This window comes from Miscanthus floridulus, chromosome 2, assembly GCF_019320115.1.
Source record: "Miscanthus floridulus cultivar M001 chromosome 2, ASM1932011v1, whole genome shotgun sequence".
NCBI lineage: Eukaryota > Viridiplantae > Streptophyta > Magnoliopsida > Poales > Poaceae > Miscanthus > Miscanthus floridulus.
Window position 1 is genome coordinate 13,100,118 of NC_089581.1, and position 69,935 is coordinate 13,170,052.

General features: G+C 47.1%; 4 protein-coding genes across 7 annotated transcripts; 3 read left to right on the plus strand and 1 right to left on the minus strand.

Moving 5' to 3' along the window:
- The first annotated feature begins 6,643 nt into the window (after positions 1-6,643).
- Positions 6,644-10,862, plus strand: LOC136537967 (nuclear pore complex protein NUP58-like). 2 transcript variants are annotated; one of them, XM_066529946.1, is made up of 5 exons: positions 6,644-7,469; positions 8,057-8,171; positions 8,762-8,889; positions 9,010-9,211; positions 10,108-10,862. In XM_066529946.1, the coding sequence occupies exons 1-5, from the start codon at positions 6,769-6,771 to the stop codon at positions 10,573-10,575; spliced, it is 1,614 nt and encodes a 537-aa protein (XP_066386043.1). In that variant the 5' UTR covers positions 6,644-6,768; the 3' UTR covers positions 10,576-10,862. The 2 variants fall into 2 exon arrangements, with proteins under 2 accessions (XP_066386043.1, XP_066386042.1); XM_066529945.1 differs by having other exon boundaries at positions 8,762-9,211.
- Positions 10,863-32,665: 21,803 nt separating this feature from the next.
- On the plus strand, positions 32,666-33,584 carry LOC136536111 (uncharacterized). The gene is made up of 3 exons (XM_066528511.1): positions 32,666-32,918; positions 32,989-33,063; positions 33,142-33,584. Exons 1-3 carry the CDS (start codon positions 32,666-32,668, stop codon positions 33,582-33,584), a joined length of 771 nt encoding a protein of 256 aa, XP_066384608.1.
- Positions 33,585-44,851: 11,267 nt separating this feature from the next.
- On the plus strand, positions 44,852-47,700 carry LOC136537968 (thylakoidal processing peptidase 1, chloroplastic-like). Of its 2 annotated transcripts, XM_066529947.1 has the most exons (6): positions 44,865-46,248; positions 46,366-46,434; positions 46,517-46,585; positions 46,697-46,783; positions 47,054-47,121; positions 47,211-47,700. In XM_066529947.1, the coding sequence occupies exons 1-6, from the start codon at positions 45,271-45,273 to the stop codon at positions 47,329-47,331; spliced, it is 1,392 nt and encodes a 463-aa protein (XP_066386044.1). In that variant the 5' UTR covers positions 44,865-45,270; the 3' UTR covers positions 47,332-47,700. The 2 variants fall into 2 exon arrangements, 1 of the variants encoding a protein (XP_066386044.1); XR_010779177.1 differs by lacking the exon at positions 47,211-47,700 and having other exon boundaries at positions 44,852-46,248; positions 46,517-46,604; positions 47,054-47,115.
- Positions 47,701-49,225: 1,525 nt separating this feature from the next.
- Positions 49,226-52,462, minus strand: LOC136537969 (protein TUNICAMYCIN INDUCED 1-like). Of its 2 annotated transcripts, XM_066529948.1 has the most exons (3): positions 51,744-52,462; positions 50,552-50,680; positions 49,226-50,157 (listed from the first exon to the last, which is right to left on the minus strand). In XM_066529948.1, exons 1-3 carry the CDS (start codon positions 52,284-52,286, stop codon positions 49,396-49,398), a joined length of 1,434 nt encoding a protein of 477 aa, XP_066386045.1. In that variant the 5' UTR covers positions 52,287-52,462; the 3' UTR covers positions 49,226-49,395. The 2 variants fall into 2 exon arrangements, with proteins under 2 accessions (XP_066386045.1, XP_066386046.1); XM_066529949.1 differs by lacking the exon at positions 50,552-50,680 and having other exon boundaries at positions 51,744-52,458.
- Between the last annotated feature and the right edge of the window lie 17,473 nt (positions 52,463-69,935).

Below are 69,935 nucleotides of genomic sequence, written 5' to 3' on the forward strand. Positions count from 1 at the left end.
AGCGACAATAGGAAAGAATTTGACAACACAAACATAGAAGCCTATTATGATGAAGTTGTGATCAAGCATGAGGTCTCCGCAACATATACTCTTCAACAAAATGGTGTAGTTGAGAGAAAGAACCAGACATTAATCACTCTTGCAAGAACAATGCTAGATGAGTACAACACCTCCGAAGCTCTGTGGGTGGAAGCTATCAACATCACATGCTATGCATCTAACCACCTATTCCTTCAAAAGTTTCTTGGCAAAACACCTTATGAGTTGCTCAATAGGAAGAAACTAGACGTCTCCTTCTTTAGGGTGTTTGGTTGCAAATGCTACATCTACAATAAGCGGCAACACCTAGGGAAGTTTTAAAGACGTTGTGATATTAGTTTTCTTGTTGGTTACTCATCAAAATCCAAAGCATATAGAGTATTTAATCATGCCACCGGCTTGGTTGAAGAAACATATGATGTAGAATTTAATAAATCTAACTGCTCTCAAGGAGTACATGAGAATCTTGATGATGTAGGTGACGAACCATTGAGGGAGGCTATGAAGAACATTCCAGTTAGAGACATCAAGCCTAAAGATGATGAAGATGATATACAAGTGATTGATCCACCTTCTTCATCAAATATGACACAAGATGGTGATAAAGATGGGAGAGTAGAAAATGAAGACACTCATGTTTCCCATGATCAAATGGTGGTACAAGTACAAGATGTTGATGCTCCACAACCGTCTCCTCAAGTGGTCAATAGAAGAAACACACCTCTACTACAAGATCATCCATAAGATCTCATCATAGGGAGTCCATCAAAGGGTGTAATGACTCGCTCACAAAAACTTACTTCATTTATTGCACATCACTCGTTTGTCTCTTGCTTTGAGCCTACTAAGGTAGAAGAAGCTCTTCAAGATCTGAATTGGATAAATGCCATGCATGAAGAGTTGAACAACTTCACCCGCAATGAAGTTTAGACTCTTAAAGAGTGGCCAAAAGGTGCAAGAGTCATTGGAACAAAGTGGGTGTTCTGCAATAAGCAATATGATCAAGGCATAGTTGTGAGGAACAAGGCAAGACTAGTTGCAAAGGGATTCTCTGAAGTTGAAGGTTTGGATTTTGGAGAGACCTTTGCACCGGTTGCAAGACTAGAAGCCATTCATATCCTCCTTGCATATGCATCACATCATGACATGAAACTATATCAAATGGATGTGAAAAGTGCATTTTTAAATAGCTTTATTAATAAACTAGTCTATGTTGATCAACCTCTTAGGTTTGAAAACCCTAGATATCCTAATCATGTTTATAGGTTGTCCAAGGTGTTATATGGGCTTAAGCAAGCCCCAAGAGCTTGGTATGAGCGCCTTTGGGACTTCCTCATTGAGAAGGGCTTCATCATTGGGAAGGTCGATACCACACTATTCACCAAGAAGCTTGATGGACATATCTTCATTTGTCAAGTGTATGTTGACGATATCATCTTTGGATCATCAAATAAAGATTTTTACAAAGAGTTTGGTGAATTTATGTCGAAAGAGTTTGAGATGTCAATGATTGGAGAGCTTACATTCTTTCTTGGTTTTCAAGTCAAGCAAATGAGAGAAGGGATTTTCATCTCTTAAGCGAAATATACAAATGATCTTCTCAAGAGATTCAAGATGGATGAATGTAAGTCAATCAAGACACCAATGCCAACTAATGGACATCTCAACCTAGATGAGAGAGGTAACATGGTTGATCAAACTCTCTACCGCTCTATGATTGGTAGCTTGTTATATTTAACCGCATCTAGGCCCGACATCATGTTTAGTGTGTGTATGTGTGCTAGATTTCAAGCTAATCCTAAGGAAACTCATTTGATTGCTATTAAAAGAATCCTTAGGTATCTTAAGCACACACCAAGCATTGCATTTGGTATCCCAAAGGAGCTATATTTGAATTAGTTGGCTATTTTGATTCAGATTATGCCGGTTGCAAAGTGGATAGAAATAACGCATCTGGAGGGTGCCATTTGCTTGGTAGATCACTTGTGTCTTGGTCCTTCAAGAAACAAAATAGCATGGTTTTGTCCACCGGTGAAGCGGAATACATTGCCGCGGGTGCTTGTTGTGCACAAATACTTTACATGAAACAAACTTTGCTAGACTATGGTGTTGTTCTAGATAAAGTACCTCTTTTGTGCGACAATGAAAGTGCGATAAAACTTGTAAATAATCTGGTTCAACACTCTCGCACCAAGCATATAGATATCCATCATCACTTTCTTAGAGATCATGTTGCAAAGAATGATATTTCATTAGAAGGTGTAAGGACCAAGGATCAATTGGTGAATATCTTCACTAAACCGCTAGATGATGCAACTTTTTGTCGATCACGAAATGAGCTCAATGTGCTTGATTTTAGTAACTTCACTAAAAATGAGCTTGTATTGTCCCTTGCATTGCATTGTAATATATAACATGTGTTACTTTTTATGGTAATGCATATAGGGCTTGTCTAACATGGTTAAGATAACCGCCGAAAAGCGTGTGAAAAAGCTTAACCTTGGATTAAACTTGACAAGCAACTAGATTTATTTTCATGTATTGCATTGCATATGCATGAATGTTGCTTTGTCATTTATCTTCAATTGCCCTCTTATTGCCTAGTTTCTTAAAAAGAATTATAGCCTAAGGCAAAATATTTTGAAAATTTTAAGGGTTTAAGAGAGATCACTCACAACAGTCCTAATTGGTGTTTATTTGGATCTTATTGAAGTTGGGACTTGATTGGGATTAGGCAGCATGAAGGACTTTAAAGATTTGCTGAAAAAGAGTGACCAGATGCTGCACCGGACTCTAAAGTCCAGTGTCCGGTCAGTTCACAGGAGGTGAACTGCTGCTGAGAAGGAGTGACCGGACGCTGAAACAGTGCTTTCCCAGCGTCCGGTCAGATAGTGAACCAGCGTCCGATCAAGCGAAGAAGATAAAGTCAGGATCGATCAGACTCTGGCCGCGTCCGGTCAGTGGTGATCGGACGTGTCCAGTCATGATTCCAGAGATTTTGGATCTCTCTGGAATCGACCGGACGCTGGGTGGCAGTGTTCGGTTGCTGCCACCGGAGCGTCCGGTCAGTAGAAATCATGCAGCATCCGGATTCTTCTCTGTTTCCTTATCTGTTTTATCGGGGACCCCTTATAACTGTACGCGCCGTGACCTCTCCCGCATCCATCCACCGTGCTGACTTTGCCGTACCTGAGCCACCGTGTTGTGTGCCCTAGCTGCGCCGCTACCCGCTCGCCGTATGCCACCACATCCGTGCTGCCATGCCTCTGCACCGCCATGCCCACACCGTCGACGCCCGCGCCCTGCTCGCGCCGAGCGCCCGCCGCACAGCCACTCCTGCCCATGCCCTAGCTCCACACTGCTGCAGCAGCGCTGCTTCTCCCCGCGCCGCCACTCCTCTCACGCCATCGTGCCACAGGCTCTAGTGCTGCGCCTCCCCGTGCACCAGCGCTGCCGCTGTGCTCTCTGCTCTCGGGCCATGCTCCTGTGTCGCCACCCACGCCGTGCCCTAGCACTGCCTTGGCCCTACCCTACTTCAGCATCGCATCCAGTGCCCTCATTGCATTGCTCGACCGTCGAACTTCACCGCAACCCTAACCCTAGCCTCTCATTGCCGACCCGGTGGTTCCCCGATTCATTCCTCTTCTCGTCGATTCACCAGTTCATAAGGTAGCAAGCCCTCATTTCTAAATTCATATCCATTGCTTGCTTTCTTAGGGTTTCATATCTCTAGATATATTGTATTTATTTGTATATCCTATCTATTCTATCGTGCAACGAGTCAATGCCGTTGTGGTCCCATTGCAGTTGTTAGTTAACTCAGGGCCAAGCTCACAAGTACGGATCGAGGCCAAGCCTCGAAAGTGATAGTCACGCAAGTACCCTGATGCAGATATAGCGAGAGCAGCCACAGTTGCAGAGGCCGTAGAGCGCGTAGAGAGAGGAGGTGCTCGGAGTGGTGTTGTTATTGTAGATCAGCTTTCTCCATCTACGAGGGCTACACTTGAGCAGATTGAGCGCCGCCATGGTGGTCCAGCTAGGACTCTCATAGTTGGAGGATGGCGTGTCGCTATTGATGAGAGTCAGTCTCAGGGGAGCCTCAGCAGCAGCCACAGCCATCAGAGTAGACTTAGGAGGGAGAGCAGGTCGAGGAGACAGAGCAGGTACCTCAGCCATAGCTTCACCGCTCTGGTCGTACCCATGCTCCAGTCACACCAAGGTCAGAGACACAATGGAGGGTCCACCTCCAGTGACTCACTTGGATTTTAGGGCCGCCACGGCCAAGCAGGTTCAGCAGCTCAGATTTGTAGACTTTGAGCAGTGGTTCCCGACGAGGCAGGATGAGCGTGCTTTAGAGGGTTTCTACACACCTATGTAGAAAGATTTTTATAATGCATATCTTAACAGTGGAGCAGTATTCAGATCTCAGAGGGTGTGCAACATTGAGACCATTGTAGCAGTAGCTGGAGAGCATATTTGCCCTTACCTATCTTACCTACCAGGGCTGATAGATTTACTTGGACGGACAGGCTTATATGTTCTATCTTGGGTCTGTCAGTTCTATGCTACATTTTGGATTGACCCGCAACACAGATTCATTCACTTTACTTTTAGAGGTAGAGATTATAGGCTGATGAGCACTAGGGTCAGAGAGATACTCATACTTCAAGAGCAGCCTATCCGGCTACATGAGATTTGCTATGGACACACAACGCCTCCCAGACACCCTCATGGCGGTCTTGTGCCCCCTACAAATCTAGTCCGCCATTGCTTTATAGAGCCATTTGGTGAGGGGTCGAGCAGGACACCCAGTGATCTCACTCCTATAGCTAGAGTGTTGGATGCTATTATAGGAGGACACTGTTTCTGAGGATGGGGTATGGCGAGGGCTTGACTCGCATAAAGTTATGGTTACTGAACTCTCTAATACAGCAGACAATGTTTGACATTTATGATCTCCTTCTATCAGAGATGGATGATACTATTGCAGAGAGGTTCAGGGGTCACAGGCAGCTGCCATATGCTCACGGGATTATATTCCTGATCCACAGGGTAGTTACTGTGAGGCCACCAGAGATGCTGGCAGAGTATAGTGGTGCTACTACAGAGTTTCCTGCATACAATACGACTCAGATGATCCGTCATAGTGCAGTGAGGACACCCAGCCAACCGAGCCGATGTCCAGAGGTGCTAGAGACTGCAGCTCAGTAGGATGAGACCATCAGGGGCATAGCAGCTATAGAGGAGGAGTAGCTTGATGCTCAGCAGGAGAGGATTGTCGCGAGTGACCCCAGTGATAACTCAGATAATAACTACCAGCCTATTCCTCAGATGCCTTCACGACGACATGATCAAGGGGGAGCTACACCCTTACGCGGGTGCTCCAACGAGGACTAGTGGGGAGTGGCGACTCTCCGATACATCGGCAAAACATCGTCGCATTCCTCCTTCTATCTTTACATTGAGCATTTACTTTGAGCAATTCAATTCTTGTCATTTATATTCATAAGAATTGCCATGCTAGAGTAGGATTGGAACATAGGTTACTAAACTTTTGTGCGGTAGATCAATAGAAACACTTTCTAGACACAAGGAGTTAATTGGGCTAACCATAGGACTTAATTATTGCAAAGAAATTTAGAATTAGCTCAATTCACTTCCCTCTTGGACATCTTGATCCTTTCAGGAGGCATGAAAACACTCGTAAATGATGAAACTACTGCCGGCCGAAAACGGGAAAGCTATCAGCACTACCAGTCGGAAAATGTTAAAAACACCGTGTTTGTCTTCCTACTCGGCGTGCTCGTCGATTGCCTCAGCCCGCTAAGGGCTGCCCTCCTGTTCCCTGTATGTTGCCGTTGCCGGTGGCCACGCCCTGACCGTGGGCAACACCACCACCGCGCTATGGCCTCGCCACACCAGACCATTGGGCATTGGCACTTGATGGCCACGTACGGCATCCCTGCTGGCAGGTGCCAAGTCCTAACATCCCAGGGCAACAAACAAATGCCCCTACCCTTCCGTGAAACCCCACTTCGACCTAGCCCGGCTATCCACAGCCTACAAGCTCTCGCGCGGCTATGGGTATGTTTGGTTAGTTGTATTTCCAAGGATGGGATGGGACCATCCATAGATTGGTAGTGTTTGGTTTGCTGGATCACTGGGATAAGAAAATCCCTGTATAGAAAATATACCACAAGATACTGAATTTTCTGATTCATAAAAATCTCGTGAACCAGCTTATTCATGTCTTCTAATCTCTGTTATTAGTAAATAAATTAAGGATTATTAGTATGTTATATTATTATTTAGTAATTATGATGATAGGATTAGTTTTGATAAGTGTTAATACGTTAATTAGTGCAGGTTTCGTACGCTAATTAAGATATTAGTGGTGCTAATTAACATATTTTATTTTAAATTAGTGATTATCATGATAAAATTAGTATTAGTATATATTTATCAATGTCTAATTAGTTGTTATTATTTTAAAATAATAAATATAATTAGTAAATTATTTTTATCCCATCTACTTTTATCCATCCAACAGAAAAATACTCCACTCCGTCCATCTAACCAAGCATGTATCATGATCCTCGTATCCCATCCTACTTCCTCCGACGAAACGCACCCTAGAAGGACAGATCCGTCCACTCCACCACTCCGCCCACCCGGCCGCGCCTTCTCCCCCGCCTTCTTTCCCTTTCCGCCTTTCGGGAACGAACCGCCATGCCTGGCCTCGCCTTGGACCTCAACCTGGACCCCGACCTGCAGGCCGCGTGCAGGCGCCTCAGCTACCGTGGCGCCTACTCCCCCTCGTCCCCGAGGAGCCCGCCTCTCCCGACGATCGACGAGAGCCCCGAAGAGGAACCGACGCCTCCTCCGACATCTCCGCGGACGACCGGGGCGCTATACCCGGCGCCGGGAGAGACGCTGACGCCGACGGTCGGTGAGCCCGTGGCGACTTCGCTTTCCCTTGCGCCTCCCGGGCAGTCGCAATCTCAGCAAGCGCAGGAGGCGGCAGCGGCGACGAGGATGTTGGAGCAGCGGCGTCACGAGGAAGAGCGCGCGGCATTTGCGGAGTATCAGCGGCCGGCGCCGGGAGAGACGCTGGCGCCGACGGTCGGTGCGCCCGTGTCGACTTGGCTTGCCCTCGCTCCTCCCGCGCCGTCGCAATCTCAGCAAGCGCAGGAGGCGGCAGCGGCAGCGGCGCAGAGGATGTTGGAGCAGCGGTGGAATGAGGAAGAGCACGCGTCGTTTGCGGAGTATCAACGGCAACGCCAGCAGGCATTGGCCGCGGAGGCGGGATTGCAGCAAGCCTTAGCGTCGCAGCAGCTGATGCTGTACACGGTGGACGGGCGTGCCACCAGCTACGAGACCAAGTGGGACGAGCTTCACCCGTTCTCCCAGGGTCTGCTGCTTCAAATCGAGTATGGCTCCCTCTGCATTCTTGCCTGTTGTTCTACTTCTGCAGCATGAGACTTGAGAGATTGGTGACAGACTTGAGAGATTGGTGACAGCGGCGTTTCATTATTTGTTTTGTTCGGCGAATTGGGGACGCGCTGTTTTGTTGCGATCAGAATTGTGGCCTTCTCGGGCCACATTGTGCTCGTGATCTCTTCAGTATGGTGAATGGAAGGCACATTGTGATTTTTGAGATCAGAATTGTGGTTCCTTGGGTTGCATTATGTTATTGATTTCTTTTCTTCAGTACAATGAATATAGGGCGCATAGTGAGGTCTAGAACAGAATTGCGGGTGTTCTTTGGTCATACTGTGTGCATTCCTTGCCCTTCTGTTTATGAAACTTCCTGCCGAATTTGTTTCGTGTGTTTGTTTGCTACTGTTGTGAGTTTTGACCTGGGGGTTTCCACAAGGCTGTGGTGGTGAATTCGAAGATTTTGGGATAGATCTCGATTCAATTTTCTTCGATCAAACTTTCACCGCACGTCTTTCTATGTGATCTGTGCTAAGTGCTAACAGCCCTATGACCCCACCTTGTTCTTGTGTGATTTCAGGGACAGAATTAGGGAGCATAGGGATGATAGTGAGCAGTTGGATCAATGCAGACGCTTTGATGACCTATCACTGTGCAACATGAGTTTTGAACTCGATGCTAATCAGATTACTCAGGTCGGTTTTACCACTTCCTTTAATAGTTGTTCAATCTGCAATGCATGTTTTGTTGAGTAGTAACTTCAATATACTCCTATGTTGCAGCCTTCACAGATCAGTGTATTATCTGTGCTATTAAATGTTGTCAGCATATTCATTCGCAATTGCATGTTTGACATCACCTCAATTATATTTCTGCCTTCATAACTTAGTTTACTACTGCATGTATATTTTATAATCTGAATTTCACTGATAGAGTTGTCTTTACCTAATTCTAGAGTTGGCACTGACATCGCTTGAATGCTTTCTTCGACATAGACATTTTTTTTAAGTTTGACTACGACACTTAGAAACATATAATGTGAAGTAATTGGTGTAACGTTTTTTTTTTTGAAAGTAGGTGTAACGTTGTTTGAATGATTGGAATGTTCGACAGAGTTCTGGCTCCTTTTTGGATAGTTTTGTTTCCCTGGAACTTACTCTTAATGAATCGTTGCTTGAAAATATTGGTTGTTTTCACACAATTTGTTAATCCTGCTATTTAAAGTAGCATTTTTAATTTTGAGAGACTGTTTGTCATAGCAAGATTTGTTTTGTTCATGTAACAGGAGGCTGTATTTATCTCTACCATCATGAATAGAGATAAGAATTCCATTGATAGCTTAATGACTGTTATCCAAGAAATTATGTGGAACACAGAATTTGCTATACGTTCATATGCAAAGTTGAGGCCAAGGTTTGTCTATCTAAGCGCTGAAAGTGCAAAGTCTGGTTTTTCAAATCACTCTGGATCTTCTGGTGCTCAGACTGATTTCCATCAGCTCTTAACCATGACACCAAGGTTTCATTGTTATAGTAGTGCTACCAGGCGGCCATCTCCTTTTGTGCAACAAACAGTTGCCAGGTTTGAGGATGATCTTGGTGAATGCTGCAAATGGATTCTAGAACTAGAGCAACTTGTCCAAATGAAGGATGGCAAGACCTTTGCAGAATCTTTGGAATCTCTGTCAAATGTTATGTCTAATGTCCATGACTATCTAATCCATGTGGCGTCTAAGGTAAGTCCTACACGAAATGCTAGCCATCACAGATACTTCAGAACTTACAACAACAACAACAACAACAACAACAACAAAGCCTTTAAGTCCCAAACAAGTTGGAGTAGGCTAGAGTTGAAACCCAGCAGAAGCAATCAAGGTTCAAGCACGTGAATAGCTGTTTTCCAAGCACTCCTATCTAAGGCTAAGTCTTTGGGTATATTCCATCCTTTCAAGTCTCCTTTTATTGCCTCTACCCAAGTTAACTTCGGTCTTCCTCTGCCTCTCTTCACGTTATTATCCTAGCTTATGATTCCACTACGCACCGGTGCCTATGGAGGTCTCCGTTGGACATGTCCAAACCATCTCAACCGGTGTTGGACAGGCTTTTCTTCAATTGGTGCTACCCCTAATCTATCACGTATATCGTTCCGAACTCGATCCCTTCTTGTATGACCGCAAATCCAACGCAACATACGTATTTCCGCGACACTTATCTGTTGAACATGTCGTCTTTTCGTAGGCCAACATTCTGCACCATACAACATATGCATTTTTCTATCATGCTAACAAAGTTCACATATCAACTTCTTCTTCAATCACTACGAATTTATAATAAACTTGTCCCTGCAGGGAATGCGAAGTCTCACTCACAGCTATTTATGTTACTTTCCAATTTGAGCCTCCTTTCGTAGAGTTGCTAGCTCCTGTCCATCTTTATAACTTCCTGTTTGCAATTCTGATAAAAATGTGGCCTGATATTACTTTGTATCAGAATTGCAATCAGGAAGTTAAATCCTTCCTGTGCATTGTGTTTTCTCCCATATAATATACTGTAGACAAGAAAGGTCCTGTTTGGAAACTACTTATCTTGGCATGTGTTCGTTTATGCTGAACTTATATTCCTGTTTGTCCAGGTGGAACATTTCCATCAGTATGTTGAAACAATGGAAACTCAGTATCTGAATGATCGACGGCGCAGGGGTGATTTGAGTAATCCTTTTCTCAAGGCAAATAGAAGAGAGGCAGCTAAACAAGAAGCAACTGACAGAATAATCCATCCGATGTTGCATCTAACATCTCCAGGCCAGCCAACAAGGCTGGTCGCTGCGCCAATGATAGCAAGCCAACTACAGCGAACTCCATTCCCTACTGTAGCAACTTCTCCAACCTCTTATCCAACTGTTCCACTGCCTTCTGTTTTGCCTCCATCCAGCACACAGACAAGTCCTGCTCCATCAATCAACCCTTTCAGTTCATCCGGACCTGTGTTGCAATCCATGCCGGCAGCATCTTTGTTCAGGACTGGTATCCCATCTTCTGCTACTTCACTTTTCCCAGTACCATCTGGAGGTATACGTCACATGCTATACGCAAGCGGATAGAATCAGAAACAATTTGGCCTCTTGAATTAGACATTACCAACTGGCAGCATAACAAAGTTTGTAGATATTGTCATTATTTGAATTCTATCAGACCTGTATGCTGTTTGGCACATATCTGAGTCGCTTGAAGTGAAAATGGTCAAAGGAAAATGCATCCACACTTCATTTTATCTTGCTGCTTACACTTGTAATCATTGATCATTGTGCCTGATTGTTAGTTTCCATGCTTACAGGTCTTAGTTTACTTCCTTCATGATTGTCATGGTTAATTTGGCTATTGTTTTTCAGATAATTTTTTTTCGAACACGCATAAGACTTACGCATCTTTTTATTAAGGTAGAGAGAGTTGGTTTACAACACGCCTTGGTGGCGCCTTAGGCGCGGGTCAAAAGAATATGAAACATGCTCGGACCCTCCTTGAACTCATCCATGCTAGCCTATTACTCTAGACAGCAGACAACCCAGGTTCTTAGCGCTGGCCTGCATCCATTGTTCCGCCTCATGCTTGATGACTGTGTAGGGTCGGAAGCATCTTGCATTCCTTTCCTTCCACAGCTCCCAGGCAACGAGTGCGAAGATGGAGTCCGCGCTGCGCCTACAGGGTCCGTTCCACTTCAATCTCCATGCGTTCCACCAAGCAATGATTGTGTCATGGTTCGCCATCCCCTGGGTCAGGTTCAGAACATTGCTGATGTTCCACCAAACTTGTTTGTCGAAAGAGCAGGAGACGACGTGGTCGATGGTTTCCGGTTCTTGGTCGCAGAGGAAGCAAAGTTCGTTTGCCTCGAGTCCGTGGCGCTGTCGTCGGTCGGCCGTCCAGTACCGCTTCATCAGTGCCAACGACAGGAACAGCTTGACTCTAAGGGGAGCCCAAGTGTCCTGGACTAGGGCGCATCCGGGATGCGAGGGAAGGTGCAGCGCCGCGTATGCTGTTCTGACCGTGAAGCTGCCATCGGACGTCCACTTCCAAACCAATCGATCCGCGCCGTCGCTGAGATGCACATGCCGGATCGCTTCCTAGACATTCAGGTACTCGGCGATTGCCGGGACAAGAGAGGCCCCCGGTGTGTCGCCGGACGCAGATCCTGGGCACGAGCAGTTTTCAGATAATTATAATCCTGGTGTTTCACAACCAAAATTATCCATTTTGTGAAGTTGTCAAAATATGAAATGGATTTCACTATTGCGTTCCTCTCGTCGAGACGGTCAAAATATATATATGAAACATCTAATTCGGAGTCTGGATAAAGGAGTTGTTCCCTCTCACCCTACCAGAACTTCTGACGGAGCCTTTAATTTTCTCTTGGAGGTTCTGAGATTGTGCGAAAATCAGAACTTCAGACCCCCTATTAGAACTTTTGATTTTTGCCTAGAAGTGTTGGCTTTGTGCGGAAATCAGAACTTCTGATGTTCGCCTGTATGTGCTGGCTTTGTGCGAAAGTCAGAACTTCTGACCCCTATCAAAACTCCTGATTTTCGCAGTTCGAATCAGGGAGAGTCCAAACTCGATCCCAACTCTTCCTAACTCGTGAGAAACTTAGAGATTAAGTCTTTGAGAGGTTTTCTATTGGGATAAGACCGCTCCCCTCTATATATATATATATGAAAGGATCATGGCCGATTGAGTTCTCATCTATCCAATCGTCATACAAACCATTCTATCAACTCCTTTTGCCCTAATTCTCCTCTCTCAACCCCTCTTGCTGTTCGTTGAGTTTCCCGGTGAGATTCAGCGGCATCCTAGGCGGCCTTGCTGGTCCTAGGAGATCCTCCATGTGCTCCTCCCCGACGGGTCTTCCCGGAAGAAGTTCGGGAGCTTTTTCGGCCGAGAACAGGCTCTACATTGGTCTCATCAGTCTCTAAATATATTTGATCGATTACACCACGTTCTTGTTGCGTTGCAGTTTGTGTGCAACCTCTTCGGTCTCTAGATTCAGTGGCATCCTAGACGGCCTTGCTGGTGTGTTGGCTTGGGATCATCATTCAACGTCAACATACTTTTTGACGACTCCACTAGAGAGAGAAAAGCGAATCAAGAATCAATCCACTAGCAACATGAGAGGCAATGATGGTGCTGCCACCGACAAGGGTGACAAGACCAGCCCCTTCAATGAGGCTAATATGATCTTTCCTCAAAATATGGATGAGCTTCCAAATGAGTTACGCCAGAAGCTACAAGCCAAGCTCAATGCCGATGTCAAGGCTTTCTTGGAGAGCTGCACCAAGAATCGGCATGACAAGGTGAACCCGCCTACGGCGATGCTACTACTTCCACATCTTCAGGCGCTAGGAAGAAGGGAGATGAAAAGCTAAGTATGATGAAGAGGTAAATACCGATTCTTATCCTACCCATGCTAATTTTGCTCAAATGTTGATAGATGAAAGGAAATTGCATAATAATAATCTTTAGCATCTTTCTAATCTACTTCAAGCACGTATAGATAAGTTAGAGGGCAAGACAACCGATTGTGATCAATTAGGTGTCGTGCAACAACCTCAATTCGGTATGCCTTTGAATTTTTATGAAAATCAAACATCTCATGCTTCCGCTAGCCAATTTCAATCAGCCCCTTCGGCATCTGAAACCGATAAGTCCGTTCAACCTGGTGCTAGCACGTCTACACCGCAAAGTTTGGGTCAAGCTCTTCGAACCGATTATGGAGCATCAACAAATAGAGCTTCGGCGGGGCATAATGTTTTACCAAACCCACCGAAGTCACCTAGTCAAATTTCTACATTTAATGTTACTCCTAATGCTCCTACTACCGAATTTGATGAGGCTTTGAATCGGTTTAAGGATGAATTGGCTAAATCTCTTGAGAGTAGTTTAGGAGTGCAACTTAAATCTAGTAGGAATACTTTTCAAAAACTGTACTCTTCTACTTATGTTTTCATGAAAGCACATGACGGGTGGAAATTTAGTGGTGATGATAGTAAATCAACCATGGAGCATATTAGCATGTTTCTTGAATAATTGGGTGAAGCTAGTGCTTATGATTTTATGAAAGTTCATAATTTTCCTTTCTCTTACTGACACAGCTTTTGCATGGTTTACTTCATTACTATCTTGTTCTATTGGTTCATGGGCTGAATTAGAAGAGAAATTTCATAATCACTTTTATAGCGGTGCTCATGAAACTAGATTGTCTCACCTTGCATCGGTTCGTCAAGGGTGTGATGAGTCCATCTATGATTTTTTCAAACGATTTAGAGAGATTAAGAACCGATGTTTCCATTTAAATATTTCTGAAAGAGATCTAACTGATTTATGCTTTGCTGGTTTATGTTATAGTATTAGAGAAAAGCTTGAGCATTATGAGTTTCACAATGTTAATCAACTTCTACAAAAGGCCGTTTCAATTAAAGAGTCTCGTTATGCTTATAAATCTCATCGTCAGAATGTGCAATTTGTTGGTGATTATTTTGATGATTCTGATGATGATAATAAAGAATGTTTAGCTACTAAAATTAAATGGCCGACAGAGAATAAATTTGTTACTTATCCTTCTCTCAAGCTGATTCATAAGAATCGAAATGAGGAAATAAAATTTACTTTTGATTTCTCTAAATGTGACCGTATCTTTGATGAATTGTTGAAATTCGGTTATATTAGAATCAATTATACATTTTCTTCAGCTGATGAGTTAAAGAGAAGGGCTTATTGCAAATATCATAATTCTTTTTCTCATGCCACTAATGATTGCAATGTTTTTCGTCGGCAGGTCCAATCGGCCCTTAATGAGGGACGATTGAGTCTTATTGAAATGCAAGTTGAGAAGACCCCTTTTCCTATGCATATGGTTGAAGCAGGGGCGCCCGCTGTTTTGATTCGTCCAGAGCAAACCGATAAAGCCCAAGGCAAGAACATGATTATCGGTGAACCACGTGTAGCACCGAATGTCGAAATGAATTTGGGGCGCAAAGTGGTGCTTGAGAAGGATGATGAAGGCAAGAACAAGTTGAAGATCACCGCTGGATCAACACAATATTTGAGAAGGCAGCGGTGGTATGAAACAACGACGGCACAGCAGAGGCCGGCTAGGCCGACTCCACCAGTTGGCCAAGCCAACTCCAGCACACAGCAGGGCTAGTCGGCTCAGCTGACTTAGGGAGTAGGCCTAGCTGACTCTGCCACCACCTCAGCCAAGTCAGCTAAGTCGATTACGCCAGTTGGCTTAGCCGACTCCCCTCATTCCAACAGCTCCGGCGCCTCCGGTGTTCGTGTTTTGCACACATTTGTTCCACAGCGACTGAAGATTGGCACCTAGAAGACCAATGAGAAGAAGAACCCAGGAGAGTTCGTGAAGAAGCAATGCACCTTTGACATGCTCATGACCAAGTATAAGCAACAAAAGGCTACTTCCTAGAATCGGCCGTTAAAAAAAAGAGAGTCTACTCCACCTAAACAGGAAGATGACAACATCAAGCAATTGACAGTGGTGCAACCAACAACTCCATCTCAGAGAGTTGTTCCTCGTGTATCTCGTTGGGGTCCCCCGATTCTGCCTCCGGTTATGCCACAATGGGGTCCCTATGGGGTTTGGGTGCCGTATCCTCCAGTGACGCCTATGCATAGTCAACAAAGGTGGGGAGAGCCTGCTGGTCAAGTCTCAAGGACCTCCATGTTTAGCCGATTGAATAATGGTCAATCGAGCTCCGGTGGTGCAAGTTAAGATCACGTGATTACTTCCAGGACTCTAACTCCATAGGAATCAAGAAAGGCACCAATGCAACAAGTCTATATGCCTAAGAAGGTTGAGGTTTCCGTTGTTTCCCCACCAAGAGCTGGGCCTCAATCGGTCATCACAATCGGCTCCATGGAAGCTCCTGTCATTAATTATGATGGGCCGATTGTAATTGAAGAGATTCCAGCATCTAAGTAAGATGAAGCTCCCAAAGATGCTGCTGGAATTGAAGGAAAGAAGCACTCCGAAGGAGATTCTAAGTATCAACAACCCATATGGTGTCCTCGTGGGTTGAATAAAACTCAAAGGCGTAAGTCGCAGCGTGCCCGACATAAGCAATAGAGGGAGAAGCTTGCTAAGATGGAGGGTGAAATTCTCAACCCCGTACATGTTGAAAATACTTTAGAAGATCAGAACGCTGCTACTGCTGCTAGAGTCAGCTAAGCCGACTTCTATGCTGAGTCAGTCAGCTAAGCCGACTTTGCCTACCCCTGCTGCCCTGGATGTGCTAGAGTCAGCTAAGCCGACTTCCCCTGCTGATGCTGCTCTGGGAAGCCTAGAGTTGGCTGAGCCGACTCCTGCTATCCCGGGTGCCTTCAAGGTGTCCTCCGATGATTTTCGCTACTACCATTGTTGCCCTAATTGGCATGGAGGTCCTTGAGGTTTCTGATGAGGAGATGGTTGACTATGAGGCCACCCCGGAATGAGGGGAGATCAATGTGGTTGTTTTGTCTGCCGATTACTATGTCGTAGAAGATGACTCTACAACGGTAGAATTTAACTTCGCAACGAAGAGCGTTGTATTTAGAAGCCAGATGACTCCATCAACCATCTCAAGCCTCTACATGTGAAGGGCCATATCAATGGTACACCAGTCCATAGCATGCTGGTGGACAGTGGGGCAATAGTGAACTTGATGCCATATCCACTTTACAAGAAGCTCGATGGCACTGATGAGGAGCTGATCAAGACCAACATGATGATCAGCGGTGTTGGAGGAGGTGCTCCCATCCTATCTAGAGGAGTTTCTAACATGGAGCTCACCATTGGAAGCAAACTTTGGCTATGGCATTCTTTGTCGTCGACGTGCAAGGTAGCTATAATTTAATTCTTGGGCATGATTAGATTCATGCCAATCGTTGCGTGCCATCTAGCTTGTACCAATTTCTCATCCAATGGGTGGGTGATGCTATTGAGGTTGTGCATTCAGATTCATCGACTGATGTTGCTACAGCCAATGCTCCTACGCTTGGGGGGCATGATGCTATTGCTTGCTTGTCTGGTAGAGACCTTTCTAGCTTTGAATTTATTAGTGTTACCAGGCAAGGTTTTGTTCCTGTGTCCTTAAAGCCGATTGATAATCAGCTCAATATCATCATGTAATAATTAATATAATGGATGCCAACGTTGAATAGTTAAAACATCATGTTGAATAGTATCGGGCTAATAAGACTGATGCCTATAAAGCTATTGATGATTTTGATGAGCTCGATAAGTTGGGCCAAGGTTTTACATCGGCTGACCCTTTAGAACAAGTTGATATTGGGGATGGCTCTGTGCCCCGGCTGACGTTTGTTAATCAAAACTTGGAAGCCGATTACAAAGTTGAGTTAATCATGCTTCTCAAGAAATATGTTGATTGTTTTGCATGTGATTATACAGAGATGCCTGGATTGAGCCAAGAGCTTATTGAGCATCGGGTCCCCATTAAGAAAGGATTCATGCCTTTCAAGCAAAACTCCCACTGATTTAATTCTATAATTTATGATAGGATTAAAAAAGAGATTAATCAGCTATTGCAAGCGGGGTTTATCTAGCCATGTAGGTATGTGGAGTGGGTCTCTAATATTGTGCATGTTGAGAAGAAGGATTCTTGGGAAGATCAGAGTATGTATTGATTTTAGAGATGTGAATAGAGCTACTCCGAAAGATGAATATCCTATGCCTATAGCCTATATGCTTATCAATGATGCTTTAGGACACCGGGTTATTAGCTTTCTTGATGGTAATGCCAGTTATAACTAGATTTTCATGGCCAAAGAAGATATGTCTAAAACGGCCTTCATATGTCCTAGGTTTGTTGGTCTCTTTGAGTGGGTTGTGATGACATTTGGGCTGAAGAATGTAGGTGCTACTTATCAAAGAGCTATGAGTTTGATTTTCCATGATCTAATTAGGGTGATTATGGAGGTATACATTGATGATATTATGATTAAATCGGCTGCCCATAAATCTCATTTGGCCAATTTATGTCTTGCTTTTGAGAGGATGCGCCGCTATGGATTGAAGATAAACCCACTCAAATGTGCTTTTGGAGTATCGGCTGGAAAGTTCTTAGGCTTTATTATTCATGATAAAGGCATAGAGGTTGATCCTAAGAGGATAGAGAAGATCAAGAATGTTCAGGCAACATTCAAGAGGGACTTGCAAAAGTTCTTAGAGAAGGTGAACTACTTGAGAAGATTTATTGCTAACTTGTCTAGGAAAATTATTCCTTTCACTCCCATATTGAAGTTGAAGGATGAATCTGAATTCACTTAGGGGGCCAAGCAACAAGAGGCATTTGAGAAAATAAAGAAATATTTGTCAACACCATCGGTTCTTCATGCACCTAGAAGAGGAGTTCCTTTCAAATTATATATTGCTGCTGAAGAGAAGATAATCGAAGCTGTTTTGACTCAAGAAGACGAAGGTAAAGAATATGTGATTGCTTATCTTGGTCGCCATCTTCTTGATCCTAAGACAAGGTATGCCCATATAGAAAAATTGTGCTTATCACTGTACTATGCTTGTGCTAAGATGAGGCATATCTTTTGTCTAGTACATGTGTTGTTGTTTGCTAGGCCGATGTAATAAAGCACATGTTATATCGGCTAATTCTTCATGGAAGGATAGGCAAATGGGCATACACACTAATAGAATATGACTTGACTTTTGAACCATTGAAAACATTAAAGGATCAAGTTCTTGCTAATTTTATTATTGAGCATGGTATTGATTTAGATGATGAAGTCAATTGTCTTACTTTTACTCTATGGAAATTATACTTTGATGGATCTGTTTGTAAAGATGACCAAGGTGTTGGTATTATTCTTGTACAACAATCAAACTGAATATGAAGCTTTATTATTTGGGTTGATCATGTTGCGGTCCATGGAAGTAAAACATGTTGAAGCCTATGATGATTTCTTGCTGGTGGTACAACAAGTTACTGGTGAATTTCAATGTTTAGAAGGATCACTAAGAGCTTGTCTTGATGCTTGCCTTAATGTTATTGACTATTTTGCCAAATTCCAAATTTGGCATATTCCAAGGCATGAAAATCAAAAGGCCAACATGTTAGCTCAACAAGCATCTAGCTATGACGTCGGTGGGCGTAATTTCTATATTCAAGAATAGCCGATGCAAGAAAACTTCAATTTTTCCTGTGCAGGTGTAGACCAGTCGGCTAAGCCGACTGTCCTAGTCAGCTCAACCAACCCCCTCTCTATTGAAGCCCAGTCGGCTAAGCTGACTACCCTACTCGGCCAAGCTGACACCTCCAAGTCGGCTAAGCCGATTGCCCCAGTCGGCTCAGCTGACTCCCTTGTGACCAGCCCGGTCAATTCACCCAAGAAGCTACCAAATCGGCCTGATGTAACTTCCAGTGATGTTGGGGCCGATTTAGAAGATTGGTGGACTCCCTTGTTGAGATATCTATGTGATCCAAGTGCTAAGGTTGATAAAAGTGTTCGACAGAGCGCTTTCAAGTATATATTGCATAATGATGAACTCTATCGTAGAACTACCGAAGACTTGCTGCTTAAGTGCTTGGGATCAAATCAGGCAAGAGTGGCTATGGGAGAAGTCCATGAAGGCATTTGTGGTATGCATCAATCGGCCCCAAAGATGAAGTGGTTATTGCATAGAGCCGGTTTTTATTGGCCTACTATGATGGCCGATTACTTTCGTTACTACAGAGGATGCGAAGAGTGCCAGAAGTTTAGAAATATTCAGCTTGTGCCTACTGCTATGCTTCATCCTATCATCAAATTGTGGCCTTTTGTGGTTGGGGGCTAGACTTCATTGGCTAAATTCATTCCCCATCTTCAAAGGGACACCGATTTGTGTTGGTTGCTATGGATTACTTTACTAAATGGACCGAAGCAGTTCCTTTAAAGAATATGACTCATAAGGAGGTAATTGAGTTCATCATTGAACATATTATTCATAGATTCGGCATCCCTCAAACGTTAACTACAGATCAAGGGACCTCGTTTGTGTCCAAAGAGGTGAGAGAATTTGCAAATTATATAAGATCAAGTTGCTTAATTCATCTTCATACTATGCTCAAGCCAATGGTCAAGCTAAGTCTAGTAATAAAACTTTGATCAAGCTCATCAAAAAGAAGTTTGAGGAGAATCTAAGGAGGTGGCATGAAGTTTTGTCTGAGGCTCTATGGGCACATTACATTTCAAGACATGGTGCTACAAGGTTACTCCTTTTGAGTTAGTATATGGTCAAGAGGCTGTGTTGCCTGTCGAGGTGAATTTGGATGCATATAGGCTTGCTGAACAAAATGATCTATCAGCTGTTGTGTATCATAATTTGATGATGGATAACATCGATGAGGTGACTGATATGAGATTAAAAGCTCTCAAGGAAATAGAGAAAGATAAAGCTTGAGTTACCAAAGCATACAACAAGAAAATCAAGAGCAAATCCTTCCAAGTGGGAGAATTAGTATGGAAAACCATACTACCAATTGGATCGAAGAGCAATCAGTTTGGCAAGTGGTCACCAAATTGAGAGGATCCTTACAAAGTGATCAAAGTCATATTCGGTAATTCTTATTTGCTAGAGTCATTACAAGGAGAACGTCTCACAAGAGCAACAAACGGGAGGTATTTGAAAAGGTACTTTCCAAGTGTTTAGCAAGAAGCATAAGTGCTCTTTGAACAATGGCTGATACATGCATCGCCCTTAGAACAAAAATGGCCGATGTATGCATCGCCCTTAGTCACTGAGCAGCCGATGAGATGGGTATCGTCGCTTCTTGGCTTTGTTTTGTTTGATTAAGTGTTTTCAGGTTTATTCATCATTCACCTGAAAACAGGGGGCATATGTTAACAACCAAAATTGTCCATTTTGTGAAGTTGTCAAAATGTGTAACGAACTTCACCATTGCGTTCCTCTCATCGAGACGGTCAAAAAACATATATGAAACGTCTAATTCGGAGTCTAGATGAAGGAGTTGCTTCCTTAAGAAAATCTCACCCTACCAAAACTTCTGACCCCCTGTTAGAAACTCTTATTTTTGCTTGGAGGTTCTGAGTTTGTGCAAAAATCAGAACTTCTGACCCCCTATCAGAACTTTTGATTTTCGCCTAGAAGTGCTGGCTTTGTGCAGAAATCAAAACTTTTGACCCCCTATCAGAACTTCTGACCCTGTTCACTTGGAGGTGTTGGCTTTGCGCGAAAATCAGAACTTCTAACCCCCTGTCAGAACTTCTGATTTCTGTAGTCGAATAAGGGAGAGTCCAAACTCGATCCCAACTCTTCCAAACTCATGGAAAACTTGGAGATTAAGTCTTGGAGAGGTTTCCTACTAGGATAAGACCACTCCCTCTATATATGAGAGGATCATGGCTGATTGAGTTCTCATCTATTCAATTGCCATACAAACCAATCTATTAACTCCTTTTGCCCCAATTCCCCTCTCTCAACCTCTCTTGCTGTTCGTTAAGTTTCCCGGTGAGATTCAGCGGCATCCTAGGCGGCCTTGCTGGTCCTAGGAGATCCTCCACGTGCTCCTCCTCGATGGTGTCGGTGTTTGATGACCGACAACTTATCACGGGGTTACACGAGACGATGTTCGAAGGGCTTCGGTGTACGCAAAACTTGAAGTAAACGCAAAGAGACGAACTGTTTATACTGGTTCGGGCCCTCGTAATTGAGTAACAGCCTTACGTCCAGTCGGCGTGTAGCCTTTTACGTTGGATTGATTGGTATGATTGTATGTTATGGCCTCTACCGATCTAGGGAGTCCTATCCTCCTTTATATAGACGAGGATGCAAGTCTCCTAATCGGTTATAATGTAATAGTCCTAGTAGGATTACAGCGTAGCAATGTTACTAGGATTACATATGGGAAATTTCTAGTCGGACTAGATCTTCTCCCTTCCTTACGGAGTACCCGGGGACTATGTTCCACAAGCCCCCGAGCACTGTATGGTTGATCTCGAAAGCCTTCTTGTTCCTCTAGGTCTTGCCGAGTAGAAACAAGCTTCGTCCGAGTGCTTTTTGGGAGAAACCATGTAGTGCTTCTTGAAATATTCGAGTGGTGTGCACTTTTCGAAAAAGTGCACTCACCGAGTGTAGCCTCCTAGCCTCTTGCTGTTTGGAACAAAGAGTTGGAGGGTCTTGTCTTCAATTTCTTTTTGAAGAATTTTGAATGCATCATCTGAGGATATATATCCCGCTGCCCCTGAGCCTACAATCCAACTACTCGGTAGTCGATTATAGGATCTTGTAGATGTCCTCAAAGGTGCAGGCGAGTATCCCTCCGAAGACAATGATCAATGACCGCTTGTCGAGTGGTTGAATGCTTGTAAATTTGATCTTCCATCCTTGAATCTGAGCCCCCGAGGGTAGTTCGAGTGAAGCCAAGTAGGCCATGATAATAGCCGAGCCCCCGAGCTTAGTGGCGTGGTATCCGAGTAGATGGATGAGCATATACGTGTACGCCTGTCGTGAGAGTGTGTACGTATGTATGATTTAAATCTCCCAACAGCTTCAAGCTTGTCATCTTCTTGCATGTTGCTGTAGGCTGTGCGTCTTGCTTTGTGTTTGCTGATTTACAGCTCGACTGGCTTGCTTGTGGTTTGCCACCGGCTCGGATAGCTCGTTCTCGGATCACCAGCAACTTGAAGGCTTGATGTGTACTCCATACATCTTGAGACCCGTGTATGTGTGCCGAGTTGGTCGAGTTTTGCCATGACGGACCGGTACCACAGTGCATGTAAGAGTCGTTTGATGCTACCGAAGCATGCTATTGATCGGGCGCCTCTGCCAGGGTTGATGTGGAGTTGGCCCTGCTTAGTGGAATAGTGGCCGTCGATGTGGCGCTGCCCGTATCATGGATAAGCCACCATATCTGCTGAGCATGATGAATGCTTGGGCTGCTTCTTCTACACGCCAACTCCTGGATGCCTGATGCATACAGGCATGCACACGTGCATGCAGGATTTGTACTCGACTTTGCATGGCTGATGTGTAGGATTTCCTTGTTGCATTGCTTGTTTGAAAATTGCGACTTGCTATGGGGTGCCGCTACATGGCACTGTCGCCGGATTATTAGCATGTGTTGTTTGTCCGACTTTATACTCGTCCATACGGGATGCATGCGAGACTGATGTCGATCTCGTCATCACCGACTTGCTTCCTGATATTGATTCGGGTGAACTCCGAGGAGCTAGTGGGTAAGATGCCACTGCCAATAACTCCGAGTCAGGAAGTCCCATTGCATGCTGTTTGTCGCAAGCTGCTGAAGGACGCCGTTGTGTGACGTCGAGTTGCCATGGCAACGGCCGAGTGGAAATCTGGACTTTATTTTTGAACTCATTTAGTCGGCTTGCAGAGTAAGATGCTTCTGAGTGAAAGGTTTTGGATGCCTTAGGCTGTGTTTAGTTCGCGAAATTTGGGAATTTGGTTACTGTAGCACTTTTATTTTTATTTAGCAATTAGTGTTCAATCATGGACTAATTAGGCTCAAAACGTTCGTCTCGCGATTTCCAACCAAACTATGCAATTAGTTTTTTTTCGTCTACATTTAGGCCCCGTTTAGAAGCCAAAAATTTTTGGTTTTGGGTACTGTAGCGCGTTTGTTTGTATTTGGTAATTAGTGTCTAATTATGGACTAATTAGGTTCGAAAGTTTCGTCTCGCGATTTCTCACCCAACTGTGTAATTAGTTTTTTTTTCGTCTACATTTAGTACTCCATGCATGTGCCGCAAGATTCGATGTGACGAGTACTATGCAAAAATTTTTGGGAACTAAACAGGGCCTTAATGCTCCATGCACGTATCGCAAGATTCGATGTGATGACTACTGTAGCACTTTTTGGGAACTAAACATAGCCTTAGGACAAGTCTCTTTGAGTGCATCATTAAGCACTGTAAATCAAGATACTTGTTGACTGCTTCTCTGTTAGCATCCACGCCGTTGAAGAGATAGTCTCCACCTTTGCTAATCAGTTAAACTTGTTGTAGACTAGCTTGTGGCCTGTAGACAATGTATGACTGTATGGAATCGTCAATAGATTCTGTTAGTCTGTTAGTAAGCCGAGTGCCCCAGGGGGTTGGCTTGTTTGAGTAACTTTTGTTTATAAAAAGTTTCTTTAGACTGTTAATCTTTAAATAAGATTGTAGTCTTTCTAGTGTGGGCTTGTTTTTGCCTTGTATATTTCTTAAAAAGGCGTATAAGACAAGTTAGCCGAGTAAAGAGCAGCCGACACAGTCATTATGATGGAAATCATGTTAGACCCTTCCGTTGACGTTAAGTGTGTAATACCACTTGTATCAAGAGGCCTTTGTAGCGATTGTTCACTATTAGGATCCCGCCCCGTAGCGAATGAATCAGGTACCTCGCTTCCGGGAATCACCCTACCCAGGACGACATGCAATAGCGTTAACTAAATGTCGGTTAGCGGCACACACCAGCCGCAAAGACGTGAGCCGACTGAGTAGTCAGCGTATCTCGTGAAGGGGCAATACAACCAAGTACTCGGCATATGCAGTGTAAGACTGTGTACCAAGTGATATCAATCGTAGTTAGAGATGTATAGCCATGCGAGTAGTCGGCGTATCTCGCAAAAAGGCAATATAGCCCAGTATCCAGCGTATGCAACTTGTCAAGGTTGCGTGCTAGGTGGCGACATCATAGTCGGAGAGATATGTAGCGGCGTGGATAGCTGGCCTATCTCGTAGTTTAGAAAGTAGCAGCATGGCTACTTGTCGAAGGTGTGAACAACACTAGGTTGTGTACCTTGTAAAATAGATGCGACATTAGTCGTAGAGATGTGAGCCATCAACGGCATATCTCTATAACTGACGTAAGGTAGCGGTGTGGCCACCTGTCCGTGTAGTGAGAAGGAACGACCGAGGCCGTTGCATACTGACGGTGATAACCGCCGTGTATGCTGACAACGATGGTCGGAGCCAATGACGACGAGGGCTGAGGCAGTGGCAATGGTGAGTTGTCGAATAGAACCGACAAGAGCCGAGGTGGTCAGCGGCGGCGAGTTGTAGACGTGAGCCGCGGTGGCGAGTCGTCGATGAGGGCCAACGAGAGCCATGGCGGCGGGTTGTCGACGAGAGGTAGTCCGCGGAGGCACATACCTCACCCAATAAAGTAGTGGTCCGAGTAAGGTAGCCTTCGAAGGCGCGTACCTCACCCAGATTTGGTTCCCTGTAAGATAAATATACAAATTTTGTAGTTATTGGTATTCGGGATATCAAGTCGGGAGCAGGTCCCATGCATGTAAAATAATAAGTCGGAGCAGATCCCAGTATTGTGAAAGGCATGTAAAATTTTTTGCGTCTTCCTCTTGTTAGGCTGTGTAAATGTCCCGAGTAGCTGTCCCCGTATGTGTAAGCACTTGTATCTGGCGTAAGGTTGTGAGGTTCATGACCATGACCATGTGAGCCGTGTGAATAAACAATGCGTCACATGTGAGTTCGTAATACTCAAGTATTTTTGCAACCGTTGAGAGAAGACTAGTGCAGTCGGCGCTTCACAAAAAAAGAGAATGTGTGTGGAACGCATGCTAGGTGTAGTCCCGACTATAAACTTGGAGCTGTGTGAGGAGTCGGGAATGCAGTTTTATAGTATGGTATGACCACGGAGGCACATGTATACTATCTAGAGATATATAAAAATTAAGTTGCTAGTCGCTCTTGTAATATCCAGAGATCATGTATAATATCCAGAGATCATGTGCAGCTTTCTTTGATTTTTCCTTGATGTATGCTAATCGCTCTTGTAATCAAGTTGCTCATGTACTAGCTAGACAGGTCTCAGATGACATTAGGATGGGCGATTGGCATTCGGCCCCATCCTGTGTTCTTCATCTCCTGTTTGATTCCAAGAGAAAGATCATCAAGTCGCAAAAAAAGGCACATGTATAATATCCAGAGATATATAAAAATTAAGGAATATTTAAAAAAATATTAAAGCTATGACTTAGCTTGATTGATGACAAAGTAGAGTAGTCGACGTGTCGTTGACGCGAATGCGGCGTGTTGTCCGGGTACCACCGTGGGATCACGACAGATGACGACGGAAGACGAGTGCCCGCTCTAGATCCACAGCATGTGTGGCCATTGGAGTCTGGAGTTGGCTCTGATGTAGTCGAACTCGGCGTGAAGGCGGAGTCAAACTCGATCACAGAACTCGTCGATGATTATGGTCCTGTAGATGATGTCGGTCTTCTTGTTTGCCTGCTCATGATCGTCTTCGCATAAGCATGCACGGGTATGCTTGTCATAACGATGTATATGTGTGTACGTCGCCCATAGCTTACTTCCTTGATTGCTATTGACTTGCTGGTTGTATGTGCACAAGTACACATGCACATTCGCATGAGTACACGCACAAATTCGCACGAGTATACGCACAAATTTGTAGCTTGCATGTCTTGAACTGCCCTCTGAAAGATTCTTGATCGAACCAAAGTGTTTGCCGAGTAGAAACTGAGTCGGACTCGGCAGAACAGAGTCAGCACAGGCAGGACTGCTGGAAATTGGAGTCAAACTCGGCGAGACGAAGTCATAGTCGGCACCGGCAGAGTTGGACTAAATTGGAGTCAAACTCGGCGAGACGAAGTCATAGTCGGCACCGGCAGAGTTGGACTCGGTGAGGGCGAGTTGGAGTCGAACTCGGTTGTCGAGGCGGAGTCAGCAGGGGCTGGTAGTCGGACGTGGCATGCATGACCTGTTCGTGCATGCATATACATACACATATTGAAGGATCGAAACGGACGACCAGAGGGGGGGGGGGGGGTGAATGGTCACGGAAGCCAAAAATTTATAACCCTTCACCTAAACACAAAACCTGACTAAATCACGTTTTTTAAATCTGGACAGAACTCTATGTACCTAGTAAATCTGATGTGAACGAAAATCCGTAACTCCGATCGACCTAAAAATTTGTCAGATTAAACTTGTCGGCGTTTCGGACCGGGGGGTCCTTAACCAACGAGTGAATTTGTGTTGCGTGCCCCTAATTCCCGATGGTGATGCAAAGAGACACAAGGTTTATACTGGTTTAGGCAATCGACGCCCTACGTCCAGTCTGAGAGATCGATCTTGTATTCCTTGCACCAGAGTGCTCGTAGTAGGGGGTTACAAGCTAGGTGAGAGAGGGAGCTAGCCCCAGGTCTCGGCGGGGGTGGTGCGGGCTGCTTGAGGCGTTGTTCTCAAGCAGCGTAGAAGTGTGTGGTTCTATTGGTGAGTTCCTCTTTCTGCTCGTTGTTCTCCTGTCCCTAGAAATGGCCTCAGTCCCTCTCTTTTATACTCTAAGGGAGAACCAGGAACGTACATATGTGGCTACATAGCGTTCTATAAGTGGGGATGGCGTGTCCGAGCCCTGCAGTCGGCCACTGTTGTGGTATGGTCGATGGAGTGGCCCCGTCCTTGTCGTGTAGAAGTGACGCGTCGGTCATACTTGATCTTGTGCGTCGTGGGGCTCCAGTACGGCTTGAGGCAGGACATGGCGGGTGACGTGCCGGTCATCATACGATGGCGTCGTAGGGAGTCGAGGCTCTACAGATGGTGAGGCCGAGCCATCGTGGGGGGCTCGGCGGACATGGATCCTCAGGCTGCCGAGCCCCTGAAGCAAACTGCCGAGGCTTTGGAGGGAATTATTGGTCCTGGGGACTGATTCCGAGGCCACAGTATCCCGGACGTGGCTCCCCACGCCGCGTTGTTCTCGGAGCAGGAGTTGGCAGCACAGTGAGGCATGGGCATCAACCATGTGCATAGCGGTGGGCACAGTGGCGGGTAACCCCTGCCTAGTCCTGCCTCCTGTCCCGTCGGCCATTCCGCTGTACTGTGCCGAGCATGCGACCGATGTCAGTGGCAGCAGTTGGCTGAAGTTAATGCGACGCGACGTTTTGTCAGAGGGACAGGTGAAGGAAGAGGCAGCGGAGTGTTGTCGAGCCCGCCTCGTGTGAGGCGGAGGGTCGGCGACCTGACCGAGGCCTACGACGAGAGGGGGTCGGCCGAGGCCTCCGGTGGGGGATCGCCCGAGGCCAGCGGTGAGGGGCCTTGAGCGATACGGAGAATTGGCCGAGGCCAGCGGTTGTTAGCTGTTTTCGATTCTAACGAAGTCTAAGCAGTCGTTTTTTGGTTCTTGCTTAGGGTACCCCTTCTCACGGTATCCGACAGTAGCCCCCAAGCCTTGGGGGGAGTGGAGGCACTCCCCCTGAGGTTCTGACGAGAATTGGCTCTTGATAGTTCCTGTCGGGATGATGTTTCGTACTCAAGGTTTCGGTGGGTGCGCGCGAGCGCACCCGCCGGGTGTAGCCCCCGAGGCCTTGGAGGAGTGATTTCACTTCTTCAGGGGCTTTTTTTTTCTTTCGAGTGAGGGGTTTTCATTGTGTTTGCCGAGCCCGTGGGTGCGAGTTCGGATCGCTGGGCCTCAACGATGCTGCGAGAAGAGCCCCTTAGCCTCTGCCTGGAGCGAGAGGGCCGTTAGGGGTTCCCCCGGCTTTTTGTATGACCCTCGCGCTTCCTTTTTGCTCGAAAGGAGGGGTGGAAGATGCCATGCTACCCTCGGTGGGCGCGAGCGATGACATCTTCGGTGAGCTGTTATCGGGTAAGTCCGAGTGGAGGCCCGTACCCCGTTCGCTGGGGGTAGGCTAGCGGTCCAGGGACGCTCTCCATGAGTACCAGAGGGTTTCTCTAGTGGGTGCTGAGGCCGTTCGCTGGGCCTCAGTGGCTCAGTGCCTCCCTACGGTGGGATCCCATTCGGAGACATCCCTGCCGGTCTCGGACACGACTCAGGGTGTCCCAAGCATTTCGCTTGCTTGGACCTCGGCCTCGTACAGGCTCGCCCATAGTCGTCCCTGACTCTGTTGCCCTGGGGCAGCTGTCGAAACCCCTGGGGGCCCAGCCTTCAAACCCCTGGACCGTAACGGGCTTGGGTCGCTTGTCTTTATCTTGGGTGCAGGAAGAGCCCCCGAGCCTCCGCACGGAGCGAGAGGGCGGTCAGGGGTCCTCCTGACTTTTTTGTCCGTCCCCCGCACGTCCTTTTCGCTCGGACGGGGGGGTTGTTTGTCGAGCCCACTCATGTGCGAGCCTGAGCCGCTGGGTCTCGGCAAAGTTGCAGGAGGAGCCCCTGAGTCTCTCGCACGGAGCGAGAGAGCGGTCAGAGGTCCCCCTGGCTTTTGGTTCGCCCCTCGCGCGTGAGGGTCTGTCTGCCGAGCCCCCCTCGGGTGCGAGCCTAGGTCGCGGGGTCTCGGTGTCTTTGTAGAAGGAGCTCCCTAGCCTCTGCACGGAGCAAGAGGGCCGTCAGGAGTTCTTCTGGCTTTTTGAACGACCCTCGCGCTTCCTTTTCGCTCAGAAGGAGGGTTTGTTTTGCCGAGCCCCCTTGTGTGCGAGCCTAAGTCGCTGGGCCTCGGCAATGTTTTGCAGGAAGAGTCCCTTAGCCTCTGCGCGGAGCAAGAGGGCCATCAGGGGTTCTCCTGACTTTTTGTTCAACCCTCGCGCTTCCTTTTCGCTCGGAAGGAGGGGTGGAATGTGCCATGCTACCCTTGGTGGGCGCGAGCGATGGCATTTCCGGTGAGCTATTATCGGGTAAGTCCGAGTGGAGGCCCGTACCCCGTTCGCTGGGGGTCGGCTAGCGGTCCAGAGACGCGCTCTAAGAGTACCGGAGGGTTTCTCTAGTGGGTGTCGAGGCCGTTCGCTAGGCCTCGGTGGCTCGGTGCCTCCCTACGGTGGGATCCCATTCGGAGACCTCCCTGCCGGTCTCGGACACGACACAGGGCGTCCCAAGCGTTTCGCTTGCTTGGGCCTCAGCCTCATACAGGCTCGCCCGTAGTCGCCCCTGACTCTGTTGCCCTGGGGCGGCTGTTGAAACCCCTAAGGGCCCAGCCTTTGAGCCCCTGGACCATAGTGGGCTCAGTGCCTAGTTCCTTTGCCTGAAAGGAATCGGGTGGGGGTTATTTCTCTCCCTACGGCTAACAACGGCAGGCGCGTCTTTTGAGGTGGCTTTTTCGGGGAGGCAAAACGGCGCCTGCTGCTGCTGTGGTTGGACGCGATGTGGTGTCAGCCGACGAGACGTAACCGTACGTGCAATTAATGAGGAGGGAGTGGGCGCGTGGGTGGTAAGACCGGATGTGGATAACCATAGCGGATTTTTGGGGGAAACTTCCCTGATTTCGTCGCCCACAATCTGCTCCCTTCCCTGCATAAATATGAAATGAGCCTCGCCCCTTCTCCCCTTACCTTGCATGTGTCTGCCTTTGCTGCCTTCTAGCTGTTGCTAAAGAAAAACAGAGAGCTCCGGGAAGAAGGGAGAGAGGGGGGAGTGAGAGGCAGAAAGCGAGCCTTACCGCCGTAGTCGCGACCTCCACCGCGCGCATGGCCAACGTCATGGTCCTCCCGGTGGACCCATGGGATCGGTCTGATGTGACCGTGGGAGTGCTGCAGTCGCTTGTCGACGACGGTCTCCTCTGCCCGATCACCGATCCTAGTAGGCCGGAGTGGATGGCTCCGGGAGGCAAACCAGAGCCGAGGCCTCGCGACAGCTACATCGTGAGCTTCGTGTCCTTCCACGAGCGTGGTTTTGGCCTTCCGGCAGATCGGTTCATGCGGGCGCTCCCGCATTACTATGGCGCGGAGCTCCACAACTTCAACCCCAACTCCATTGCACAGGCAGCCACCTTCGTCGCCGTCTGCGAGGGGTACCTGGGAATCCCTCCCCATTGGGAGCTGTGGCTTCACCTGTTTCGGGCGACGCATACCACCAGACCGACGGGTATGACGGGCACGAGGAAGGCGACGAGGACCGGCGGCTGCACTCTCCAAGTGCGTCAGGACCGGCTGAATCTCTACATCCCAGCCCAACTCATGTCGTCCAATCATCGCTGGTACTCCAGCTAGTTCTACCTCCGCAACGATGACGGCGGGCTTCCTCCTTATACTGGGAGGGTAGTGGAGGTTCAGCCGAAGCACTGGCAGTATGGCGTCCCGAGCGAGGAGCAACACAGGCTGTGGCCACTGCTGAAGGCACTAGAGACGCTGCGCGATCGTGGCCTTACGGCAGCAGTGGCGATGGCGGCCTTCCATCGTCGGAGGGTGCTACCGCTGATGGCGCGGCGGCGACGTTTGTTCGAGATGACGCCGGACAAGTCGATTGACGGCATCTAGATGTCCGCTGTGCCCCTCTCCGACGAGGAGGTTCTGCGTCGGGTGAACGAGGCGGTCGAGGGCCGGCAGAAGATCGGTGGCATGTCCTTGTTCTCGATGCGCCCAACGCTGGGGTACCTTTCCCTAGTGAGTCGTGTGCGGCTGTAGCCTCCGAGGCCTCCTTGTTCCTCTCCTTGGCCTGAGCCCTTATTCGTATTCGTCGTTTTTTGTAGGGGATGAGGGACATACGAGCCTCCCCACCGCCCATCCCTGAAGACACACAGCGGCGGACGGCGAACCGGGCGTACGCGGAGGCCCAGAAGAAGAAGAAGGACGCTGAGACGGCAAAGCGTAAGAAGAAGATCGTTGAGCGCGACGCTCTGGAAAAGCGTCGCCGGAAGCAGAAGCTCGAGGGTCTCCCAGTGGAGGTGTCTCCGTCGACGTCGGTGGAGGGTTCGAGCGGCAATGATGGTGGTGAGGTGGGGCGGGGTCCCCTCAACCACCTCCCTAACATCAGGGAGATGGTTCTTGGGGCGTCGGTGGGCGGTCCGGCGTCCCAAGGAGGAGGAGGAGATGGCGACTCGGGGCAGATGAGCGCCCGCCCCGTGGCCGAGGCCGATACGCCCGAGACAAGGGCGTTGGGAAAGCGCGCCGTCAGCCCGTAGGGCTCGACGGCAGAGGTGGAGCAGGCGGCTGCGGGGCCGGCTCCACCGGGGGTTGAGCGAGCGCTGGAGTCCGGCGAAGGTCGGCCGGCCTCGGCGGATACGGGGGTTGTGCCACCGCCGCTGTTGTAGAGGAGGGACGCGGTGAAGAAGCAGTTGAGCATCCGCTCGGGGTGAGTATTTTGCTAGTGAAGTTTTTTAGCATCTCCTGCTTTTGTTTTGGTCGCGGGTCTGATAGTGTTTTGCCCTCAGCCGGAAGCGTCAGGCGGAAGTGCCTGTCTTGGCGCCGCGCAAGGCGCTCAAGGTGGGCACGGGTTCCATCGCCCTAGGGGCGGTGGAGGTACAGGAGTTGGTCGCCCAGGTAGGGGCTACCCAGGCGGCTGTGGGGCGAGAGGAGGAGGAGGAGCCTACACTCCACGAGGCCGTAGCACCTGCAGCTGTCGAGGCCACTGTGGGTGCGGCCGAGACCCCCTCGGCTGTGGAGGCCACCAAGGGCGAGGTCAAGGTCGAGGCCCCCACGGTTGTCGAGGCCACCGAGGGCGAGGTCGAGGTCGAGGTCGAGGCCCCCACGGTTGCCGAGGCCCTCTGGACCTCAGGGGCCGAGGTGGTGGAGATCGTGGCGCCTGGGAACTTTGGGGCTGAAGTGGTGGGGGTCGGAGTGAGCGCGGCGAGGGCGGCGGCCCTGGAGGTGGAGACGGAGGCGAGGCAAGCCCCAACCCTGCCGCCAATTCAGAGCGCGCTTCCAGTATAGGGGAGCACCTGGGAGGCGGAGGTTCGCCCGATCCCTGCCGACAATGCTTCCCGGGGGAAGGGGGTGGCCGATGTCGGGGCGGCCAGCGCCGTGGAACAGCCGGCTTCGGCTTCGGGCGAGGAAAGTGCGGCCCTCATGCGAGTGCGGCCTGAGCCGTACGGGTGGGATCACCCGCACGTCTGGTGGCGGAGCCGGGACGACCCCGAGGGGGAGCCCATCTTTGCACTTGAGGACATGGCCGAGGGGGGTCGCTGGGACACCCTCGAGCAGTACCGCAGCCTGGCGGAACGGTCGCTGCGGACAGCGCTGTCCGTCGTGGCCAATGACCTGCCCAGGGTCTCGCAGGTACGTATCCCCCTTTTCTCGTGTGATGTCATCTTTCTCTGGGTTTATTCGTAGTGCTCAACTTGTGTTCTACCTATCCAGGAGCTCGAGGCCCGGTCCTTCGGGAAGTCGCTGTTCCTTCGGCGGGAGAGGGGCGTCTAGGACGAGCTCTATCGGCAGAGGGAGCTGCTCGCCCACGCCAATGAGCTTCTGTCGGCGCGGAGCGCGGAGGCGGAGGATCTCCGTCTTCGCTGTGACAACCGGGAGGCTGAGGCGGCCATGGCTCAGGGGCAGGTCGCCCCTTTGGCGGCACAGGTCAAGGAGCTAGAGGAGGAACTGACCCGTGTGGCCGATGAGCGAGACGCCTCCCACTCTAGGCCAGAAGAAGTGAGGGCCACCGCCATAGCCACCGCCGGGCAGCTGGGTGTGGAGCAGCGGGCGCACGAGCTGACGAAAGGTGCCTTGGCAGAGGCTACCAAGGCAGCCGAGGCTTCCCAAGGCGAGGCCCTAAAATGGAGGGAAAAGGCCGAGGGTGAGTCATGTTCCCTTTGTTTCATTCGTTTTTTCATGCGTTCGACACCTGACTTCTTGTCGCGACACAGAACTGGAGAAGGAGGCTTCTAGGGTAGCCGAGGCCTCTCGTGTCGAGGTCCAGCGCTGGAAGGAGAAGGCCAAGGGTGAGTCCTGTAGGACTCGCGCCCCTGTTTGGCTTGTTTTCTTTGACGCTTAATCCCATTCTACTTGTTTTGGCACAGGGTTGGACGATGAGGTCTCACGGTTGACCGAGGCCTCCGTCGCGCTGCAGACAGTGCTCGATTGCGAGATCGAGGAGCACGACATGCTGCAGAGCGCCGCTCGCGCCATCTGCGAGGCCCTGGAGATGGAGGGGGTTCAATCGGGCAGCTCTCTTAGGAGCCGCCTGACTGCGTTGATTGGCCAAGCGCGTCAGCGACTGCGAGAGGCGCTACACACAGGCGTCAAACGCGCCCTGGCCATCGTCTCCTCACACTACGCCGACGTCGATGTCGAAGGCGTCAGTGACGGCTATGTCCTGTCCGAGGATGCCGTCGAGGCCGAGGAGGAGCTGACAAGGCTGGAAGCGGCAGTCGAGGGCCCCGGCACGGCGTTGGCGAAGCTGTTCGAAGAGGAGGTGGTCCCTCCTTCGCCGTCTGCCGATGCGGGAGACCCTGCGCCTTGACCTGGGCCGAGGGGGCCATGTAATAAGTTAGATTTATTACTGTGTCGTGACGTTTGTGGCCGTCGAGGCTTTTGTGAGGTGCTTGTATATATACATTTTTTCTAATCGTTTTATTGTATTTTTGAGCCTCTGTCCTCTGTCTCGCCTCCGAACGTATCATCTGTAAAAACTCCCTTGGAGCCTAAGTTGTCCCTCAGGTAAAAGGTGGTGAGGGAGTTGCCGTAGCCCGGAGGCGTAGGTCGTTCTCACAGCTCGGTCGGCCTTTTAGCCTTGAGACACACTTTTGGTCCTTAGGTTCTTTACAAATGGTCTGTTAGAGCGCGTTAGAGAGAGTTTGGCATAGGAATTTAACTGAAAATCGATTAAGAAATGGTGTTCGGGACTTAGGGGGGTTCCCCCCCCTTCTAGCCCCCGAGGGAGGCTCGGCCCTGCGGAGGCATGGCCGAGTCTCCCTTGAAGCATTATCGTAAAGCGTTTTACCTTCTGTTCTGATTTCTAGACAAGTCCTTTGAAAAAACCCCCTCGGAGCCTGGGCTGCCTCTCGAGTGAAAGGTGGTGAGGGAGTTGCCGTAGCCCGGAGGCGTAGGCTTATCTCTTGGCTCGGCCAGCCTTTTGCTCTTGAGGCGAACCTCCGGTCCTTAGGTTTTTTTGTAATCAACTTGCCCTAGTACGGGACAGGTTCCCCTTGATGGGGGTTTCTCGAAAAATTAGAACAACTAAAGACGCTTCTTTAATGTATTTCGAGAAACAAAATATACAATGCTTTGGAAATTTAAGGGTAGAAACGACGTAGCTGTTCTATGTTCCAAGCGTTGGTGAGGACTTCGCCCTTCTCGTTGGCTAACTTGTAGGTCCCGGGCTTCAGCACTTGAGCGACGATGTACGGCCCTTCCTAGGGTGGGGTCAGCTTGTGGTGGCCCTTGTTGCTCTGCCTCAGTCTCAGCACCAGGTCGCCCACCTTTAGGTCTCGGCTTTGGACGCGCTGGGCTTGGTAACATCGTAGGGCTTGCTGGTACCTGGCTGAGTGTAGCAGTGCGACATCTCGGGCTTCCTCCAGTTGGTCGAGGGCGTCTTCGTGGGCAGTGCAGTTGCTTTGCTCGTTGTACGCCTATAGCCTCGGGGAACCGTATTCTAAGTCAGTGGGGAGGATGGCCTCGGCTCCATAGACCAGGAAGAACGGTGTGAATCCCGTGGCTCGGCTCGGGGTGTTTCTTAGGCTCCAGACGACTGACGGGAGTTCGGCAAGCCATTTCTTGCCAAACTTCTTCAACCGGTTGAATATTCTTGGCTTAAGGCCTTGTAGGATCATGCCCTGGAAATTCCCGACGAAGACCCTCACCAAGTCATGCCAGTCGTGGATCTGTGTGGGGGAAAGGTGTTCGAGCCAGGCTCGCGCTGAGTCTAACAAGAACAAAGGGAGGTTGCGGATGATGAGCAGGTCATCGTCCGCACCACCTAGCTGACAAGCCAGGCGATAATCGGCTAGCCATAGCTCGGGGTTCGTCTCGCCGCTATACTTTGTGAGGTTGGCAGGTTGTCGGAACCGAGCTAGGAAGTGAGCGTTGCGGATGGCTCTACTAAAGACCCGAGGGCCAGGTGGCTCGGGAGAAGGACTGCGGTCCTCTTCACTGTCGTAGCGGCCGCCTCGGTGTGGGTGGTAGCCCCGGGTGGCTCCGTCGTCGTGGCACCATTGCCTGCCAACTACTTCGTGGTCGCCTTGTGCCTCACGTTGATCTCCAGGTCGATCGCGCACCGAGGGGGCCCTATTGGCCGTCGGCACGTGAGCGGGCTTGGGACGGACCGAGGCATCCTGGCCCCGGTGAGGTTGCGCCGTGGGTTGCTCCGAAGTGCCTCCACGCTGGCGAGAGGCGGAACTTTCGGCCTGCTACACCGCAGCGGTCTCGAGGAGGTCGCGGAGCTCTCCGCGGACCCGTCGCCCCTCGGTGGTGGAGGGCTCAAGCATTGCTCGGACCAGCATCGCAGCCGCTGTGACATTCTGGCTAGCGCGATTAAAGATTGGGGGTGGCTCACCCCCTCATTGTCGTTGATGCGGTGATGGACGTCGTGGGCCCTCCGTCGGGCTCCTCCGCCCTCACCGCGCCCTTAAACTTGTCGGCGTTTTGGACCAGGGGGTCCTTAACCAACGAGTGAATTTATGCTGCGTGCCCCTAATCCCCGATGGTGATGCAAAGAGACACAAGGTTTATACTGGTTTAGGCAATCGACGCCCTACGTCCAGTCTGAGAGATCGATCTTGTATTCCTTGCACCGGAGTGCTCGTAGTAGGGGGTTATAAGCTAGGTGAGAGAGGGAGCTAGCCCCAGGTCTCGGCGGGGGTGGTGCGGGCTGCTTGAGGCGTTGTTCTCAAGCAGCGTAGAAGTATGTGGTTCTATTGGTGAGTTCCTCTTTCTGCTCGTTGTTCTCCTGTCCCTAGAAATGGCCCCGGTCCCTCCCTTTTATACTCTAAGGGAGAACCAGGAACGTACATATGTGGCTACATAGCGTTCTATAAGTGGGGATGGCGTGTCCGAGCCCTGCAGCCGGGCACTGTTGTGGTATGGTCGATGGAGTGGCCCCGTCCTTGTCGTGCAGAAGTGACGCACCGGTCATACTTGATCTTGTGCGTCGTGGGGCTCTAGTACGGCTTGAGGCAGGACATGGCGGGTGACATGCTGGTCATCGTACGATGGCGTCGTAGGGAGTCGAGGCTCTGCAGATGCTGAGGCCGAGCCATCGTGGGGGGCTCGGCGAACATGGATCCTCAGGCTGCCGAGCCCCTGAAGCAAACTGCCGAGGCTTTGGAGGGAATTATTGGTCCTGGGGACTGATTCCGAGGCCACAGTATCCCGGACGTGGCTCCCCACGCCACGTTGTTCTCGGAGCAGGAGTTGGCAGCACAGTGAGGCATGGGCGTCAACCATGTGCATAGCGGTGGGCACAGTGGCGGGTAACTCCTGCCTACTCCTGCCTCCTGTCCCGTCGCCATTCCGCTGTACTGTGCCGAGCATGCGACCGATGTCAGTGGCAGCAGTTGGCTGAAGTTAATGCGACGCGATGTTTTGTCAGAGGGACAGGTGAAGGAAGAGGCAGCGGAGTGTTGTCGAGCCCGCCTCGTGTGAGGCGGAGGGTCGGCGACCCGGCCGAGGCCTACGACGAGAGGGGGTCGGCCGAGGCCTTCGGTGGGGGATCGCCCGAGGCCAGCGGTGAGGGGCCTCGAGCGATACGGAGAATTGGCCGAGGCCAGCGGTTGTTAGCTGTTCACGGGTACTGTTCACTGAATAGTAATTCGCTGGGAGTCCAAAACGTCCCCACCTTCTCAACCCTAGGTGCCACATATTTATATCTCCAAAGGGTGGAACGACCTATTTTCACATAAACCCCTACGCTAAATAAATCCAACGTATGGGCGTAAATTCCAATTACGTCCTCCATGGCAAATTCCACGATGTCCGCGATCCCTCCATCTCCACGATGTGATCCTCGCGATGTCACCGCACGACCATCCGAAATCGTATCGCGATCGCCAGAATTTCCATCTTCAGCCAATGCACGCCGCACGAGCGTCCTGGTACGATGCATGGCTTTGTGGCTCAACCAGCGAACCCTGGATTTTGTGGCATAATCTGGAAACCTCCCTCGACGTCCTCCCACCGTGTAGCCAGGTACAGTAGACGTACACCACACGATCGCCTGTCCCTCGAACGCAAGCCTCGATCCGCCCTTCTCCGCCCCCACGGTTCTTTGGCACGGCATCCTATCCTCGTTCTTCACTCGTCGCCGCATGTACCTTGTCTCCACCTGTCACCTACAACCACAATCTGCCAAGAGATACGTCACACGCACACCGTGTTGTCAATCGCTCATCACCAAGGTGCTAGCACACCGGCATCTCACATATACTTCGGCCTTGCTTGCTTTCTCGATTTAGATGCCTTCCGAGCTTGCTTTCTTGTTAGCTTGTGGCCCATCGGGAATTTGATGCATACTGCAGCAAATCTGACCTAAACTGTTGGTCTTAGCACGTGAGAGCATTGGACTCCGGCAGTTGGCCTTTGCACGTGTGAACCTTCGACTCGAGCTGTCGCTAGCCTTCACGCCGCATCCGATTCAAAGTCAGGCCTTTGGACAAAGACGTAATTGATTCGGTGTATCTTGGCTAGTTGTCTCGGGACGTGAGTTCTCGTTGCAAGCTGCCTAGCGCGAGACGTCGAGTTGCCGCTGAATCCGATTGGCTGTTGGATGCCTTACTAGTGCGCCGTTGAAGAGACGTTGTCGCAAGGATCTAAATTGATGTTGACTTGATGTAGTCGACGAGTTGACCATGTAGGACGACGGGTATCAACACGGGGAATCCGGGTGCTGCGGACGGCGTGGAAGATACATGTTGATCCCGCGCGGAAAAATCATGTTGTCGAGGTCCGTCGAGCTCTCGATCGCGAAGTCGCCGAAAGCCCCAACCTGACGCGCCAGCTATCGGTGTTTGATAACTGGCAACTCGTCACGGGGTTACCCGGGACGATGTTCAAATGGCTTCGGCGTACGCCGAACTCGACAGTAAACGCAAAGAGACGAACGGTTTATACTGGTTTAGGCTCTCGTAATCGAGTAACAGCCTTTACGTCCAGTCGGCGTGTAGCCTTTTGCATTGGATCGATTAGTATGATTATGTGTTATGGCCTCTACCGATCTAGAGAGCCATGCCCTCCTTTATATAGGCCAGGAGGCAAGTCTCCTAGTCGGTTACAATGTAAGAGTCCTATTAGGATTACTGGATAGCAACGTTACTAGAATTACATGTGGGGAATTCCTAGTCGGACTAAATCTTCTCTCTTCCTTACGGAGTACTCGGGGACTATGTCCCACAGACGAGTCTTTCCGGGATAAGTTTGGGAGCTTTTCCGGCCGATAACAGACTCTGCATTATGGGTTGTGTGCAACCTCTTTGGACGTCGAGGCCCTGTTGTGTTGGCTTGGGGTCATCATTCGACGTTAATACCTGGTTTCCCTTGTTTGTAAGATTACTTAATGCCGTGCGTTTTGTATTCATATACGTGGAACAACAACTTCTGGCATCAATCGCGTACTACCTTCTATGGTGAGTTGACTTTGTATTTCGCGGAGTCAAGAGCTATCGCATGTCATCTTATTTTGTTGATTGCTCTTCATCTTTTATTAATTTGATGATGATGCCATTTTTCTGTGCATATCCACAGTGAAGGAAGCCATCCAGAAGAAACCGCTAGCCATGTATATCATCCTCTTGTATGTCCATTTGACCCCAGTCTCTTTACCCTCCTTTTTTTTTGTATCCGCTTGTGGTCGACTTGTCACCATGCTCTGGTCTCCGCGTGTCATTTGGAATGCACGCCCGATTAGCTTTGACTATTACACATTCCTTTCACTACATACTAGAGCCAAAAAGTTCAGCTTCTTTGATGGTGCAGTAGATTACAAAAAAACCATGCTCTCATATCATGACCTGTATACTTATATTTAGGAGCATTGATTGATTTATATATTAACTTCTGAATTGGTAAGTTGCATGCTTGTTGTTCTGTGTTTGCTAAAATAATGACACGCCACAGCGTGGCTTGTCACTTGTCATGGAGGGTGGTCCTCACGTGTTTATGGCACGTTGTCATTTCGTTATCAGAAGAGTGTGGTGGTTTGCCGAGTCTGGATGCCCTCTTGCTTGGTTGTTGCCTCTCCTTAACCCTTACCCAAAAATTAATGTATCTGCCTCTGGCTACGTCAGTGCTTACGGCAGTTCCGTGTTCTACTATCTGACGATTCCTCACTTGTGTTTGTACGCAAAAGCAGTTATTTAATTGCAACAAGGTTGTTCGGCTGGTCAGCTTCGGCTAGCTGGCTAGCCTTTTTTTTTAAGTCGGAGTAGTATTTTTTCTCTCATTAAATTTTAGCATGAACAATGTTTTCCAGTAGCTACAGTAGAAATTTAATGTCAGCCGAACACTTCAGATGACCCTGTGCTGGTGACCATACACTAATCTTTGGCCTCTCTGAATCGTTCAAACTAACCACGAGATGCCCATTCAGATGTTTTTTCTTTTCTGTTGGAATCTGGACTTGTTCAACGACTGTACGGATCTAACTGTATTTCTTTTTGAATTCCCCCTTGCAGTTTGGAGGTCATGCCTGTGCACTGTGCAGTGTATACCTCTGTCATAGCTCGTGGGCGGCCACCACGTGAGACAATCTGCGACCTGGATTGCGGATGGGGAAGCTGCGAGGAAGCATCGGCCCACAAGTCGGCAACTAACCAACCACCTGGGGCTGGTCAATGCTAACCTTGCTTTGCTTTGAGGTGTAAAGAGGTGTCGTCATCGTCACTGCAACGCGTAAACCTAGTAAATTGTATGTGTAAGGCCATGCCCAACGCTCCACCCTGGAGTGCTGCCTCAACCTTCAACTATGCAATTGATGTCCAAATCATCACGAATATTAACCTCGCATGGTGTCAGATTCTTCAGCAGAGGAAGTGGTGGCTCAGGCTTGCCCTGACAAAGAGTGAAGCAGCAGCATTTCTTGTGTCGTGGCATGGAATAGAGCACATAAAAAAAGCTGAGAAACTCTGGGCAAAAGTTGTGCCAGTGATGGACCGTAGCAGAGGCAAGGTGCTGCTTGCGTTGAGAGTGTGTTGAGAGTATTGGCCCCAGCTCATTTTAGGAGTACGTGGAGCACAACTTTACGTTGAAGCTAACAATAGGTGCTGCCTGCCCTAATGTGCTTCAGGCAGGGGTCGTTATCTCCCAAGTGGAACCGGAACAGGGTCCTTCCGATGGTTGGATGGGATGCTCTGAATTTTGCTCATGCTCTCCCGTTTCACGAGTGCCGAGAGTTGTAGTTTTATGAAATTTTGGAGTCTTGTACTGTCTACATGTCTTTTTTTAGGGAAACCACAGTTTCATTAATCATGCAACCCAGCAGACTCGTTGGTTTCAAGTTCTGATAGTCTTTAAAAAATCCTCAACCCAAACACACCAACTTTTGGACGCACCAAGCTTAGCTAGTTGGTGCGCCACACGGGTACATTCTCTCGGACAATATGTTATTTGATACATATGAAAATAAAGACAAAGCAGCATTATGTGAGCATGTGGCGCCACTATTCACAGGGGGTTAAAACTCACCGGATTTATTCTGGTGTGAACAGAGAAGGAGCATTGGATAAAGCGGTCGCCACCAGTGAGGCAGTGAGGTTCCAGAGAGAAAAATTAGGCACCAGATTTGTCTAGTGATCATCACCGTAGAATGCGTTATAGGAGCCCAGTGACCAGCTGATTCAACGGATATCTTCAAACGGTTAATACACGTGGCACCACCAGAATTATCCGGTGGTATGCACTAGATTTATCCAGTGAGTGTGTAGAAAGTTTACATGCCACCAAGGGCTATATATGGAGTTGAGTTCTTAGGTCCCGTTCGGCTTACTCAGAAAACAGTACTATTCAGTTTGTTTTTTCAGGCAGAATAATATTTTTTTCTCACAAGAATTCAGCCAGAATAGTATTTTCAGCCAATTTCAGCCACAATTCAGTAAGCCAAACGGGACCTATATATACCCCTTGGCTGGTCAAATGAGCGTGTGTGGAGCTCAAGGACGTGTTGTATGAGTTGAAGCTCATCTCTAGTTGCTCTAGGCACCAAAGTGCTTAGTGTTTCAATGGGTTATTAGCATAGATGCCTCGACAAGTGCTTATGTTAGTTAGACCATCGTTTATGCGCTTGCTCTAGGTTTAGGCCTAGTGTTTAATGAGGTTTGCATACGTATTATCACTCGGTGCTTTGTGCACACCATTGTTGTACTCAGAGGGACTTGCAGTCTTATAAGACCACACCAACCGTGTTTGTGGTGTGGCCGCCACCGTGTACCGGAGGGAACAAGGCCCGTGACTATTTCGTCGAAAGCTCGATAGTGAATATGGCGGGGAGCAGCTCGAGAGAGACCACTCAGAGACCCACTTGTGCGTGAGAAAGGCCCAAGGGCTATCCACGGAGTTACCCGACCGAGAGCTTGACCTTTGTGAGGGGCTCTAACGAGGACTAGGAGGAAGCGTGAGCTTCTCGATACCTCGATAAAAATATCAGAGTCGTCGACGGGAGTTTGCATCTCTATCTCGATTAAGCTTCCACATTTAGATTATGTACTTAGGTTGTGTGCTTTACTATTCTATTTTAACTTGTTAGGCTAGTTGATAGGATTAAAATCTAGGTTGCATAACTCTTTTGCGGTAGAGATAGCAACATACCTAGCGAAACCATGGCTGCATATCTAGATAAGTTATTCATTACATAGGTTTTGACTAGGTGAAAATTTGATACCATAGTTTTAGAAGTAAATTTTAAAAAACCTAATTCACACACACCTCTTAGACTTCACAGCCCTTCAGATGTCCTCCATCTTCACCCAGTCGATGACACATTGCACATGTCCACTTCTCTTATAATCCGTCTTTTTCAGGTTATTTTTTTAGCTGGAATAATATTTTTCTCTCATAACAAATCAGCCGGAACAGTATCTTTTTTCAGCGAAGCGAACAGGGCCATAGTGCCAAGCTTCATCTTCCTTTTTTTGAATTATGTCTTAAAGGTAAACCATTATTGGTCAACCTCTACATAAAGTGATTCATCTTATTTGGGACTTGATATTCCCATATCTATTTTCAATTAAAATCATTGTCATCCCCTCCGGAGTGACCTTGTAAGCCTTCTTCCCGTTCTTAGCTCACGGATGTACAGTTTGTAGGATGATTTAACAGAAAACTTACCCTTCGCGTCAGGATGCCGAGCTAAAATGTCCACCTTATCATCACATAAATGTATTCTCAGTATTACATCAGTATCTTATTGGCAAAAAAAATTGTATTGCACAGTTGCGCCATCCTGACTTCCGCAACCCAGTAACAGGATCAATAAGTTCTCTAACTTTTGAGACTAAAGTTGAACAACAGTGTGTTTTGATAAATCTATTTTGTGCTCTCGACAGCCAAGGGTCATCCCATATGTTGATTTGATCTCCATTCCAAACCCTCCAAATTATGCCTTTTTTTCAGGAGTTGAATACCCTTTAAGATGCTTCTCCATGCATATGATATTCTGTCCCTTTGGTGAGCTTAGAAAATATCTTGTTTTTAAAACTTGACCACACAAATAGAGAGGATATTGAATTATTCTCCACCCTTGTCTTGCCAGCATAGCAATATTGAAAGCGTGTAAATCATGAAATCTCAATCCACCTTTGGCTTCATCATTTTCTCCTTTCCCAACCAGTCAATTTTTTTTGTCCTTATTTGTTGCGCCCACCAATATCACAAAATCATTGTTGTTATGTCATCACACAGGGATTTGGTGCGGTGGAAGCAAGAAATAGCACAGACAGGGATGGCTTGTGCAACACAATTAATCAAGACTTCCTTTCCTGATTTTGAGAGCAACTTCTCTTTCTAGCCTTGAATATGACGCCAAATATTCTCCATTAAAAAAGAAAAAAGCTTTAGTAAGATTGACTAAATACTTTTCATTATAAGCAGCACATGAAATTCCTATATTCCGCATGAAATTCCTTTTACTTCGTGAGACACATTGGCACTGTTGACCTGTCCTTCTTAATAGCTTTCCGAGAACATTTCTCACAGTCATCCAATATATTTCTTATCTTCATAGCAACTAAATTTGTAGCACTTAATAGCAGGAGCGAATCATTAGCAAAAAAACAAATGTGCTAAGCTAGATGCCAAGCTAGGTGCCTTCTAACAAATCTTGATCCCCTTTATTCGCCCTTCTTCTTCAGCTGCCTCATAAGTCACCCAAACATCGTCTGTGATGAGCTGTTCAGGGACAAAAGCACTTTGGGTATTTGAGAAGGCTTCCGGAAGAATCTTCTTTAAGCGATTCACCAACACCTTAGGTACGTTTAGTTCCCTCCCAAAAATGCCAAATTTTTCAAGATTTCTCGTCACATCGAATCTTTGGACGCATGCATGAAATATTAAATATAAATAAAAAATAAAACTAATTATACAGTTTAGACGAAATCCACGAGACAAATCTTTTAAGCCTAATTAGACTATGATTGGACACTAATTGACAAATAACAACGAAAACTGTTACAGTGTCATTTTGTCAAATTTTTCGACATCTAAACAGGCCCTTAGTTATGAGAACAATATTTGTGTCATTCCATCCGACCAACGTCTCCCCACCGTTTAGAACTTTCAGAACTTCTTCAACTTTTCTCTCACCCACGATGTGCCAACATTCCTTATAAAAAACATCGGGCATGCCATCAGGTCCAGGGGCTCCTTAAATCTTCAATTTTTCCAAGGCTCTTTTAATTTCTGCAGCTATGAATTTACCTAATAATATCACATTCATCTGTTGTGTTACCCTTGGTTGTATTTGATTAATTAAAAAGAGCGAATGAGATTTTCGCCTTGTGGGGTGAACAGGCCGAGTAGCACGGGAACACCATCCTTCAAATGCTCGTCTGCGTCCACCAAGTCCCCTTGATCGTTTCTCAGCTGTGAAGATGGTTTTCCCTTCGTCTTATAAGAAGGAAGATGGGTTCATAGCAACGATTACTACTTCCTAGTCCTAGATAGAAAGTGCAAATATAATGGGCAAATTGTTAGCTAGCAATTTTAACTCTAGTACATGTATCAAACAAGAGGACTAAAAGATGGACTACTTTTTTAACCAAGACTTCACCTGGTTGTTAACCAATTAGTTAGCCAAAATTATAGCTAATTTGGGCTAAAGGCCGACCAGTAATAGCCATGTGTATCTTATATCTAAACATGCCCTAGTATAGAATTGACCAAACTGTGTAAAAGGTATGGCAGTGCCTACTGTAGAATGAGCTATCAGCAGCTAGTACGTTTATGAATCAAATTTATTTTTGAGCTGTTGACGATCAACGGTGGATGGTTGCAGTGCTTGATGGTTGACCTGAGCTGTATATTCGCAGGAAAAAAAAAAAACTTATCACAACCTGTGTACAATGCGTAGTCAATCACGTAACGTCTTTCAAACTCAGTTGTTTGGATTTTTATTATCTGATTTGATTAAATATAAATATCAAAGCTTCTTTTCCTTTAATGAAAATACGTGGTGGAAAATCTATACTAGTGATGGAAAGCACAAAGCACAACAAAACACCCAGATGATCCAAACGTGAAAAAGGTAAACCTCTCTCTTTATGCTCTCGTTTTTTCTCTCCCAGAACTTTGCGATACGGCGATATCCAGTTATCCACCCACTGGGCACGCACCGCGCTCGTTCCGACCCGTAAAAAAAACCCCCAAAAAATCCGAGCGGCCTCCACGAACTCTCCTCCGCTGCAACGACATAAAAGAGCCGCGTCGTCCCTTCCCCTCCCGGCTTCCAGGCCTGCTGCACCCCGCATCTCTCCCCTTCCTCCCCAACAACCCGCCGGCGAGGCCGCACCTCGCCGGTCACCTACTCCCTGCTACTCGATCCGTATCTCCTACTCCGAGGATCACCGTAGCCGCCTCCGGCCGCCCACCCGCGGAACCCTAGATCTCCGATACCCCGCGCGCCGTCCCGCCGACGGCCACCCGATCGGAATGGGCCGCAATCTTCAGTAAGGTCAAAGGACCCAAGTGTACCCTACTCCGCCTTCGCGCGTGCGCGAAGCGCCGCCGCGATGGCGATCCGCATCACCGTGTCCTACTCGGGCTACGTGGCGCAGAACCTGGCCGCGTCCTTCGGCCTGCGCTGCACCGCCGCCGCTGCGGGCGCTGGTGCGGCGCCCGGCGCGGGGTGCCGCTTCCTCCAGGACGCGCTATCCCGCCCCTTCTGCCTCTTCGCCTCCTCCCGCCACGCCGACGCCCACCATGACGCCGAGGATCACAACCTCCCGAAGCCCAGGCCCAAGGCTCTGCCCCCCACCGCCGCAGCAGGAGGCGGATACTCACTGTTGCTGCCGCGGTCGTGTTCCACGAAGGCGGCGCCGCCGGTGGATGACCCCCCAGCCTCGTTGGCCGTGGGGCTGCTGTCGGTGTTGGCGTCTGGGAAGGGATCGACTGGTGGCATTGCTGGTGCATCCTCCCTCGCTGCCTCGCCATCAATATCAGCCGGGTTCAACCCTTCGGCGCTCCTCCCGTTCCTGCAGGCGACCAAGTGGCTCCCCTGCAGCGACATAGTCACTGCCGCGACGACGTCTCGCAGTTCAGGACGCCCAGCAGGTGCGACCGCTGCGCCTGCACCGCGCACAGCTGCACCATCTCCCCGTCCTGCACCACGGGCAGCTGCTCCATCTCCCTTTCCTTCACCTGTGCCATCACCTGCTGTTGCTGCTCCTTCCAAGGTCGGCATACAAGCATTGGTTGGTAGTGCTAGCATCGCCTCAGGTTCAGCTGTGATTGGAAGGGGGGCTATTGCCTCTGGTGCAGCTGGAATGGTGAAGAAGAGCGGTGCAAGTCTTCCTGCTGGAGCAGGGGTGAAAAGGAAGACCAGTTGGCTCTCAAGGTGGGTGAGCTCATGCTCAGATGATGCAAAGACTGTCTTCGCCGCTGTGACCGTGCCACTGCTCTATAAATCATCCCTAGCTGAGCCTAGGTCCATCCCATCCAGGTCAATGTTCCCAACATTTGATGTTGGTGATCGGATCCTTGCTGAGAAGGTATGTTTTATTTTGGTTCCCTTTGTTAAATGATGAATACCGATGTGTATTTATTATGTATCATTTGCTTATATTGGTGAACAGGCATCTAATGTCCAGCCCCTATTGTGACTGTAGGTTTCGTACATTTTCCGGGAGCCAGAAATTTTGGACATTGTGATCTTTCGTGCACCTCCAGTCCTTCAGGTGTGATACCTTGTTTCTCCATTTTGTCTTATGTAGTTCATTAGAGCTTCTTCTTATTGTAATAAGAACAATCTCTTTGTAGGCATTGGGCTACAACTCAGGTGATGTGTTCATCAAGAGAGTTGTGGCTAAGGGCGGTGACATCGTTGAAGTAAGCTTTTATCCCAATGGTAGTAACCTCTTTATATTTTCCATAATTTTGGCATTACATTTTGATTTTCGGGGATTATATGAACCAATCGGTGTCCCTTGTATTTAATAGGTACGTGATGGTAACTTGTTGGTTAATGGAGTAGTTCAGGAGGAGGAATTTGTGCTGGAACCAGCCGACTACGAAATGGATCCACTGGTATAACAACTAATCTTCTTACCACATGCTACTAAACAACCATTATTTTGTAGTCCTGTAAGTAAGCTGACACCATCATAGTTATGTGCATCAATTCTTAGACTTTTGAATTGTTAGAAATTGGTTGTGACCTCAAAATTGTTCCTGTGTTCTTTGTTGGTGGATGGTTCTATGGGCTGCACCTGTTATGTGTTGATCACATATTAAGTTTACTACTTTCATCCACTGAATCTATATACACGTGCTGATTAATTGTTGTTGCTTGGCCAGACTGTGCCTGAAGGCTATGTCTTCGTACTGGGGGATAACAGAAACAACAGCTTTGATTCACATAACTGGTATGCTAGACCTCTAATAGAGGATTTTTGTTTCAGTTTTTAACCCCAGTCTCTACAGCAATAGCTCATGTGTTGTGTTGTTTCTGCAGGGGTCCGCTTCCAGTTAAGAACATCCTCGGGAGATCTGTACTCCGATATTGGCCACCATCGAGAATAACAGATACAATATATGAGCATGACATGGCGCAGTACACAGCTGCCGCATCCTGATAATACATTGTGGCAATACCACATGTTCCAGGCCCATTTTTCCTTTCCCGGCTGAGCTTTACTGACAAGTGATATGCTGAGCCGTGGGGTTCTTTATTTATTGGTTGTAGCCATTCCTCAAATGCCGATTGGCAGGTTGGCTGACAGATTAGTTTTTTCCCTCCCTACGGGCAGATGCTTGTTTGAAGGCAGCAATTCTTGTACTCTGTAGCTAAGAATGAATGTCATATAAATGTTGCAGAAGTAGATGAACGAGCATCAAGGACTGTAGGATGAGGATGTCAGTTCTCTTGTTTTATGAGACGAGTTGGTGCTCGAAACTTATGTAAAGGAAATACAAAGCATTTAAGATTTGCTCAGCTTGTGCTATGTTTTTTTTCATTCCTGAATCTTGGATCAAAGATTCAAGGCAAGGTCAGCCTGGTGCTAAGGTTTTGGTTGAATCCGTCTATCCTGCCTGATAAGGTTTCTTGTGATGATAAAATTTAGGAATAGAATCTAACCTAGTATCTAGTGGTTTTTAGTCCTGTATTCATTCATGATGTAATGCAACTTTGTGAGCATAGTTCCTGTTTGTCCTGTTTTGTTTTATGGCAGTGCAGGTTCAGTACAACTTTGCCTGATGTTTTTGTCTGTTATTTTCTTTGTAAATGATTTTTTTTCGTCTGTTACTTTTTTTCCAGATATTTCATATGGTTTGGAACTGTCTGTGTTTAAAAGATACTTCCTCCATGTTCCTAAAGAAAGTCGTTTTGGGGTTGTCAAATATTTTTAACTTTGACTACAAATAAATTCTTTTGGGTTGAATTTAAAAATATGAAAGTTGTGGGGGTATGGCCCCCAAGACATGGGCCGCACCATCAGAGGTGGCTCGGCCCACAAGATTAAAGCGTGCACGGCGCTGCTTGATGTGCACCGCAAGCTATTGTATAGTAACAAATATGATACTTTACTTGTAACCCTGCCCTTCCAGACTATATAAGGAGAGGCAGGGGTCTCTTAGCGGACAAGCTACTTGGTTGTCCAGATCAATACAATACACCAAAGACACAGGACATAGGGTATTACGTCGATTAGACGGCCCGAACCTGTCTAAATCACTGTCTTTGCGCCTTGTGTCACCATCCGGTTCCTGATCACGCGCACCCCCACCGATAAATCTACCATCGCGGGATACCCCTCGGTGGACTGCCGACGATATTCTATCGACAAAAGTGATGTAAGTAGACTCATCACGAAATGTAGTTTTACAAAAATATATATTGACTACATTCTATAAATATTTTATAGCAAAAAGTAGTGGTCAAAGTTATTTTTTATTGGACTATGTCGCTATTCAAAACGACTTTCTTTAAGGTCATGGAGGGAGCATGGCATTTAAGGCAAACTGATTAGTTTGTATTCCCTCCGTGGCTCTGACTCAGAATAAATAACTCAGTACCTGGGATGTGTTTGAATGCTGAAGCTAATCACCGAGTGTATGCAAAGGATAACTGCTAAATCTAAGAGATATTAGGAGGTATAACTGCCAAAATCTAAGATATTCTCTGGAAAACGAAAAGGAAAAGAGCTGAGGGCAACTGATACTCTCCTGGTAAAGGAAAGGAAATGGGGAGAGTTAAGGTAACTGATATTCTCCTGGTAAAGGAAAGGAAATGAGGAGAGTTATTTATTTTAGAAAGGAGGGAGTATGGTATTGTTCTGAAATGGTTGAGCTGATGGCTGAGGGCTGAGGGCCAGGAGTTCCATCAGAAAAATTGCAGATAATACAATGAAGGATAAAATATAGTACGGGTTGAAAAATCATCAATACAGGCATGGCTATAAAATTGAACAAGGCAGACGTACTCAGAACATGCAAAGTGCTAAAGAAAGCCATTGCAAGAAGGCAGTATGAATAATGTACGATTGTACCCACACAATTGCCAGAAGCAATACAAAATTTGAACTTATGTTACAGCCCATTTCACGTTCAGGCACACTTCCAGCCTAGGTATACATGAAATTGATGTGTATGTGTAATTTCCTATCAGCCCTACGAGAAGTAGATCAGAGCAAAATCTATTACCACTTCACATCCAGCGACAGCGGTTCTGGTGGCAAAATGAATGATAGAAACTTTGTGAAAGAAATATTTGAAGCAAGGCTGCCCCAAGTAGTGGTGTCCACTACTGGAAACTGCCTTCTAACCTTCTTCACCGAAATAGCCTTCAACCTATCATCATGTTCCACTCTGGCTATAATGTCAACTGGGACTCGCTGGACCATGGGTTTCGTTTTCCACTCTGGAACATCTTCCCAGATGGGATCCTCTTCAGTGATGTCCCTTTCAAACTCCAAACGGAATTTCACCAAAGGTATTGATGTCACTTTAGCTTCAATGAAGTGCATTGAGCTATTCTCGTGGTTTCTTTTGCTAAACCAAGTCTTCAAGATCTTCTCAAGCTTTATCAGTCTTGGGCTAATTGAGGAGAACAAAAACTCTGAGATCAACCGATTTGCTATGTTGACTTTACACTTGTCTGACAATAACTCTATAGTATCATGTGACCTTAAGAAAGTCTTCACATGGCCTCCAGATACACTTGTTTGCTGCACGACAATTACGACTGATCCTACAACACCCACTTGAAGTAATGGGGCACAGATTGAGTAGCTCAAAGGCCATATTTGGCTTAGGTCGTTGTTACTAGTCAACAAACTTCCATTTGATAAAAGACCTATACTGTGAGGGTGGGTTACGGAAACTTTCTGTGCACCAATGACCTTTAATGCAATGCCATCCGCAACAAATATCCTCTTAAGCCTTGTATATGTGGCATTCCCCTGCATAAGAATTAATAAGTGCAACATAAGATTCTGCAAACAATCGAGGAACAAATTACAATGTACATTTCCTAATGCTATGAATTGATGAAACATACGATCAATAAAACAGGATGGCCATATAAATCTACTAAGGACGATTTAGCCTACGATGATTGATGTAAATTCATTAAAATATACTAGCACAGAATATGAAGTAGTCACTAATTCATCAAAGAAACCATATGCAGCAAACCAAGAAACCATAAGCTTTTGTCAAATGCTCATCAAATGTCAATTGAAAAGTGAATTAGTAATACAGGTTCAAAAGTGACATTGGCAGCATAACTCTAAATCAAATATCCAAAATCTATCCAGCTAAAGGGCGGGCCTGGTGCAAGCGGTAGAGTCTTACTGCCTGTGACTGGAAGGTCCCGGGTTCGAGTCGCAGTCTCCTCGCATTGCACAGGCGAGGGTAAGGCTTGCCACTGACACCCTTCCCCAGACCCCGCACAGAGCGGGAGCTCTCTGCACTGGGTACGCCCTATCCAGCAAAGTTCTAACCAGTAAGCATCGACAGGGTTGCTGTGCTGCTATTGCAATGGTATTGCAAAGTGTATGGCTTTATGCATTAATAATAAAACAGGTAAACAAAGGGAAATAATAGAATAGCAAGATCGCTGCAGCAATACTTGCAAAACCTAAACCCCTCCAAAAAAAAACCAGACTTCACTCCATAACCAAAGCAAATCTCCATGTCCTGTTACCCTATTCATACCCTTCTCCATTGTACTCAGCAAAGCCAGCAATACCCACAGTATATGATAAGCCAGAAAAAGAACATTTGTTTTCTGTGTCACCGGTCATTCCATCTTGTCTTTTTTTTTATTGAGCTACATTTGCTTCCAACTTAAACAATCAGAAAGTTACATTCACTTCTATCTAAGAAAACCGCCATCTATCTAGATTTGCATCAGTAAAGCGGGGAGAAAAAGGGCAGAAGCATCCTAATTTGAATTTCTATGAAAAATGCCATCTATCTGTATCCATCAATGACAAATTTCCATATAACATGCACCAATGATTACCTACTGAAATGAAACTTAAACGAACACAATATATTACACAATGCTTAACCTTCACCATCAACGGTCCATTACTTGATAACCCCAATTCAGACAAGTTAGAACATAACCTTGAATCAAGCTCAATTCTGATTGTACACAATTGCCTTACCAATACGCAACGGCAGCAAAAAATTGGGCAAAAACAATTGAAGTGTCAGTACAATTTGAACACACAAAACAAACTAAACCAGGGTCCTTACTGATTTGACATTCAACTACTACTACTACTACTACAAACAAACAAACAAACAATATAAAGTCATCAGCAACACTAAATAACGGGGGGAAAATATATACGTGCAGATATATTTCTACAGTACTAGCTGCTGCTAAATCAACTTAGCTGTTGAACCCATCAAAACTTTGAACTAACACAACTTTTAAACCAACCTTTACTACAGTAGAAACTAGCATGCAAGCAACTGATCGGGATCGGATGCAAAATCGGGAACAGCGCCGGATCAAAGTCAACCCACTCACCGATGGTAGCTGGAGCTCGACGAGGCCACCGTCCTCGTTGCCAGCAAGTTTCAATTCCAGCGGCCCAACCAGCTCCACGTCCCTCACGCCGGTGTCGAACCCGAACGCTCCTTCAGCGGGGACGACGTCGACCCCGTCCGGCCCGTCCACCTCCTCGACGGCCGGCGCGGAGGGGCGTCTCCACTGCACGGCATCGTCGGAGAACCGCGCCAGCGCCGCCGACCCGCCCGCCTGCGCCCGGAACTCGTACCGCTGCACGGCGCCGACGCGGACGGCGTCGGCGTCGAGTGGCCAGACCCTGACCTCGGCGTCCGGGTCCCAGTCGTACTTCTCCGAGACGGCGTCGATGACCTCCTCGAGGAAGGTGGGCTCCGGGGCTGGGTCCTCCAGCTCCGCGTCGGCGGAGATGGAGGCGGAGCCGTTGGAGGAAGCGGTGAGGAAGGCGAGCTCGGCGGCGGCGGACGGCGAGGGGGCGGAGAGGAGCAGCAACGCGAGGAGGAGGAGGGAAATTAGAGGGAGGGCCGAGGAGGAGGAGGAGGCCATGGGGGTCGGAGGATTGAGGAACGGTAGGTCTGGTGGCGGGTCCTCTTCCCCGACGAAGGGATCTCTTCACGGAGGGGGACGATGACGACGATGGTGGCGGTGGTTGCGCTCGTGGCATATGGCTAAGAGGCTTTTACAAGTGTGGTATTAAAAATGTTTGTAATTATATATAGGCTATTAAAAAGTTGATCATACATATGCTATTGTTCTAAATTTCTTTACTCTCCAAATCATTTCGTCTATTTTTCTACTTAACGGTGTTAAACTGACTGGTGAAATGATCATTTTACCCACGGTAGGGTCCGTTTGTCAGCCACCCAAACTATTTTTTCTCTCTTTCTCTTGCACCTCCGTTCCGTACTCCCTGTGCTCCTGCTCGTCGTCGCGGCGCAGGCGGTGTGCTGCTGCTTCCCCTTCGCGGTGGTGGAGCTCATCGTGCTCGCGGCCGTGGGCGTGCCCGCCGCGCTGTGCCGCCACGGGCTCCGCGCCCGGGCAAGGTGCAGGCGTGCCTCCCGCACCGCCGCGGTCAAGAAGGAGATGGCGGGGATGGACAGGGTGAGCAAAGGGGAGCAGCAGCAGCCGAGGGCGGATGTAACACCCTCGGTGTTATATTATAATGTTTTTGCTAAAACACTGCATTAGCCTCATGCTTGTTTGTACATGTGTGTGATTTGGAGTATAAGTCGATATACGGCATTTGAAACGTTCATCCGAAACGAGAAATAAATGTTAAGTTTCATGTCGCTTTATATTGTTTAGTATTCTAAACGGATTTTTATTGAATAAAAATGATGTAGATCCTGTATGTAAACTTTAATAAAATTTGTAGTACGTACTCAGTAGTCGACAATGAAATAGGTAGCTCGGAATTGGAATTCGACGTGAAACCGTGCACGTTACCTATGTCGAACTATGCTAGACTGGCCGCGGTCACCACTGTTGCCTCGGTTGCCTGCCACCGCATGCATGTGCACTACGCACGAGTCCTATCAGCTCTGCACTCGTCACTTCGGCGTCACGTCGCGCTCTGGTTCCTTGTCCGACGCTGTTCACGGTGACGTAGGTCCGAGTTTCGTCGGCTTGCGTGTCGGCCGCGCGGACAGTCGCCGGGGCACGTCTCACTGTCTCCTGTCGTCATGTGCACGCGTACCTTGCGTTAATGACCGTGGATGTGCCAACGCCACTGTCTCCGCTGTCGCCATGACCGACGGGACCTCTTGTTTTCAATTCGCCATGATCGTAGCGCGTTAATGAAATTCGTCGCGTCCGCGGCTCCGCTAGACAGCCAGCTGCTCGATTGACATCACCTCGTCGATCGTAGCGTCTCACTGTGCTTCAATTTTGGATTCATCGCTCTGCTTGCTCCATAAGACCGAGGTGGCCTGCATAGACGACATGCCGCACAACCATAGCTTGCCATTTTTTAATCCACTGCACTGCTAGCTTCTCCTCCAGCTGCTCATCGCACTGCCCACTTCATTCAAAGCTCCACCGCCGTTTTGCGTCTTCTTCGTGGCCGGCGGAACCTCGCCCGAGCAGAGCGAGCAGCGATCGGCGGTGCGTTACTGTTTATCTTAGCTTGCTGACGTCAGCATGACGTCACCCCTACGTCACATGTGTTTGTGGCCGCTTTTCATGTAGGAAAATAAAGCCGTAATACGTTGAAATACGCCACTGGGGGCCGCTGTCGCTGGCTGAGCCGCGCTGCTCGCGCCCGCTGCCGCTGCCGCGCGCCTGCTACTGGGCCTGCTCGCGCTGGCACCGCGCCCCCGTCGTGGGCCGGCCTGCCGCGGGCGCTTGGCTGCTGCCGCCGCTGCCGCGCCCGCCTGCTCGCGCCTGCCCGCGTCGCGCGCGCGTCTGCCGTTGCTGGGCCGCGCCCGCTGCTGGACCGCGCTGCCGCGCTGGGCCTGCGCCGCGTCCGCGGCCGCCGAGTTGGGCCGCGCCCGCCTGCTGGGCTGCGTCGGACCGTGTGGGCCGTGAGTGAGGTTTTATTTTCTTATTTCCAGCGAATTTGCTACTGCTTATTCAATTCAGTTTCAAGCTAAACTTCAATAATTAGTAGTAAATTGCATGGTTGTCCAAAAATAGTGAAACCAAGTTTGTTAGGTTCACAAAAATGCCATCTACCTGTTAGTACAGTTAGTTTACCATTAGCTGTTAGGATGGTAGGCTCATAAGATTAACGTAGAAAGCTTAGCGGTATATCGATCTTTAATTGTAGGATTTGTTATGGTAAACCGACAATAGTTTTAGCTTCGAAATTGTTATGGTAGGGTCCTTAGACCTTTACATACTTGCTGTAAAATAGGTAGCCGTAGAGCGAGTCGCTTAATGGCATAGTTATTATCCTTGCTTTAGGGTATGTATCGTAAACTAGCATTAGGAATTGGAATATCCGTAGTCACCGCAAGAATATATGACGCGTTCATACTTGTTAGTAGTGCTGGTACGTAGCTTAGACTTTATTGGGTAAACCTCACTTAGTAATTTAATAAGGGTACTTTTGCATTGAGAATTGTTGTTGCCATAGTGTTAATCATTGCATCGTCATTTCATGTAGATCACGAACAGGTAGACTTCGTACCCGTCGGTGAGCCGGAGTACGACGAGGTGATCGAGGAGTACGAGGAGGAGCTCTTCGTGCAGGAGGGAGCCCAGGAGCCTATTGGTGCTGACTTTGCTGATCCGGCACCTGCCCAAGGCAAGCCCCGGTGCATAACCCCTATTTTTAAATGATCACTGAATATATTTATATGATATGCATTTACGTTACAGGCATTTTATGGAAACTACATGCATAGATATATCCACCATGAGTCCTACTAGTGTAGGTCGAGTAGCTGCTATGCTCAGGATGTCGGTAGCGTGAGTAACCTAACGTTACTCGCAAATAGGTGATTACACTATGATATCATGATGAAATAATGGAAAGGAAAAATGGTGACCGGATAGGGATGTGGATTTGGTACTGGTGGGTGTGAGGGGTTGTGTCCTGCGGCCAACAGGGCATAGCCCGGTTACACTTTTTCCCTGTCTGTGTTGATTAAGGACCGGTCGTTGCATATGACTCTAGGCAAGTCACAGCACTATTGTCCCGAGCACATACTTGGGTATGGGCGCAGGGAAGACTTGCTGCTCTTTTGTCGCGGATCCGGCTCTTTCTGGACCGACTGATGGGAAGAGGAGGTGGTGGAGGTCCTTGCACCGCACTGAGTCCGGGATTCAGAGGCGGGGGCTTGGAGTCCAAGTTTGGACAGGGACCTGGACACCCAGGACAGGAGAGTGGTGGGTTAGTCCTGCTTGTGCCTAGGATACAAGTGGGGCGTGTGTCTTCGGGGCACCCAGCTGGGCACATTGATTCACGAATCGCCGGGTTATTCGGTACGGCTTGTCTACGATTTAGCACCGTAGTAAGAACTGGAAGTGGAAAAGGAGAAGAAACAGTATCGATTGCTCAACTCTTGCTTGAAAGTAGCACATGTGCTTATATAGATTGACTAGATAAAAACTTAATACGGCTGATGATAATAATGTATCAATAAGGACTCACTATTAGTACTGCTTTTGGCTAAAAGAGAACCAGCAACCATAAAGCCTAGCATATTCCTTGGAGTCGGGAAAGTATTCCCACTGATTGGATAAGTCTTGCGAGTACATTGTGTACTCAGGATTTATTTACCCCTGTTGCAGGTGATGCTTGAGGAGTTCCTTGTGTGGAGGATCTATCTGGTGGGCTCAGACGGAATCCTCGTTATCTTATCGCTAGATGTTATCTTTTAATATTCCGCTGTTTATCATTCCGCACTCTGTATTTGGTATTGTAATAATGTACTTTTAAGAAACTCTAATGTATGAGATGGACTTGTGTTGTAACTCATTTTCATTATTGGATCCTTGGGATAAATGTGGATCTTTCGGGTTCTCCCTCAGGGTGTGCCCAACGGATACCGCTCGTTGTAGTTGCTTTTGGGGTGCTTAGTGTCTGGTGGAAGACGAGCGCCTCCGTAAGTATGCTATTTCAGGTGGTTTTGCCACAGCGGACCTCCCCCGCGCACACCGACACGAGCCTCGACGGCGACGACGAGGGCCCCGGTGTGTAGGGAGGCGGCCTCGTTGAAAGCTCGAGTTTGGTTTTGGTTAATTGATGAAACCCTAAGTGCTAACCTAGTTTATCAAAGTAATTATGAGATAGGTAGCACTCCTCCAAGTGATGAAGCAATGGCGAAGATCATGATGATGCTGATGGCATGGTTATGATCAAATGCTTGAACTTAGAAAAGAAGAAAGAGAAAAACAAAATGCTTAAGGCAAAGGTATAAATAGTAGGAGCCATTTTATTTTGATGATCATGACACTTAGCGAGTGTGATCACATTTAGGTTAGATAGCCGTACTATTAAGAGGGGTGAAACTCGTATTGAAATACGGTTATCAAAGTGCCACTAGACGCTCTAACTCATTGCATATGTATTTAGGATCTATTGGAATGCTAACACCCTTAAAAATGTTTGTGAAAATATGCTAACACATGTGTATAAGGTGATACACTTGGTGGTTGACACATTTGAACAAGGATTAGAAACTTCACCGGTGCCCTAGACAGAAAAGGCAGGGGTTCACAGAGTGACCGGATGCTGGTGGTGTAGTGACCGGACGCTAGGTTTAGAGTCCGATCGGTAGCAGCAGTGAGCACGCATCTCGGTCTTATGACCGGACACTGGCATAAAGAGTGACTGGATGCTAGCAGGTGCGTCTGGTCAATGCTGACGTGTGGTGCACAGTGGAGACATTGAGTGACCGGACGCTGGGTGAGTCCGGTCGAGCATGATCGGACGCGTCCGGTCGTGAAAATTTGCGTTTGGAACCTTACTAGAAATGACTGGACGCTGAGGTCCAGCATCCGGTCACTTTCTAACTGACGCGTCCGGTCATCAATTGACCGTTGTAATCGGGCGATCGGCGTTTGAAGCCGATGACACATGGCGCACATCGCACGATCGGACGCTGAGGTTTAGCGTCCGATCAATCTGACCAAAGCGTCCGGTCGGCCCGTGTTCAGTGCAGTGAGGAGCCCAATGGCTCTATTTCGTGGGGCTTATATTTAAGCCCCATGGCTGGCTCAAGCTCACTCTCTTGGCCATTTGCATTGACATAGCAACCTTGTGAGCTTAGCCAAAGCCCTCCCACATATCTTCATCATTGTTTCATCATCATTGTGAGATTAGGAGAGAATCTAAGTGCATTGCTTGAGTGATTGCATTTAGTGGCACTTGGCATTTGTGTTTCACTGCGGGATTCACTTGTTACTCTTGGTGGTTGTCGCCACCTAGATGGCTTGGAGCAGCGATGATCATTGAGCGGAGGTTGGTGATTGTCTCCGGCTCCGATCGTGGTAATTGTGAGGGGTCTTGTGCCTTCCCCGGTAGAGAGCCGAAAGGTAACTCTAATGAATTGCTCATGTCATTGAGTTACCTCACTTGTGGGTAGGTTCTTGCAGTGTCTAATTGTGTGGATGAGGTTCGTGCAACACCTCTTAGCCATCGAACCATCGAGTGTTGGTTGACACAATGGGGACTAGCGTGCCGGCAAGCACGTGAACCTTGGGAGAAAAATCAGTTGTCTCTTACCCTTTGATATTCTTTCGGTGATTGATTTAGTATTTATCTTGTGATTGGTTCACTCCTCTACACGGCGGTATAATTATCCTACTCATTTATATTCTTGCAAACTAGTTGTGGCAAGCTGTTTAGTGTAATTAAAATTGAGAGCTTGCTTTGTTATTTTAAGTTCATCTAGTGGAGCGCTTTAGAGTAGCAAGATTGAGAGCTCTTAGTGAGTTGTAACTTTGCAAGTTGTGTGCCTAGTAATCATTGCAACTAGAATTGTTGGATAGGTGGCTTGCAACCCTTGTAGAGCTAGAGCAAGTTTGTATTTCGCTATTTGTCATACTAATCAAATTGCTCTAGTTGATTTGTAGATTTTTAAATAGGCTATTCACCTCCTCTCTAGCCATGTTAGGACCTTTCACTCATCTCCAACGGCGGTGGCGAGAGCCAGGAGGAGGCGCGTGTGGAGCTGTTGTAGGAGGAGGTGAGCTCCGATCGCCGTGAGCATGCACGGGCGAGCTCGGTCTCGGCTGGCCATCGTGAGCACGGGGGAGCTCCACCCCAGCCATCGCGGGCGCGTGCGGGCGAGCTCTGGCTCGGCCAGCCGCCGCGGGTGTGCGTGGGAGAGCTCCGGCCTGGCCAGCCACCGGCGTGGGCGAGCTCCGCCGAGGGCGCGCATGGAGAAGAGAGATGAGGTTGAGTTTGAGAGAGAGAAAGAGAGGATAGGGATGAGAGGGGTATTATGGACTTTTTGACTGACCTAACCCACTTGTTAGGACTCCCAAGCGATGAAAAATGAATGGAATGCGGATGGAATGGCTTAGAGAGCAAAGAAATTTAGAACGGTGGCATATGTGTGCGGTCAACTTTTTAATGACCTATGTGTAATTACAAACTTTTTTAATGGCACACATGTAAAAACCTCAATGGTTAAAGCCATATACGCAAGGCTGACATGTAAGCCTGGTGAGCGAGATTGATAAAATTCTCTTGGGTTGTCTTGCTAAAGCGACCTTGCACATTTGGGCCGAGGCGCTGTCTTTTGGTCGCTTGCTTTGCTCAAGTTGTCCAAAGTGGCTCGAAACGCAGTGGCGTCTAGAAGAAATCCTCACGGTCATGGCGGGGCCTCCTAGGCACGTTTAGCTTGTACGTACTGAGTATACGATAGCCAAACTCTTCTTCTTTTTTTCAAACGTTTGTGTCAGTGTGAAAGTGATCAATAAATAAATGTTCGTAGTTTTGACATACGTTGTGATCGGATGTGGCTAAGCACTCAATAATATAGGGTTTATATTGGTTCAGGCAACGTATCCTACATCTAGTTTTAGTCGGTCGGTGACTTTATTTCTAAACCTAGGTGCTCGAAGTTTGTAGTGGGATTACAAACAAGTGAGAATGAGATGGGGCATATTAGAGGGCCAGTCAGACTCTGGACTGAAGGGCCAAGAGTGACGGGAGCTCCTACGTGCGCTAAGTATTGGAGCGTATGTTCTGTGTAGCTTTAGAGTTCTAGAGCCATGGAGCTGTTCGAGTGCTTAGAATATCTAAAGCTTAGCAGAGAGAGTCGGAATGACCGGTCCCTTTTAGGAGAGAGCACATCCCCCTTTTATAGGTGAAGAGAACGGCCTTACAAGTTAGGAGATAGTGTGTGTGTGTGTGTGTGTGTGTGTGTTTTCTAGTCTTGTTGCCCACGCTGTCGGGTACAAGACAGTTTGTAGACGCCCACAATATTGTTGACGCCCAGATGCATGTGGTAGGCTGAAAGCTCTAGTTTGGTTTTAGTGAATTGATGAAACCCTAAGTGCTAACCTAGTTTATCAAGTGATCATGAGATAGGTAGCACATTCCAAGTGGTGAAGCAAATAAAGATCATAACATGATGATGATACCATGATGATGATCAAGTGCTTGGACTTGGAAAGAAGAAAGAGAAAAACAAAAAGCTCAAGGCAAAGGTATAAATCATATCTGCTATTTTGTTTTGGTGATCAAGACACTTAGAGAGTGTGATCACATTTAGGTTTGATAGCTATACTATTAAGAGGGGTGAAACTTATATCGAAATACGGTTATCAAAGTGCCACTAGATGCTCTAACTCATTGCATATGCATTTAGGATTTAGTGGAGTGCTAACACCCTTGAAAATGTTTGTGAAAATATGCTAACACATGCGCATAAGGTGATACACTTGGTGGTTGGTACATTTGAGCAAGGGTGAAGAAGATAGAGTCAAAGAGGAGTTAGTCGCGCTGGTTACAGAGTGACCGGACGCGTCCGGTATGGTGACCGGACACGTTCGGTATTTGGCGACGAACTCCATGACCAGACGCGGCCGGTCGCCACACCAGACACGTTCGGTGTGAATCAGAAAACAAGTTGTTTGGTAGTACAGTCGATCGGACGCTGGCAGCGTCCGGTCTAGTATCACCGGACGTGTCTAGTCGAGCATGGATGCTTATTGTACTCCACCGAACGCTGAGGCTCAGCATCCGGTCGTTTTCTAATAGACGCGTACGGTCGGCCTGGTGGCTTACTGGACTCAACCAGACTCGGTGGCTCAGCGTCCGGTCATTCATAGTTCTGTGTCCAGTCTAAGCATCCGATCACATGAAAGAAAGGGTAGCAATGGCTCTATTGTTTTGAACTGGACACGTGGCAGTCTAGGAGCTACCGAACACGTCTGGTATGCCGACCAGATGCATCCGGTATTCATGACCAGTGCGTCTAGTGCTGCGTCCGGACAGTTAGACCGGAGTGTCCGGTCACCCCGCGTTATGCCCAGTGAAGGGGTATAACGGCTCTATTTTATGGGGGCTTCTATTTAAGCCCCATGGCCGGTTGAAGCTCAAACCTTTGGCCATTTTCATTGACATAGCAACCTTGTGAGCTTAGCCAAAGCCCTTCCACTCATCTCCATCATTGATTCATTATCTTTGTGAGATTGGAAGAGAATCCAAGTGCATTACTTGAGTGTTTGCATCTAGAGGCACTTGGTGTTCGTGTTTCACTATGGATTTCACTTGTTACTCTTAGTGGTTGCCGCCACCTAGACGGCTTGGAGCAGCGAGGATCGTTGAGTGGAGGGTGGTGATTGTCTCCGGCTCCGATCATGGTGGTTGTGAGGGGTTCTTGACCTTTCCCCGGTGGAGCGCCAAAAGGTACTCTAGTGGATTGCTCGTGGCTTGTGTGATCCTCATCTTATGTTGGTTATGCGGCACCCTATTGAGAGTTTGGCATATGAAGCCAATTAGCGCGTAAACCTTCAAGTGAGTGAATCGTCACAACGAGGACTAGCTTGCCGGCAAGCAAGTGAACCTCGGTAAAAAATCATTGTGTTCATCCTTTGATTCTGAGGTGATTGGTCTTCATTGATATTGATTCTTGTGATTGATTGGTTCTCTCCTCGACACGGCGGTATAACTATCTTGCTTACTCTCTTTACATTACCGCAAACTAGTTGTCAAGCTCTTTAGTGTAGCTAGTTGTGAGAGCTTGCTTGCTTGGTTAGTGTGGCTCTTTAGTTAGCCTTTGAGAGCACACTAACATAGAGTAGTGTTATAGCTATTGTGTGAATAGATACTATCTAAACTAAAATTGTGGTAGGTGGCTTGCATTTTTATTAGGCTATTCACCCCCCCTCTAGCCATTAGGACCTTTCAAGTGGTATCAGAGCCAGGTTACCGTTATTTGAGGCTTAACAAACTTCGGTGTTAAAATGGCTCAAATCAACAACACCAAGAAGCCACTCCAATTTGATGGCTCCAACTATCCCTATTGGAAGGTCAAGATGACAACTTATATCAAGCCAATCAATAGGAAGGTTTGGAAGGTGGTAGAAACCAAAATTGAGATTAATGATCCAGAGAATCCCACCGCGGCCGAAGAAGTACTTCTCCAAAATAATGACATTGCTCTAAGTGCTATTCATGATGCAATTGATGAAAGAACATTTGAGCAAGTCAAAAATATTAAGATGGCTCATGAGGCATGGAAGAAGTTGGAAGAATCATTTGAGGGCACTTAAGCCATGAAGGGTGCAAAGGCATATATTCTCAAAGAGAAGTTTGCAAGCTTCAAGATGAAGGATGATGAGAGTGTGTTGGAGATGTTCCATAGGCTTTAAGTGCTTATTAATGATCTCAAAGCACTTGGAGAAGAGGTGAAGGACAAGGACTTCTCCCATAAGTTCTTAAGATGCTTACCTTCAAGATTTGATACATTGGTCACTATTCTAGTGAGGAGTGGTTTGAACATCATGACACCAAACCAAGTGTTGGGAGATATAATGACCGATGATACATATAGAGATGATGATGAGAAGGAAGAAAAGAAGGAGAAGAAAGATGAGAACAAGAAGAGAGTGGCATTCAAAGCCACATCATCCAAGGGCAAAGCAAAGCAAGAAACATCAAGTGAAGAAGATGAATCATGGGATGATGATGATGATGAGAAGATGGCTCTATTTGTCAAGAGATTTGATAAGTTCATGGTAAAGAAGGGCTACCATGCTAAAAGAAAGAAGTCTTCATCCAAGAATAAAGAAGAGTCAAGAAGATGCTTCAAGTGTGGAAGCAAAGATCATCTTGTTGCTCAATACCCATATAATAGTGACAATGATGATGACAATAAGAAGAATAAGAAGAAGGACAAGAAGGAAAAGAAAGAGAAGAAGGACAAGATGGCCTTCAAGAAGGGTGGTTCATATGTAGTCACTTGGGATAGTGATGCTTCCTCAAGTGATGATAATGATGATAGTGATGATCACAAGACCACCAAGAAGAAGGTTCTTGCAAGCATTGCCATCAATGAGAAGCCTTCTCTCTTTTAATCTTCATCATGCTTCATGGCTAAGGCCACTAAGGTACAATCTTGTGATGATGAAAGTGATAAAGAACATGATGATGAAAATGAACATGAAAATGAAAATGATAGTGATAGTGATAATGATAAACCCACTAAAGATGAATTATTTGACATGCTAGAAGATGCTTGAGAACACTTTGACATCAAGAGAAGGGAATGTAAAAGCTTGTGAAAGGAACTAAATGACCTTAAGCAAGCCTTTGATGAGCTCAATGCATCTCATGAGAGGCTAGAGGAAGCCAATAAGAAGCTTGACAAAGCTCACAAAAAGCTTAAAAAGGCTCATTCCTCTTTGCTTGATGAGCAAAATAAAAAGAAGTATGTTAAAACTTGCGATGTAGGTTTAACTTGTGATATAATTGATGAATCACTATCTATACCTATCATTGTTGCTCCTACTAACCCTTCTTATAGCACTTCCACTTCTACCTCATCTAGTAGTGATGGTCTCACTTGTGATACCTCACTAGTGGTTGAGAATGAGAACCTCAAGAAGGAGGTCACTAAGCTCACTCACACATTAGCTAAGGCTTATGGTGGTGAGGACCGCTTGCTTATGTGCTTGGGTAGCCAAAGAGCTTCTCTCTACAAAGCGGGATTAGGCTATACCCTTAAGAAAGGCAAAGCGGCCTTTGCTCCTCACAAGACTAGTTTTATGAAGAATAATGGTCGGTTTTGCACTAGTTGCAAGCAAGTGGGTCACAAAGAGCAAGAATGCAAAAACAAGAGCAAAAATGCTAATGTATCCTCTATTAAGCTTGATTCGTGCTATATGCTTACTAAGGGTACAAATAGTGTAAATGCTAAGTTCATTGGTAAACCATAGATGGGCTCAAAGAAGAAAGCCATTTGGATACCAAAGAGCTTAGTGACTAAGCTTCAAGGACCTAAGCAAATTTGGGTACCTAAAAAGAATTAATCTTCTTTTGTAGGTCAATTACAAAGCTAGAGAAAGGCATTGGGTTCTTGATAGTGGGTGCACTCAACACATGACCGGTGATGCAAGAATGTTCAACTCAATCAACACCAATGGCAATGATGGTTATGATAGTATCATATTTGGTGACAATGGTAAAGGCAAGGTCAAAGGGCTTGGTAAGATTGCAATATCCAATGACATGAGCATATCCAATGTGTTTCTAGTAGAGAGCTTGAACTTCAATTTGCTATCCATGGCACAATTGTGTGATCTTGGATTCAAATGCATATTTGGGGTAGATGATGTAGAGATCATAAATGTAGATAGCTCTAACTTAATCTTCAAAGGCTTTAGATATGAGAATCTATACTTGGTTGATTTCAATACTAGTGAAGCTAGATTATCTACATGCTTATTCACTAAGTCTAGCATGGGTTGGTTATGGCATAGAAGGCTTGGTCATATTGGAATGAAACAATTGAATAGATTGCTTAAGCATGACTTGGTTAAAGGCTTGAAAGATGTTGTGTTTGAAAAGGATAAGCTTTGTAGCTCTTGTCAAGCCAGCAAACAAGTTGGAAACACCCATCCTAAGCAAAGCATGATGAGCACTAGTAAAGCATTTGAGTTATTGCACATGGATTTATTTGGGCCAACACAATACACTAGCATCGGTGATAATAAATATGACTTTGTGATAGTGGATGACTACACTAGATACACATGGGTATTCTTTCTAGTGGATAAAAGTGATGTGTTTGCAACATTCAAATCATTTGTCAAAGGCATTCACAATGAATTTGAAACAACCATCAAGAGAGTTAGAAGTGACAATGGTAGTGAGTTTAAGAATACTAGAATTGATGAGTTGTGTGATGAATTTAGAATTAGACATCAATTCTCGGCCATGTACACTCCTCAATCAAATAGGCTTATTGAGAGGAAGAATAGAACACTCATTGATATGGCAAGGTATATGCTTAATGAGTACAATATGAGTCAATCTTTTTGGGCCAAAGCTATTAACACAACTTGCTATTGTAGCAACCGCCTCTCTTATCACCCATTGAAAGAGAAGACACCTTATAAGCTCTTGAATAGTAGAAAGCCCAACATTGCATATTTTCGGGTCTTTGGTTGCAAATGCTATATCTTGAAGAAAGGCATAAGATTGGGTAAGTTTGATAAGAAATGTGATGAATGATTCCTACTTGGCTATTCCACTACAAGCAAAGCATATAGAGTTTGGAATTTAGATAGTGGTACTCTTGGGGAAGTTCATGATGTTGAATTTGATGAAACCAAGGGTTCACAAGTAGAGAATAAGAACTAGAAAGATGTTAGAGGCATTCAACTTTCAAATGCCATGAAGAACATGGATATTAGTGAATTAAGGCCTAGGCAAGTGAATGATGATGAAGATGATCAAGTGCAAGTGCTCTCTAACTCAAATGTGCAAGATGATACAAATCAAGTTAGTGCAAGTGGCTCTCATGATAATGAACAAGATCAAGTGGCTAGTACATCATCTCAACCCAATGATCAAGCAAGTGCAAGCAATCAAGTCTCAATCCTCCAACCCACTAATATTGTAAGGGATCATTCATTGGACACTATTATTGGTGATATTTCTAGAGGTGTACAAACAAGATTAAGATTGACATCTTTTTGTGAACACTTCTCATTTGTGTCATCCATTGAACCAAAGAAGATAGATGAAGCATTGAAGGATATTGATTGGGTGAATGCTATGCATGAAGAATTGAATAACTTCACAAGAAATCAAGTATGGGAATTAGTAGAGAGACCAAAGGGACACACTGTGATTGGAATCAAATGGGTCTTTAGAAACAAACAAGATCAAGATGGGATAGTAGTAAGGAACAAAGCAAGATTGGTAGGTTAAGGATATACATAAGTTGAAGGTCTTGACTTTGGAGAAACATATGCCTCGGTTGTTAGATTGGAAGCAATTAGAATCTTGCTAGCCTATGCTTGTGCCCACAATATTAAGCTCTATCAAATGGATGTTAAGAGTGCATTTCTCAATGGATACATCAATAAAAAACTATATGTTGAGAACCCTCCTGGTTTTAAAGATGACAAGAAGCCCAACCATGTGTACAAGTTGAAGAAGGCATTGTATGGCTTGAAGCAAGCACCTAGAGAGTGGTATGAGAGATTGAGGGATTTTCTACTCTCTAAAGGGTTCACCACGGGCAAGGTTGACACCACTCTTTTCATCAAGAAGATTGGAAAAGATCTATTTGTGTTGCAAATATATGTTGATGATATCATATTTGGATCAACCAATCAAAAATTTTATGATGAGTTTGGAAAGATGATGGCTAATGAGTTTGAAATGTCCATGATTGGAGAGTTGAGTTACTTCCTTGGTCTTTAAATCAAGCAATTAAAGAATGGTACATTTGTGAGTCAAGGCAAGTATATCAAGGACATGATCAAGAAGTTTGGCATGATTGATAGCAAAGTCATTAGCACACCAATGGGAACAAATAGCAACTTGGATAGTGATGCAAGTGGCAATATGGTGGATCAAAAATTGTATCAGTCTATGATTGAAAGCCTACTCTATGTGACCGCATCAAGGCCGGATGTCATGTTTAGTGTATGCATGTGTGAAAGATTTCAAGCATCACCAAGAGAAAGTCATTTGAAGGCTACGAAGAGAATATTGAGGTACTTAAAGCATACACCAAATATTGGTTTATAGTATCCCAAAGGAGCAAAGTTTAAGCTAGTTGGTTACTCTGACTCAGATTATGCAGGATGCAAGGTTGAAAGGAAGAGCACCTCGGGCACATGTCAATTGTTGGAAAGATCACTTGTCTCATGGTCATCAAAGAAGCAAAATAGTGTTGCATTATCAATCGCCGAAGCCGAATACATATCCGTCGGTAGTTGTTGTGCACAAGTACTTTGGATGAAGGCCACTTTGAGTGACTTTGGAATCAAGTTCAAGAAAGTGCCATTGCTATGTGACAATGAGAGTGCAATCAAGTTGACCAACAATCCAGTTCAACATGCAAGAACAAAGCACATTGATGTCCGCCATCATTTCATAAGAGATCGCCAACAAAAAGGGGACATTTGCATTGAGAGTGTAGGCATCGAAGATCAACTTGCCGATATATTCACCAAGCCATTGGATAAGAAAAGGTTTTGCAAGCTAAGGAATGAGTTGAACATATTGGATTTCTCAAATATGTGTTGATGCACCCCCACTCATATGACATGCCTCTCCTTCAAGCAATCCAAGGTAAAAAATTAATTGGCATGACATACATCCTTGCTAAGGACATGATTAGTGCATCTAGTCACATTTTCAATTTTATTAGGACCTTTCAAGTGGTTCTATTTTATTAGGCTCATTCATAAAAATCAAATGATTTTGATGTCTATATGGTATTACTATTGCTTCTATGCTTGACTTGATCTAGTGGTAGCATATGACATGTTTATGGGCTTGTAAACCTAGTGTTTGATCTAGAAATTGAGCTCTAAGTATTTAACTCAACATGGTACAAGATAACCCTTATTTAGAGGTGTGAAAAAGCTTGTCCTTAGATCAAACCGAGTTAAATATCTTTGGCAAATGATCTAGATTGGACTAAATTTGGGACAATGATCTTCACCCCATTGATTGACATTGATAATCTCGACCCTACAAGTAATACTATCTATATTTTGAACCTTTGTGGTCATTGATGACAAAGGGGGAGAGAAACAAAGATAGTAGCAAAGATAGTGAAAAAGGGGAAGAAATATCATAAAGGGAGAGAAAACATAAAGATATCTTGATATATGACATAGGGGGAGAGATATGACAAAGGAAAGGGATCAATTAAAATTTTGAGCACACAAGTAGGGGGAGCAAGCTCATGAACTTGTATGGTGCATTTGAATGTGCATTTCATATGTTTGCTTGCATGGCATAAGTTCTAAATTTCAAATATCCATGCTTGTGTGATATATGCTAGTTGTTAGATTGAATGATGAAATAAAATCACTAGATAACTTTCATTTCTAAGTGTTTTCAAGTGGTATTTAGCTAACCATGGTGCTAAGGATGGTATATTGGTGCACTCCGATTGGTATCACACTTCAAAGGTCTATCTTTTATACCTTAGCATCATTTGGTAGACATTGACTCCTATATTTCCTATCTAAGCATATGTGCAAGCTACAATCCAAACTCTTAGCACATATGTAGGGGGAGCAATTGCTATCATTTAGGGTTCATGAAACTTGTCCATATCCTTTTACAAATGGTAAATATGCTTGGGCAAGCAACATGGATTCAATTGAATTTCAATTCATATCTTTGTGTAAGGGTTGTCATCAATTACCAAAAAGGGGAGATTGAAAGCTCTAGTTTGGTTTTGGTGAATTGATGAAACCCTAAGTGCTAACCTAGTTTATCGAGTGATCATGAGATAGGTAGCATATTCCAAGTAGTGAAGCAAATGAAGATCATAACATGATGATGATACCATGATGATGATCAAGTGCTTGGACTTGGAAAGAAAAAAGAGAAAAACAAAAAGCTCAAGGCAAAGGTATAAACCATAGGAGCTATTTTGTTTTGGTGATCAAGACACTTAGAGAGTGTGATCACATTTAGGTTTGATAGCTGTACTATTAAGAGGGGTGAAACTCGTATCAGAATGTGGTTATCAAAGTGCCACTAGATGCTCTAACTCATTGCATATGCATTTAGGATCTAGTGGAGTGCTAACACCCTTGAAAATGTTTGTGAAAATATGCTAACACATGTGCACAAGGTGATACACTTGGTGGTTGGCACATTTGAGCAAGGGTGAAGAAGATAGAGTCGAAGAGGAGTTAGTCGCGCTGGTTATAGAGTGAACGGACGCATCTGGTATGGTGACCGGACACGTTTGGTATTTGGTGATGAACTCCACAACCGGACGCGTCCGGTCGCCACACTAGACACGTCCAGTGTGAATCAGAAAACACAGTGTTTAGTAGTACAATCGATCGGACACTGGCAGCGTCCAGTTCGATATCATCGAACGCGTTCGGTCGAGCATGGATGCTTACTGTACTCCACCGAACATGCTCCCCCACGCAGATGGGGAGGTATTGAATGATCAAGTGGTCATCATCTACTCCTCTAGCTTAGAAGGCGAGCCGAAAGACTTCGAGCCATATATCGGGATTCATCCCCTCGGTGTATTTGGCGATGTTGGTAAGTGGTCGGAAGTGCTGTGGGAATGGCGCTTTCTAGATGCGACGGCCAAAGGCCCGTGGTCTCAGGCCATCTAGGTGGGGACTCTAGTTGTCTAGTCAGCGACCATCCCTAGGGTGCATTTCCCCGCTCCCCTCGATGGTCCAGTCGGGGCTCATGGCGACTGCTCTCACCGCCCCTTGATGGACGTCATCATCACGCCAGGCTTGACTCCGATTGTTGATGACGCTATGAGCATCTTGGTTCAGCCCGAGCCATTCGTGCATAGGTGGTTGGTGTGGAGCGGGCGTCGGGTTAGGCCGTGGTGCAGTTGTGGCATCCTGTTCCACACCCGGTGACTATAGCGGTGAGCGGATGGAGCAATTTGACTAGTGCACCCCCATTCCCTCGATGGGGAGAGAGGCCATGAGTCGGTGTCGCAACACGAAGCTCTCCGCCTGTTGGATGGCGGCAGTTTCCACCAGCGCCCGGAGGTTCTGGTGGATCGCCTGCTCCTAGGGGTCATCAGGCTTGGGAAGGCCGCGTAGAAGCATCATCGCAGCGGCGATGTTCTGCCAGCCTAAGCGAACTATGGGGGATCGTTTCCTCTGTCCATGATGTTGCGCTAGACCTAACGAGCGTGCTGCTCCAAGTGCGCCGGCGCAGGTGGCAGCTAGCTCTGCCGCCTTTGTCATAACTCCTCGTCGTGCTCCTACGTGCACATGAGGGCCTCTGCACGAGGGTTCAGAGGGGTATGAGTCTGTAGAGACTTCGCTATCACCGATGGCTGTCCTGAAGCATCTACCATAGCTCACTCCTAGGACAAAGGGTGGATAGGTGCCACGACGTCGCCGATGCTGGAGCCATCGCTTTCACCCTCTTCATCCACGAGGTTGTGGAAAGAGACGGGAGCGTAGCCTGCCATCCCCATGAATTTAGATGTGAGAGAGGGCGGCATCAGCATCTTTTAGAGCCCCCACGCGTATGTGTTCACGGGGGACGCGAGGCCATAGGGGAACCGGTCGCATGGCAGTTGCGGTGAGGACAGC

What these genes read in the sequence shown, in the direction of transcription:
- LOC136537967 (XM_066529945.1), top strand. Translation starts at nt 6,769, where the DNA reads ATGCCTGGCCTCGCCTTGGACCTCAACCTGGACCCCGACCTGCAGGCC. An exon ending in GGTCTGCTGCTTCAAATCGA is followed by an intron (nt 7,470 to 8,056) that starts GTATGGCTCCCT and finishes GTGTGATTTCAG; the next exon opens with GGACAGAATTAGGGAGCATA. An exon ending in ATGCTAATCAGATTACTCAG is followed by an intron (nt 8,172 to 8,761) that starts GTCGGTTTTACC and finishes TTCATGTAACAG; the next exon opens with GAGGCTGTATTTATCTCTAC.
- LOC136536111 (XM_066528511.1), top strand. Translation starts at nt 32,666, where the DNA reads ATGGCTCAGGGGCAGGTCGCCCCTTTGGCGGCACAGGTCAAGGAGCTA. An exon ending in ATGGAGGGAAAAGGCCGAGG is followed by an intron (nt 32,919 to 32,988) that starts GTGAGTCATGTT and finishes GTCGCGACACAG; the next exon opens with AACTGGAGAAGGAGGCTTCT. An exon ending in CTGGAAGGAGAAGGCCAAGG is followed by an intron (nt 33,064 to 33,141) that starts GTGAGTCCTGTA and finishes GTTTTGGCACAG; the next exon opens with GGTTGGACGATGAGGTCTCA.
- LOC136537968 (XM_066529947.1), top strand. Translation starts at nt 45,271, where the DNA reads ATGGCGATCCGCATCACCGTGTCCTACTCGGGCTACGTGGCGCAGAAC. An exon ending in ATCGGATCCTTGCTGAGAAG is followed by an intron (nt 46,249 to 46,365) that starts GTATGTTTTATT and finishes TTGTGACTGTAG; the next exon opens with GTTTCGTACATTTTCCGGGA. An exon ending in GTGCACCTCCAGTCCTTCAG is followed by an intron (nt 46,435 to 46,516) that starts GTGTGATACCTT and finishes ATCTCTTTGTAG; the next exon opens with GCATTGGGCTACAACTCAGG.
- LOC136537969 (XM_066529948.1), bottom strand. Translation starts at nt 52,286, where the DNA reads ATGGCCTCCTCCTCCTCCTCGGCCCTCCCTCTAATTTCCCTCCTCCTC. An exon ending in TCGAGCTCCAGCTACCATCG is followed by an intron (nt 50,681 to 51,743) that starts GTGAGTGGGTTG and finishes TTTGCTGGATAG; the next exon opens with GGCGTACCCAGTGCAGAGAG. An exon ending in GGACCTTCCAGTCACAGGCA is followed by an intron (nt 50,158 to 50,551) that starts GTAAGACTCTAC and finishes ATTCTTATGCAG; the next exon opens with GGGAATGCCACATATACAAG.